Here is a 72,089-nt window from a genome sequence, read left to right on the forward strand (position 1 = left end):
GACTAAAAATATCATCAGTGGCCTGACATAAACCATAAAAAGTAATTTAAAAAAGAATTAAGGCTAACACTTTATCCTTAGCTCACTCCTATGGGTCTGAGTATTGGAGAGATTGCTAAAGATGTAGGCCCTGATTCTACAAACACTTAAGCACATGGCTAGTCCCTATTAAAATACATGCATAAGTATTTGAAAAATCAGGGCCTTACTTGAGCTTTTGTATTGTATTACATGCTCAGTAATAGCGATGTTAAGGTGACTTAGATGGAGTCTCTGGCTTTTTTAAAAAAGTTTTGTTAGATTATCTGAATTTAATGTTGGCTGAGGATTCCAGTGCTGAGTGGGCAGCAAATAACCTCCAAGATGTTGTGTTCAATACACGCACTATGCAAGTTGAAATTGTATAGGACTGGATATTCAAAACCTTGGATGCTTGTCATGTTTAAAACTTGAGTAGAAAATTAGTGGGAGGTGAACAACAAGAGTTTGGAGGTTAAGTTTTAGATAAACGTTTGGCTGTTTAATCAGACTGTCCAAGCCACTTGGGTTTACAGAATTAGTCTGAAAATCTCCGGAGAACAGATTCTCACAAGACCAAAATGTTTCTGATCCTCAAAAGAGGGCTTGGTTTAGCCTGTGAGAATAGTTTTGGTGGAAACTTGAACTCACCTGAAAACATGGACCACTTGGGTCCTCCCAAACTCCCTTTATATAAATATTCTATGGACTTGAATCAATACTGTTTACAGAGCCTGTGTCCTCTCCATGTGCTCCACATTAGATGGATATTCAGGTCAGAACCTCCTACATTTACTGTTAGACAATCTTTTGAGGGTTGAGGAGTGGGTTGTGAATGACCTCTTCCAGGTTTCAATAGGGAGACAAGGTGACACTGTCCTACTGCAGATAGTGGGAGCACTGCCAGGAAGGATCACTTTCAGAGAACTTTTTTGAATATCTAGTTCCAAAAAAGTTGGGAACTGCAGCCTCTCATAACAGGTCTCATCCGGGACCACTGAAATTAGAGGAACCTTTCTCATTTTACTCAGTGGGCCCAGAAACAGACCCTACATACCTAGGGCCAGATTTTTTTAAAGTATTTAGACCTTAAAGATGCAGATAGATACCTAGTGGGATTTTCAGAAGAACCTAGATACTTATGAATGGAAGTTAGGTGCCTAGACACTTCTGGAAATCCCACTACGTGTCTATCTGAATCTTTCAGCACCTAAACACCTTTAAAAATCTGTCCACAAGAAATTTTATGGTTGGGTTAAATAATATCTAACCAATCATAAATAGGGCCAGATCCTTACCTGATATAAATCAGCATAGCACTGTGGAAATGAATAAAAATATGATGATGTTATGCCAGCTGAAGATCTGGCCTTTTTATTCACTGGAATGGTCAGTATCAATCTCTTATTGTTTTTCGCATTATTAACCCAAATACACCCATTTAAATGCTATAAGTGTCCGTCAAAGGACAATGAACATAAAAGAAGCTCATGCTTTTAAAAGCATATTGGGCTAAATTTTCATAAATAGCCACCCAAGTTCTGTCTGCAAAACACAGAGTTGCACATGGGAAGATCGGTAATTGGACATGCATGGGGAAAATGGGTATAGAATATGGAATTGTGAATTTAAAAAGCAAACTGCATATTGTACAGGCAGTTATGCAACTTTTGTAGATGCAATACAAGGTTTACTGAGCACATTTTATGCACACTTTTAAAAAAAATATTCAAATAGTTTAAAATAATAACTGTACATAAAACATACATACACAGTTGCGCTTCCGACAGGAAGACTGCAATTCCTCTTCATGGTGAGAGACAAAGCATTGTGCATTCCATTTGCCATCATTATTCTAACTCACTGGAGTGAAAGTTTCATATAGTGTATGTGATAATAGACACATAGTAACTTGCATGTACATTCATCACTTAGGCACATATTTTAGAAAACTTTGCCCATTGCCTATAAGAATTCAGCTTAATATCTAGCACTTAATGAGCCACTGAATCATATTTCTAGCATCCTATAAAATATCAGCAAAATGTTCAGATATTACTTTTATTTTGTATATTGAATCAGTTTATTGAGCACCAGCATTTACAGCTCTAGCTTGTCTCCTATGCTAGAAATATGGTAATGTGTCAGATATCTGTATCAAGTTTAAAAAATGCAAGTATGAGGAAATTAAATTTGCTTCTCTTATAAGGTTAATTGTAGAAGAAAGGCACCATGAAAGAAAGATAAATTGCTACACAACATAGAGGGAGAGAGATTTATTGCTCATGATGACACATGAATCAACCAAGGACTGAGTGTGACAGTTGTAATGAAATAAACCTGTCTATATTCTTCTCCATCTTTTACTAGCCACCTTAATAGTTCTAGTAAAAGTTGGCTTGGAAGTCATCTCACTCTTTTTGAATGATTGCTCTTTTTAAAAAGGTAATCTCTATGGGGACAGTATTGAATATTTAACCAGTCCTATGGTGGTTCTGCATGCAAACCTCCTATTGACTTCAATAGCAGTCCCATGCACAGACTGACAACAGGAACAGGCCTTAAGACAGCGAGTTGCAATTTGCTTAAACAAATGTGATCACTATGGGACATACAATTATCTATATTATGCCCTTTACAATTTTTAAACTGACTATCAGCCGTTAGTCATTCTCCCCAACTCTTGTCAGAAATACAATCAGGCCATTAAAATATGTCCTTAAGAAACAAATATTGAACAGGATGTTTCTACTTATTGCACCTGAGAAAATCATGTTAAGCCCGATAAATCAAATTATTAAGATGAGGTAGACAATTTAATTTGGGGGGAAGGGGCTAAACTTGGGGTGTTGGATCAGAGGAAATTTATTTAAATTCCCTAACTTTTTATGTAGTTATACAATTGATTTGACTACTATTAATAGTTAACATGAGAATATTTATTTACAGTGTAGCTATCAATCTCTCTTGTTTAATATTTCATTTTTAAAGTATGTGAATGTTTGTTTATGTACACTTCACTATAGAAGAGAGATCTTTATAGAGCAATGGCTAAATTCACCATGGTTCTATGCAGGCAAATACCCACATGGATACCTGGGGCCTGATCCAAGGCCAATTGGAATTAGTGAAAAGATTCCCATTGACTTCAATGGGCTTTGGATCAGGCTTTTGCTAAAGCCTCAACAATAGACATTCTCCCAAGGTGCAGGAGGTTGAAGAGAGCAGCTACAACCTCCCTTGTCTGGGTGGGACAGCTGTAAGGGACCAGTGTTTCCAAAAAGTGGACAAAGCTGCTTGGTAAATGTGCATGGCCATACCACCTGGGACAATACCTTTATTTAGCCTATAAGCCTCTGCTAATGGAGCCCACAGATAGGAATAAAGTTCCCCTCACATAGCAGAAATATAAGGGAGAGCAGTACCATTGCCTACCTTACTCCAAGAATGAATTTGAGCCCTCCAGTGCAGAGGGCTTCATCAGCTCAATATGGCCCTCAGTTTCATATTTATCTGCAGAATATGAACAGAGCAAAACAATTTCAATCTCATCAAGGACTTCAACCCTTATTGGAAGATGCCAACTGTAGAGAGACGTCAATCATATGAATGAAGGTATCTCACTATATTCATTCAATTCCAGGTGTACTCTGGGCACAAATCTGCAGTCATACCATCACCAAAACAGTCAGCTGGTTTTGTGGAGCAGACTATCCAAATCTATTCCTTGACAATTAATTTTTGTTGTGACGTAATTATGCCTTTGTATTAAGTTCCTGGAATGTAAATCACTTTCTGGCGATAAGTGTGCAGATCTGAGGCAGAATTGTGTCTCTTTATCAGAAAAATTGACTACAATCCACCAAGAAGCATTATCTCAGTATCAAAACACTTTGGTTACTGGCACAAAGAGTGAGTTTATAAAAATCTTGTTGATATATTTAACAAACATATATACCATGTTAGGTTTTTGAAACCAAATGTGCTTGACTTAAAATTAATCTTGTATCATAATGAGGACATCATGTGCTACCAATTAACTTTAAAATTACAGCAACAAAAATGAGGATTGATTGATTATTGTTCTCGTTTTTGTTTTTTACACATCAGTTAACTGGCAAAACATTTGGAATGTGCAGAAATAATCTTATGCCACCTTGATTTTCATTGAACCAAAAGGACAATTGCTGATAAGCTGATAAGATTCAAAATGATCAATGAATATAATTCTGAATGAATGGCTGGATGATGGTTTCAGGGTCAGATATGTAAGTGTCATTTAATTATGAAGTCATCTACTGACTGTTATAATTAAAGGATAAAGTCAACTGAATAATACTTAGAAAACAGAATTGTGTTGCCCTGAATTCTAAGATTCTTATGCTAAGTACTGAACCAAATGTAACATACAGAATGAAGTCCCCATAGAAATATTGTACACAGGATTGTCTTAATTTTGTCTGAGTGTTTTGCCAGTTTGTATATCTGCATTAACAGCTGACTGAATTGAAAATGCAGTGATTTTTAATGACAGAGCTGTTCTTTAATAAAAGACTGAGAAGAAACCATACCTCTAAAAGAGAAATGGGATTAGCTTCAAATCTGGGTTCAGACTGAAGTCTGCAGATTGAATCCAGCTCTATAAGGGGCTAAATCTAATACCCAGAAATTTGGGAAGTTCAAATCTTGATCCAGAGTTTGGACCACAAATTTAGGAGAATGATTTTTGGCCAAATCCATTTCAGCTTTGGGCCTATCTCTACTTCAAACCACCTCCTACTTCTCCCCAAAAACAACTAACCATCAAAACCATAACAATTTAAAGCTTTTCATGATTAATAAAGTTTCAGTGAAGAAAATAATTAGACACTCTAAAAACTTTCTGGGAAATGAGTCCAGTCCTGCAGTCATTGGGTAAAATCCTTCCCTATCCCTATACAGTTCAGACATGTAGGAAAGGGAGTTGGGGGAAAGGGACATAAGTACCCTGACCTCTTATCCCTGTATACCCTTTGGAAAAGTCCTCTAGAATTTCTTGGGAAGGAAACCAAGAAGGTTCTATAGAAATTACTCTGAGAACCTACCGGATTTAATAAGGAAAGATGGCCTTAACTGAGCCATCCTCTAGCTCTCTATAGAAGACATCATTCTCTATTCAGTTCTACAGGATAGTTCAAAAAAGCATATAGAAAAAGGACCTCAGATACTACAGCAAAGGGGCCATATAAGTATATAGGTAAACAGACAGATAATTTTCTATTAAGCTTTAACAAGATTTTCAATAGGGACCTACTCAAGCAGCCAGGTTAGCATCATTCTCTAGTTCTAGCAAGGGGGATTGGGTGGAGCATCATATAGAGCCAGCAACATGTGCAAGCCAGGGATGCACACTGCAGCTTTTTAGAGTCATTTTAAAATGGACCCTGCAGTGTTTTGCTCCTGCCACTTCTATGGCTCCCTCCGATAAGGATAGGGTTTGACCCATTATGGATGCATCACCCTGCATTGAAGTCGATGGGATATTTGTGTTTGGAGAGCCGGCAGGTTCAGGTATCAATTACAACACTTCATGTCAAAAGAAGGACATGTGAAGCAGCCAGCTTCACTCTGAAAGTTGTTACATGGGCTGCTGATGAGGTGCAAGCTAGACTGTGAGCTTCAGTGAATAACGTTCATGACCATTGCTAGTTAATGATAGCTACATGTTACTCCCCCACAACCCCCTTGTATTCTTCCATCTTTCGTGGAGATTCTGTGCCAGCTTCCTCATTCAGTCATTTGCAATATATTCTGATTGTGCGATTCGCTTGTGAGGGCTGAGGAATTTATGGAGCTTCTTTTAAGAATCTTGTTTATTATGTCCTTCCATGTCTTCTTGTACTGGTGTCGTAATAAAGAGTACACAAAAGGGTCTGAAACAGCTTTGCTGTAAGCCAAGCACTTGGAAATGACTCCCCAGTGAGAACTGATGGGGACTACAGATGATAATTCTACCAGTCTGCCAAGAAACAGGGAAAAGTGTTACTGAGAGAGAGACATAACAGTACAGATAGAAACAGAGCAAACTGCTAGTGGTACACAAGTTGGATCAGGGAGGGGAATTTTCTTTGTATTGTTCAGTTCTTAACAGAGCAAGGGACTACAATTTCAACATAGTCCATTGGTTCTACATACAGCTGCCTTTATTATAAATGGAAGTTACATGCCTACCTTCGTGTGCAGGTTATCAGAGGACTATAACTGGATGACCAGTTCTGTGCACAACAAAACAAACCCACACAGACCAAGTACCAGTTGTACTGGTTTTTATGTGGTGGTTCTTTATTGTGAAAACCACATTCTACACACAAACCATATACAGCTGCCTTCTTGGGATCTTGAAGTTACTGAATGATAGCATCAAGAACGGAAAAAAGTATGAGCCCACCTCCCCAAGATCTTTAAACTAAATGCAGAGGCCAAATTCTCATGTTTTACTCAGTCCTTTCTCAGATAAGCCTGCATTTAGTGTAGTCTGAAATCCTGAGAAATCATCTCTGGATCTGACCTGAGCAGATATGTTCACTATATTGGGCCACATACAGCCAGCTGTAAGTAAATGCATTCCACTGGCTTCAATGCAGTTGCATCCACGTGGAGCAAGGCTATGTTTACTGTTCAAGCTTGATTTTTGGAAATATTGATATGAACATGACTTTACTTGTATGAGCTCTCCCATCTGGTAACAAAGCAAAAAGAAAACAAAGAAGGTTGATTTAGAGCAGGTCCCATTCAGCGTGGGTCTCAGACTGAGGATTTAGGGACCTCACACAAGTCTTACGATACATACCAGATATTCAGCAATTATTCTTTGACTTGCTAGGCCATATCCTATCTGTATGCCCATCCTGAGAAGGTGTAATGCTTTCTTTGATCTCTACTGGGATGCTTATCCCTATAAGGTCTTGGTCTAGTAAAGGAAAGCATGAATTTACACTTGACTTTTTTTCAGAAATTATTTTGAATAGTGGTGTATCATCAGGTTCATGTTTATTATTGGTTTTGCTTAGTCACAAATTAATTAATTAAATGAATACAGTCTTCACTGAAAATTTCCTATTAAATATCATGCTATTATCACACAATCACTTGTGCACAACAAATTAATCTCAACTATTACAAGAACCATTTTCCAAATTGTATAAAATAATTTTCTAAATATTGTCCTAAAACCTTTTTTAGTGTGCTTGAGTCCAACACCGAGAGGAGTGCCATTGCTCAGGCTAATGGATTGCATGTGTAGAATACTAGCCATACGTCTACACTGCAAAACAAAAACAACCTCCCCCCCCACCCCCAAACACAAAGAACTACTGCAGTGAATCTGAGCCCAGCTAAACTAACTGGGGCTTGAACTATGGGTCTAAAAATATCAGTGTATAGGTTCCTGCTCAGGCTGAAGCCCAGACTCTGAGACCCTCCCCGCTCGATGGGTGTCAGGACCTAGGCTCCAGCCCGAGTGGGAACGTTTACCCTGCTATATTTAGTTCTGTAGTGCAAGCCTCATGAACCTGAGGCAGTTGACCCAGGCTCTGAAACTTGCTGCTGCAGGGTTTGTTTTTGCAGTGTAGATGTATCCTAAATCTTGAAGGATGGTAGTTCCTGTAATGTTCTTGATAACTTTTGTATATTAGACATTTTGGAAATCTTCCTGTTGTCACAGAGGAACCATATATCTCTTCCTGTTCTTCTGGACCAACTCTTGAGCAGCCTGGCTAATGACCCTAGATGGTGGCAAGTATCATGAGTGTTATCTATCTGGCTCTAAAATAATCGATGACCCATCCAATTTCTGTTAAATCTAATGGAAAGATTCCAATTGTCTTCATTCAACATTTGATCTGTCTCTAAGAAAAGGGGGCAATGTAGGAAAATTCATCACTGAGAGATCATCTGGAGGCTAATATTAGAGAGATGTTCTGAATTACTAAATAGTCATTTAATGGAAAAAATACACATTTGCAATATAGCAATGCGAATTTTTCAAAGCAGCAGGAAAAAAGAATTTCTCAGCTAAGTTACTTCAGTTTGTGCTGATTCAAATACAGATACTTCATTTTGTGATATTTCAGACAATGTGACAAAGACAATATTGACTATAGTGCAAGCTTTTCTCTTGCAATGTCTTTGAGAAGCACTGAAGGGCAGTTCTGCTCAATATGTGTCCAAAATTGTTGAAAAACAATTGATTTTTCCAGAACAGTGTTTCAAAAGATGCATGTTCTGCTATGTGAGAATAAAATGCCCTGATTTGCACTGGGAAATTAAATCTTTGCTGAAAGTTTTCAGCAGCAGGTGCCCCTGAACATGTACAGCAAATGGGTTTATTGCTAGTGTTCCTGCAGGGGAAAAAATGTCAGTACCGTTTCAGAGAGCGTGACTGAGGCGCAGTTTATGAAGCAATATTAAAAGTAGCTTTGTCTGACTCAATCATCTTACAAATGTGTATGTCTTCTCCCTTGATTTATTAGTCTTTTGCTTAATTCCTCTCTGAATCATGCTTTTTGAAGGAGAATTGAGAAGTGGCATGGGCCAAAGTTTACAGCACTGCACTGGGACTGAGGAGACCTCCGTTCCTTAACTTGCTCCGCAACGAGCCTTGGGCAAGTCACGTCACCTCTCTGTGTTTCTCTTTCCCTTCCCACCCTTTGTTTGTCCTGTCTACTTACACTGTAAACTCTTTGGCTCAGGAGCTGTCTCTTACTATGCCCTGGTCTACACTACAAAATCCACACCCCAGAGCGATGTAATTATAGTGACCTAATCCCTGCTGTAGACAGTGCTGTGCAGATGGGAGAGCTTCTCCCATTGGCATAGCTACCTCCTCTCAGGGAGGAGGAGTACCTATGCCGTTGGGAGAAGCTCCAGGTAGGCGTCTTCACTAAGCAAGACAGAGGCACCATTGCAATGCTGTAAGTGTCGACAAGCCCTATTTGTTTGTACAGCACCTAGCTCAGAATCATAGAAATGTGGGGCTTGAAGGGACATTGAGAGGTCACCCCTGTGCTTAGGCAGGACCGAGCATACCTAGACTATCCCTGACAACCGTTCAACCTGTTCTTAAAAACCTCCAAAGACAGGGATTCTACAATGTCCCTAGGAAGCCTAACTGCAAACCTAACAGAGCTTAATGACCCTTATAGAAAGATTTTTCTAATATCTAACCTAAACCTTCCTTGCTGTAGATTAAGCCCATTACTACTTCTCCTACCTCCAGTGGACATGGAGAACAACTGACCATTGGCCTCTTTATAACAGCCCTTAATGTATTTGAAGACTGTTATCTGGTCCCCTCTCAGTCTTCTTTCCACAGTGCTAAACTTGCCAAGGTTTTTTAACCTTTACTCATAGGTCAGGTTTTCTAAACCTTTTTTCATGTTTGTTGCTCTCCTCTGAACTCCCTCCAATTTATCCACACCTTTACAAAAGAGTGGTGCTCAGAATTGAACCTAGTTCTTCACCTGAGGCCTTGCAGTGCCAAGTAGAGCAGGGCAATTACCTCCTATGTCTTACATGTGACATTCCTGCTAATACATCCGAGAATAGTAGCTTTTTTTGCAACTGCATCACATTGTTGACTCATATTCAATTTACTTTCCACTATACCCCCTAGATCCTTTTTGGAAGTGCTAGCATCTAGCCAGATATCTCCCATTTTGGAGTTGTGTATTTGACTTTTCTTTCCTAAGTACAGTACTCTGCATTTGTCTTTATTGAATTTCATCTGTTGATTTCAGACCAATTCTCCAATTTGTCAAAGTCATTTTGAGGCTGTATAATGGAGCCACGATCTCAGTTGGGGCCTGTAGACATTACTGTAATGTAGATATAAATGAAGATAGTTCTATGTCTTTTACACTAGCATTTAAATAGTATTTTGTATGGGGGGGTGTTTGTTTATATAAATGGTAAAGTTTCTTAGTGTGATCTTAGATGTGGCAGGAACAGTGAAAGAAAGGGAATGAAGGAGTGACACAGCAGAAAGGTGGATCCCGTGATAGAAATTCAGGTAACCATAGCTGGTCATCTTGAATTCAAGTGAAATATTCCCAAAATCAAACTTTACATTTGTGATAGCTGTACTCTCCAACATGCCAGTTTTCATATTTTTTATTTGCTGTGAAAACCACTTTTGCTCTCATAGTTTCCCAGTCAATATCATGATGATAAACCTTTCATAAACCACAGGGGGACTTTTCATTTTAAATTCAGTTGACAAACATGCCTTCAATGTCCGCGCATTGCACAGTGTAATTACTTGCACTCTGTGAGCTGTTACTGTCACCTGTTGCCAATACCATGAATGTTTAGATGTATATGAACTAAGACCTTAAATTAAATTAAATTAAATGGAATCATTGTCCATGGACAGCAAGTGAAGACAATGTTTGGCTATTGAGTTTAAACCAAAAAGTGCTGTACTGTAGATTAGTTTCCCTTTCAAATAATTGCATATTGGCTATTGCATAACTGTCAGGTTTCAAATGGGTTTTTTTTTTCCATCACACATAACCAGGACCCCTTCATGTTGAAGATTCCCATTAACAAAATTCTGTTCAGGTTCTCTAATCTTTTCTTCATATAGCCATTCTAAAATTGTTTGGTAACAGGCTGTATACTTCTTTCTCAGACAAAGGAAGTGCACTAAAATGTGGACAGAAGTCAAGAGATCATATAGGAGAAGGATGAATCATTCAAACTCTGGTAACTACAGAACACTTTACTGGGTAAGACATTTCATATTCTGATAGAGTTTGATGGAACTTCATTAAATTCAGCGGATGCCTTCAATAACCAAGATGTGAACTTTGTGGTTGACCCTGTGTCAATCAATTCCATGAATTATAATCAATCTTCCCTAAATGCACATCAGGTAGACAGCTGGAGGAAGCAATCCAAGATTCTCTGTTTTTTTTCCTTCAATGATTGAGTCCTATTAGAAATCCCTCACTTTTATCAACAGAATTTTTAGTAGTTTATTAAATTATATTTAAGTGTCCTTGAAACTTACAATTTGCATAATACATAGCACATTGTTTTTGACAACTATACATATATATATTTCTATGCCTGTGGTTTTATTACAGATTTAACATATGCAATAAAATCCCAGGCATAGAAATGTACACAGAGCCCAATGCTGAATGTTGGACAATGCACAGATAATTCCATGATGGATATTCAAGGCATATTGTATTTGTCATCATCTTTGAAGGAAGATTTTGTTTCCTATTGATGAGGGACATTCTATGCATCCAGTTTCAATTTTCATGACACATTAGAGCCCCAAAGTGACATTTTCAGTGAAGTAGCATTAATATTTTAGTGCCATCTGTAAATTAAATTCCACAGCATCATCTACATAATTCCAAATGCCTTAATGCTTCAAAGCTGTAAAGCTGTATTTCTTGTAATATTTTGTTAATATTTTAGAATTTTATAATTATTAGAAAGGATGTCATGTAGATAATAAACCTTTTAACTTCACATCCAGTAAACAGGAGCAAATGTTTGTTTAGTTTGAGAATTAAGACATTAATCTCTTAGGCACTCTAATGAAACCCCTTTGTATTAAAGTCAAGTCAGTGCATGCCTCTGTGTCTAAACATTTGTTGTAGTGAAAGCTTTTACTGCAAACACACTAAAGAAGCTTAGACAGTGATGTAGTTCCAACATACTTGTTTTTCAGTGCTGTAATTTGAGAACAGTTATAGGAAAAACACAGTATAGAACAGATAGTCTCAAACATTTTATCATTAAACAGTGAGACAAAACAGACATTTTCTGGGTCTTAGATGATCATATCAGAACAAATCCATTCATTTTCCAGAAATTTGGTTAAGACTTTCTCTAATGTATTACCTCCATTTAGCCTGAATTCTTACTGTTTTAGTATACATCGAAGTACTAAAGGGCCAATTTCTGCCCTCAGATATTTGCACACAACGCCCATTGACATCAGAATTTGACCTGAATAGTTTCTGATTAAATATATTGTACTGCTGAGATCTTTATTTTCAAGGCTTTATCAGAGAGTTTTGGTGCTACATGTTGATTTCTGTGTTAATTGTTGTAAAGCAGCTCTGGGCACCCAGCTCTTCACCTTATTGTTTGGTAAAATGGGAGTCTGTTAACATGACAGGTTTCAGAGTAACAGCCGTGTTAGTCTGTATTCGCAAAAAGAAAAGGAGGACTTGTGGCACCTTAGAGACTAACCAATTTATTTGAGCATGAGCTTTCGTGAGCTACAGCTCACTTAATGCATCGGATGAAGTGAGCTGTAGCTCACGAAAGCTCATGCTCAAATAAATTGGTTAGTCTCTAAGGTGCCACAAGTCCTCCTTTTCTGTTAGCATGATGACCTCCTTTTGATAAAGTGCTGTTTTAATAGCCACTGCACTGGATAACCTCCAAAAGCATGAAAATGACTGCTTCTTAGTGATTGTGAGCAGTCTTATTAATAGTCAGTCTTGCTTCTTCACTGTGTGCATGTATCATGACCTGCCATATTCTGCAAGGAATCAGAGTGACATGTGAATTCCTATAACCTGACCTGTGAGCCCCAGAAGCCATTTTTTCTAGCCATTGTCATATCTCCACTTCACATCAACTAAGGCTTTTAACTGAGACTAGAAGGCTATTTTTTTCAAAACTGGCCACCCAAAATTGGTTATAAAAATCACGTACTTATATGCACAAACTAGCAAGTGGGAACCCCTCATGGGAATTCTGTACCCAACTACTCATTTGTACAAACAGGATTTTGTGTGCAAAGATCAGACAAGCAGGTCTGAAAAATGTGGCATTGTTTGTTTGTCAAATGTTTCATGATGACATAAGCGAATTCTTACCTTTTTTGTTTAAAATTTGAGAATTCATTTGTTAGGGCTAGTTTTTGCTGATATTGTGGGATAATTCATTAATTTGGGGCCTGATTATGGACACAGAATTTACTCACATGAGTAAATGTTGAATATTATCTAATAATATGAAGGGCCTAGAGTCTGCAATAGGTGCCAAAAAAATTGAAATAAAAATATTTTTATTTTCCTACTTAAAAGATACATACAGAAAATAAAGGGATGTGTGAGAATATTTTCTCACTAATTTTATTTTAATGGGCATCAGGTTTAATATAAACAGGGGAAGTACTTTTTCCACACAATGGCAAATTAAACTGTGGAACTCATTGCCACGGGATGTTGATGGCCAAAAGGTATAACTGGGTTCAGTGAGGAAAGAGATAGAGGATGGTACAGCTAGATGTCTAAATATAAAGATATAAGGAACGGACGCATGAACTAGCAGCATTACTGCAAATCAAAGTATATTAGCATATAAATTAGAAAGGTACAGCTATCATATTATTACATTAGTAACTCTAAAAATACGGACCAAAGTCATTCAGAAACAAGGAGTATGGGTACATGTCAGTGACTGGAGCTAACAAGGTTTGTTATAAATTAAAGGGGCTTATTCTTAATAAGGATTTAATCACATGTTTCTACTTCAGAGCTAAAAACAAACAGGTGCCTCCAGTACTTGTTTGAATCACTGAAAGTGCTGGTTTTTAACCCCAGTTAGATAAGCTTTTACCTGGCTAAACCAAAAAGTTACTTTGAGATCACCTTATTCTAAACCCAGATTAATCATCATGCCTCATGATTTACAGTTTTGTGGCCTCAATTCAGCAACGCATTAACCCACATGCTCCATCCCTACACAGCATAGCAGGTAAGCACATATGTAATTGAAGCATGTGGTTAAGTGATTTGCTGAATTAGGAACAGATTGATGAAAGAGGGCCTGAGTGATTAACTTTCTCTTTCCCTGCATACCTTATATTTACTCTTTGCTTAGAAAAATGACTAGGTGCTCAAGCCTGACAAGTGTTGAGAACTCTGTTCCCAATCCAGGAAAACACTTGGATATCTGCCTCACTTTGAGCACTCGATAGACCCATTGACTTCAACAGGATTACTCACATGCTTAAAGTTAAGCATGTACCTAATGTGCTTTGCTGGATTTAGGACAGACTGCTCAGCACCTTGCAAGACTGAGCCATAAGCCACTATGGAGAAGAACCTTAAAAATCACCATTCGTCCTTAAGTGCAAAGCTTTAGTGTAAAATGAAGTTAGCCTCTTGAAATCAGACAAATACTCTAGCGCTGACATTGTAAAGCATGAGACTGAAGACTAAGTGATTGTAATAATCTAAAAAGTGTCAGAATGTGTTACCTAGAAGATCTTATTACTGTTATTAAGTGGAATTTATCAATAAATACAGTCACATTCTGTCACAAATAAACACCATGCATTTAATGGTCATGATTGTCATGGGCATAACATCATGAATGACACTCAAGCCTCCAGTTCTGGCAAGAGATTTTAAGCCCCTTTTTTTTAAAATATACCAAATATCATAAATATGCCAAAAAATTAACTTAACCTTTTAAGTTGTGCCCACATATGTTGGGTCTGACTTTCCAATAATTTATTTTCACTGGAACAGCATTAAGTAATATTCAAGAAAATATTTCCTTCTCCAGTTCTGCACCAGAATTTTTCTGGAGTCCTTTAATGAAGAATGCAAGTTGTACATTCCTTTCCAATATATGTAACTTCAGAATGTTTATCTGGGCTACATGCTTTAACATTTTTTATCTCATAGGATTAATTTTGTGCTTCCTATAGGACTATTTTCAAAGATAAGATAGCAGATGGAAAATGGCATCTGATCATAAATCACAAGAATTTTTGTTTTAGCTCTGAGCCACGAAAGCTTTGATATTCTGTTTATGACTAAGAGTTCTATCCAGTCAGACAAAATTCCCATTTAAGTCTGTCAGCCAGATTCTGATCTCACTTGACCAGATTCTCATAGCTTTACTCAGGGTGTGTAGTACCTTACTCTGTAAGGTGTCCCACTGAAATCAGTGGGACAATTTGTGAAGTGAACTAAGTATTAATAAGGACAGCAGACCCATCTGACCCACTGACTTCCATGGAGTTACTCCTGATGAACTCTGATGTGTATGAGATAAGAATCCTGGTCTATTTGGACTTTGAGATCAAAGTCTGGCCTGTTGCCTGACTGAGAATTGATCAGAATAAGAACTATAAAATATGTACAATACCATTAGTACAGTAAATGCAACCTCTGTCATAACAGTGGAAATGTTTAACAAAAATTTTGAAGAGAGTAGGAGACTTGTGGATTAATATTCTGTTTTCTGATTCATTGATCTAACTTTTCTGAGTTAGTGCATATGGAATTTCAGTAGGTAGGTTTGAACTTACCTTGTAATTACATAAGGTGCAAAACAAAGTATAAAAGTACCAATAAAGGTACTGATTTTCTTTGTTGCTCGTTGCCTCCGTCTCTTTTGTTCTTCTAGACAACGCTCTCGTACACTGTGTAACATTTAATACAAACAATAACATGAATCACAATACCAAATAGCAGATTTTAATGGTTTTAGTCCTGGAATGATTTATAAAAGCCTTCCCAGAAAACATTCTAGTCATACAGGACACTACTATCTATTAATTCATTGTATCCCTTAACTTATATTCCTCCCCACCCCAACAATAATTACTGTAAGGATTTTTTTCTTTTCTTTTATAATGAGATTGGGTCAAATTCAGTTCTGGTGGAAGTAGCTATAACTCTCATTGGAATCAGTGGAAGTTGTACCTGCTTACATCAGGCCTGAATTTGGCTCTTTCTGTTCAACGAAATTTGGAAAAAAACCAAAATGGTATATATGGAACACTAGTCTATAGAAAGAACGTTTTAAACAACATATTACAGGGAAGGAGAAAAAAGGAGATTTGAACTTCCCAAAGCGATAACCAATAAATATTTAGTATATTAATACCTTAGTTAAAGCAATAAAAATGTAACTGGAAAAATACAACATACTGTGAAAGCTTTGTGTGACATTAGAAAGATCATTCTATCACATAGATATGAATTGTATGGCCATACGCTTTGTAATTACTTGTAAATTTCTGTGCATAGTACTAGAAAAAAGTTGATGTAACTTTGCAAAACAGACAATTAAATATCAAGTCTAAATAGCTATAACATCCTTAACCCTGGACTGAAACCTGCAAACTTGTTTACACAGACTGACTAGACAAATAGAAAGAAATTAACTATATATTTACTTCAGTATAATATTTGCCATTTTAGCACATGAACTGCTCCTTAAAACTCACATTGGGCCGGATCTGGAGGTGTTTTCTGAAACCCTGGTTCTATGAGCCACCTATGAGTTGCTAAGGAGCTCGACTCAAATTGAAATTAATGTGAGTGAGGATCCTCAGCACTTTCTGAAGTGGACCCTCTGTTTTACTTGGCAAAACTTCCACTGAAATCAGTATCAATTTACCTAAATTAGGAGTGAGTGAATTTAGGATCCAGTTGAGGCTCATTCTGCACCTCTATACATGGAGAGAAGAGCACTTTCTCAGGGCTGTTACATCTGCACTGTGCATGTGGGTTGAAAGGGGCAGTGAAAATGCCCCATCTCCCTCAATGTCCCAACTAGCACGACTACATATGCTACGGCAGGTACAGGGCTGGCAAAGGTACGTTCCCTCTTGAGCAAGGGAAACCAGAAGGCAGACTGGGGCTCTGAGTCAGTCTGTTCCCTGCTCTGCTCCTGGGGCAGCAACTGGAAGCTGTTCCGTGCATAGGACTAACGGCAGAGCCACTACGGATCCTAAGTTAGGACCTCACAGTTTGAGCCAGGAGCAGCATTTCTGTAATTGTTGTTTCTCAATAATTTTACTGTAAATGCATTACTGGTTCTCAGTTCCAAACATGTATACAGTAACAGGCATAGGGCCTACTACCATCTCCTCATTCTGGTATAACGTAAGTCTAATGGAAACACAAAGATTTTCATTATCATCTAAGTGTCTAATCCTTTTTTGAATCCTACCTAAATTGTGTGCTTCATTGCTACCTTGTGGCAATGAGTTCCAATGCTTGCCATGGGTTTTGTTCGAGAAAAAAGATTTCCTTTTATCCATTGGAAATGTATCCTTATATTGTCAGCTCCCTGGGCATCTTCGATCACTGTTTTTTAAAACAAACATACCAAAAAAAAAGGTTCTTCCTCCCCTGAAATATGTGATCCCCACCCCTATTCCTCGAAAAAATAGTCCTGCCCAGGTCGGGGAGAATCATATCTCAACAATGCCACATGTTCAAATTCTCTTTTTGTTTTATTTTTTGTTCCTGTTTTTCATCTCTTCAAGGGTAGAAGTGGAATTTTTATACCTTTGGGAAAAGGTTCCACTGGAACCCAGGATTTGCTTTCAGTCCTGAAGGAACTGGGAAATTGGATTTTACACATGTGGCGTTTTAGATTTTGACCATCCATTTTAGGTTTGTAGAGGTTTTTATTGCTTCCTCTTTGCCCTGTACAGCTGGACTCATGGCAACTGAGCCACCTGGCTTTGTAGGTGAAGGGACATAATCCAAAAAAACCACAATTCCCATCAATTTTTTTCTCTCTAAAATATATTTTCTCTGTGCTAGGTAGCATATTTGGAATGATTTAGTATTCAGGTTTTATTAGCACTCAACTGGGACACTGCACATCTCACTCAAGACTTCCACACTGGTGATTAACACAACCATCCCAAAAGTATGTGATAAACACATAATATATTTTCTTTCACTCTTTTTCTTAGACACATATACATGTATTTATGTGTATATGTATATTTCCATATGAAAATACACTTATATGTATATTAGGGCTGTCAAGTGATTAAAAAAATTAATCATGATTAATCGCACAATTAAAAAAAGTAATTGTGATTAATCACGCTGTTAATAATAGAATGCCATTCATTTAAATATTTTAGATGTTTTCTACATTTTCAAATATATTGATTTCAATTACAATACAGAATACAAAGTCTACACTGCTCACTTTATATTATTTTTATTACATATATTTGCACTGTAAAAAACAAAAGAAATAGTATTTTTCAATTCACCTAAAACAAATACTGTAGTGTAATATCTTTACCATGAAAGTTGAACTTACAACTGCAGAATTATGTAAAACAAATGCATTAAAAAATAAAAATGTAAATTTTTAGAGCCTGCAATTCCACCCAATCCTACTTCTTGTTCAAGCAATCGCTCAGACAAACAAGTTTGTTTACATTTGTAGAAGATAATGCTGCCTGCTTCTTGTTTATAATGTCACCTGAAAGTGAGAACAGGAGTTGTAGCCGGCATTGAAAAATATTCACGTGCCAGATGCACTAAAGATTCTTATGTCCCCTCATGCTTCAACCACCATTCTAGGCGACATTCATTCATGCTGATGACAGGTTCTGCTCGATAACAATCCAAAGCAGTGTGGACTGACGAGTGTTCATTTTAATTATCTGAGTCAGATGCCACCAGCAGAAGGTTGATTTTCTTTTTTGGTGATTCAGGTTCTGTAGTTTCCACATCGGAGTGTTGCTCTTTTAAGAGTTCTGAAAACATGCTCCACACCTCGCCCCTCTCAGATTTTGGAAGGCACTTCAGATTCTTAAACCTTGAGTCGAGTGCTGTAGCTATCTTTAGAAATCTCAAACGGATATCTTTTTTGTGTTTTGTCAAATCTGCAGCGAAAGTGTTCTTAAAATGAACATGTGCTGGGTCATCATCCAAGACTGTTAAAACATGTTCATTTTATGGCAGAATGCAGGTAAAACAGAGCAGGGGACATACAATTCTTCCCCAAATAGTTTGTTCACAAATGTAATAAACACATTTTTTTTAATGAGAGTCATCAGCATGGAAGCATGTCCTCTGGAATGGCAGCTGAAGCATGAAGGGGCATACGAATGTTTAGCATAGCTGGCATGTAAGTCCTTGCAATACTGGCTACAAAAGTGCCACGTGAACACCTGTTCTCACTTTCAGGTAACACTGTAAATAAGAAGTGGGCAGCATTATCTCCTGCAAATGTAAACAAACTTGTTTGTCTTAGTGATTGGCTGAACAAGAAGTATGACTGAGTGGACTTGTAGTCTCTGAAGCTTTACATTGTTTTGTTTTTGAGTGCAATTATGTAACAAAAAAAATCTAAATTTGTAAATTGCACTTTCAGGACAAAATGATTGCACTACAGTATTTGTATGAGATGAATTGAAAAATACTATTGCTTCTGTTTATCACTTTTACAGTGCAAATATGTGTAATAAAAATAATATACATTTTTATTTCAATTACAATACAGAGTATGAAAATGTAGAAAAAAATCCAAAATATTTAATAAATTTCAATTGGTATTCTATTGTTTGAGTGTGATTAAAACTGCGATTAATCATGATTCATTTTTTTAATCTCGATTAATTTTTTTGAGTTAATCGCGTGAGTTAACTGCGATTAATCAACAGCCCTAATGTATGTATATACACACATATACATATGTTTTGATAATGATAATAGAACTGCACTCATAATCTACCTTTCATTAATGTTTCTTCAGATCACTGAGATCATTAATTAAGGAAATTTCACAACTATGTTATACTATGTTGGAAAGCTGGTATAAAGCACTTCATTCTAGAAAGGAAAGTTTATGAGATACTGAACTTTCAAATAATCACAATGTGATATATATCGAAGCTAATTTGTTGGGGGTGGGGCAGGGGAGGAGAGAGAGATTTCTAAATTTTCTAGCCGTCTACTCCAGCATATAAGGCAACATGGCTTTATGAGTAGAGAGATGAAAAACAATAATAATAAAAAATGTAAAACATTTTTTTAAAGGTGTGCCCTAAACAAACACATGATCATATGAGGTGTTTTAAAAGTTTTTTTTGGCACTCATTTTGGATGATCTTCAAAGATTACCTGTTGCTTTACAATTCAGGAATAATGTGACCATCCTTTCCAGCATTATACATCCTTGCGTGTATATATATATACACCAGATATATATATTGGTACATAAGGTCCCGATCCTGAATTATGAACCACAAGCGGATGTGCAGACATATTTCTCAATGCAGGATTGTGGTCTAAATATATTCCATCCAAAAAGAGGAATTGGGCACTGGCAAGTCAGGAAATGCTAAGTGAAGAACAGACACTCAGCTTGATCTTTGCACCCCCATCCACATTCCTTAACATATAGTCTCAGATAATGCAATAAAAAATGGGCTTTCGTATAAATCTCATATGCAGGCCATATACTCTACCATATTGTACTGCTGTATGACACAGATGGTCCAAGATTTTCGGAAAAGGACTGAGTGGGAAGAACCCCTTTGTATACTGGGGTTCACCATCATTTTCAGTACAAAAAATTAACATTTATAGACCAGATTAAGGAGGCAGAGGGGAAAATGAATATTTGTTATGGAGAATGAGAGGTAGAGAGAATAGGAGGGGGACAGAGAGAGACTGTGAGTAAGGAGAAAGAAACTGGAGGATAGACATTATGGGGAAAATGTAGGTAGAAACGGGGCGAATGGGGGCATGGAGGATGGAGAGTAACTGATTGAATCAAATGAAGATTGAGAGATGTTGGGGTTACGGTATTAAAAGAAATTGAAAGGTCTCTGTGTGTAATGATTGTGCCTTGTACTGTGCCTACATTGTAGCTGTCTGGAGCTCATACTGTCTTTTTGTTAGTAGTTTGTACAGTGCCTCATAATGGTCTCTTGAGTATGTGGGATGTTTGAAATGACTGTATTTTCCATATGTAGTAAGCAACAGGTGAATTATTCAGGTCTTGCCAAACAAGTGGCAATTAAATATAAAGACTAGATGACACCATTAAATCTTTGTGCCTCCTATTTAACGTCTTTTAATAATTTCTAAGGAACTTCCATTCTGTGGTGGGGGAGTTCTTGCTTTTCTTTCCTTCTCTGTCTTTATTCCCTTTTGTTCTCTCATTCAATTGTCTTCTCAGATCCAGGTATTTCCCACTCTTATATTCCTGCTATATTTTTTCATTTCCCAGTTTCTGTATATTGTTTTTTTTTTCTCTTCCTTACTTGCTCTACATATCTGTTTCACCTTACATGTGTTGTTGCTGTTAATAGAATTATTACTGTTATTAATATTGAGCCTAGGACCCATAACCATGGATTCTTGAAGTTTATACGTGTTACAGTAAGAATAATAAATAATAAATGAGTTATCTAGTGGATGAGGATTAGCTGGAGATACACAGTATATTCAGGACAAATTCAGAATAATATTATAGGGGTGAAAAGTAGTTCATGGCTATGTGTGTTATAATTTGGTGATGTATCAGATATAATTGAAGACACTTGATTTCTAACTGTGGACCCAGAATCCTATGTTAAAAACTGCAGTTCAAAAGAGTTCATTAAATATATGATGTATTTATATTGTTTTATTCCAAAAAGAGTATTTCCTACCTCTGAACCTTTTTTAAACTGTTAGAAATTAACTATCATATATTATTTTTAGTTCACCACTGCATAAACTGTCAGAATATAACTGCTATATTCTGTATTTCGTTTTTCAATTTTCTTAACCAACTAAATAGCACTATTTTGAGGAGAGTAAATAATAGTGTTGTCCCTTAAAAATTGCAGACTGCTTTAGATAACTGTAAAGCAGTTGCAGTATTCAAGATATTTCCCACAATAAATATCAGAAAGCACAAGGGAATATGGCTGATACTAAGGTAACCCTGTCCAATTATCTTGCTAGAACTGGAAGATTTTGGGGATTTGGAATTCTAACTCCCATAGACTCCTTTAAAATCCCATCCAACTTTCTTAGGTCTTGATCCACAAGATAAATCAATAAGAGAACTTATGTATTTAAAGTTATGCATCTGCTGACGTGCTTTGCTGGACTAGCACTTTATAGACATATGCGAAGATAAGAGGGTTTTTTTTTATAGGCTTCATATCATAGGAGCTGATCCAGTGTATAACTGATTCATATACAGTAATTCCATCCATTTGTTACAGCAGTGCTGGACAGCACAGCTACAGATCAAAGTCAGCCAATGTTTCTGTTATTTACAACAGGATTTTTTCTATGCAATGTACAGGAATTTGATATAGTGAATGGATTATAATTATCACTAATGGACATGATGTTCTCCATGTTATCCTGTCAGTTTGCAAGATAAGGTGTGTAACATGCTCAACCACTTTGGATCAACCCCTGGTAACTAGAAACCATTGTTTCAATGTTTTAGTGCAGAAACATCCTCAAGTTAACCTAGGCTAGAGAAAATCACAATAAGTTGTATTAGCAATAAGAAATTTTTTCACAAAACAGAAAATGCTTTGTTTGGACACTTTTTTTTGTCTTCTAAATACTGTAGAAACTATTTCAGGGCCCAATACTGCCAAAAAAGTCAAGAACAGTGATGACTATTTTAATTGGTCCCAATGTTTTCTACGGCACTGCTCATGGACGTAACCATTACATCTGGTAGTGTTTGCAAGAAATAATACTGAGAACTATTTGTCTATTTTTTATCAACCAAATGACACATATGGTAGGGGAATGCTTATTCACAGAATCATAGACTTTAAGGTCAGAAGGGACCATTATGATCATCTAGTCCGACCTCCTGCACAACGCAGGCCACAGAATCTCACCCACCCACTCCTGCAAAAAAACCTCTCACCTATGTCTGAGCTATTGAAGTCCTCAAATTGTGGTTTAAAGACTTCAAGGAGCAGAGAATTCTCCAGCAAGTGACACGTGCCTCATGCTACAGAGGAAGGTGAAAAACCACCAGGGTCTCTGCCAATCTTCCCTGGAGGAAAATTCCTTCTTGACCCCAAATATGGCGACCAGCTAAACCCTGAGCATGTGAGCAAGACTCACCAGCCAGACACCCAGGAAAGAGTTCTCTGTAGTAACTCAGAACCCACCCCATCTAACATCCCATCACAGGCCATTGGGAATATTTACCGCTAATAGTCAAAGATCAATTAATTGCCAAAATTAGACTATCCCATCATACCATCCCCTCCACAAACTTATCAAGCTTAGTCTCGAAGCCAACATGTCTTTTGCCCCCACTACACCCCTTGGAAGGCTATTCCAGAACTTCACTCCTCTGATGGTTAGAAACCTTCATCTAATTTCAAGTCTAAACTTCCTGATGGCCAGTTTATATCCATTTGTTCTTGTGTCCACATTGCTACTGAGCTTAAATAATTCCTCTCCCTCCCTGGTATTTATCCCTCTGATATATTTATAGAGAGCAATCATATCTCCCATCAGCCTTCTTTTGGTTAGGCTAAACAAGCCAAGCTCTTTGAGTCTCCTTTTATAAGATAGATTTTCCATTCCTCGGATCATTCTAGTAGCCCTTTTCTGTACCTGTTCCAGTTTGAATTCATCCTCCTCAAACATGGGAGACCAGAACTGCACACAATATTCCAGGCGAGGAATATTGCTATGAAGCTATGGATAAGGGAGTGATTTATGCCTGAGAGTCTCATTAATGTCAGCAGGAGCTACTCCCTTATCTGCCCTACATCCTTAGTTGAAAACAACCCTAAATTGTTACTTAAGTGGAAAAAGAAAAGATTTTCTGAACTAAAGTTTCCATTTCTCTCTCATCTAAGTCAACTGCAACTAAAGCAGGCACTAAAGATGGGTGAAATCCTACCCCTTCATCCTTTTGGTGCTTGGGGACCCAAGGCTCAGCAGTACCAGAAATCTGACTCATGTTCTTGTCCCTATGAAGGGAGGTTCTTCACCAATGGGAAGAAGCTGTCTTGTCCTTCTGGAGCTCAGCTGCTAGCTAGCTGCAAACTGAATATCCTCTCAGCAGGGGGAGCCCTGATGTTTGTCTTGCAGGGATAGAGGCTGAGGTTGATCAATAGAAAACAATATCACTGCAGATGAATGGACTGGAATGGAACCCTTTCTCCATCTCACCCAGAGCTCCCCATCCAGACCTTCTCACCCCCAGCCAGCTCTTCTTCCCTCCAACACGTTCCCAGACTGATGACCTCAACTCAACCCACCCACAGCCAGATCTCCCAGAAAGATCTCTTCCCTTCCACCCCACTCCCAGCTCCTCCCTTTATACACCACCTCCCCTTGTCCACCTCCGGCCAGAGACTCCCAGTCAGACCTCCTTTCCTCACCCCAGCCCCACTCCAACCATTTTCTTCCTTCCCCCAGCCAAATGTAGCTCTAGACAGACCTGTTCCCCTTCAATCACTTACTGCAAATAGCCAGACACACTTCTGCTAGATCCCCCAAGCCAGACCAGTTCCTCTCGGCCCCCCAAGCCCAATCAGCCAGATCCATTCCTCCCTACTTTTCCCCTTCCAGAACTCACCCCTCCATCCATTCCCACTCTCCTCAGCCACCCCACTCAACCAGACCTTCTCCCCAGCCCCAACTAGCAGGACTCCCTACATCCTAAACCAGGACACTGTCAGCCAGACCTGTTCCCTTCCACCTCCACCCACCAGATCCATGAGGGCCCCCAGACAGACTTGAATACCTGTTCCCCTCAGGCAGATCAGTCTAGCCTGACCTGCTCTCTTCCATCACTCCAGCCCCACACCCATCCAGCTCCAGCCAGACCTGAACTCCTCAAGAATTTGGTCCTCTCTTTTCCATCCTGTCTGCCTCCTCTAGCCAGATCTGTTCCCCTCCACTCCCCTCCAAAGCCTCATCCTCTCTGATCTCCCCACGGCCAGGCATCTGCCCCTCCGCCAGACACACTCACCCAGCCAGCCTCATTCCCTTCCTGACTATTGTCCATGGGCTTCTTCCAACTAGGCTCCCACTCCGCCAGCCTCCCCTCCCCACTCCCCTCCCTTTCTTACGGACCCAGGAAGAACCCCCAGCAAAATCTGCTTCCCTCCGGACTTCTCTACCCGGCCAGATCCACCCCCTACCATCCTCTCACAGATCCCCCCCGAACTACTCCTTCCTCACACGCTGCAACTACTCTCGTCTGAACCTCCCCCCCCCCACACCCACTCCTTCAACCCCCCATGCTCATCTAAGAATCATTAGCCCCTTGTATTCCAGAGTCCCATTCCTCCCATACCTAGGCAGGGTGGGCTGATGGAAGGTCTCTGGGGCAGATTTAACTCACGTTCCCTTTGCTTGTCAGATGAAGGCTGGCACTGAATGCTCTCATGTGTGGATTTACACCCAGGTATTCACTCGTGTTTAGTTGGTGCCTATTACTTCCTTCGAGGAGGATACAGTTCCTGACTCCGCGCTGCCAAACGCAATGCTCGAGCAAAGGAATGACATTCAGGGCAGCAGTTTCTCACTGCACGGTGCCAAAGGTAAAGGGCGTGCTGATGTTCAGTTTAATCCACCCCCGGTGGTCCCCAGGCACATTTTAGACTGTCCTTAGCAAAACATCGGCACGTGCTCATCGCTAAGTCCGTTTTCGGAGCCAAAAGGGCAACATCCAAAGAACTCTTTGCAGTGAAAGTGCCGTCCTAGCCAAAGCCCGCTACTCCTGTTAACTCCACCCCAATGCAATTCCCTGGCCATAACAAACCAGGGTCGTTAAATGACATTGCTTGCCATTATCCCATCTCAGGATTTGTTGGCAGCGAATTTAACAGCAAATGTGCGCGCAACGCAAAGAAGCATGCTTATAAGCAGACCAGAGCTATATTTTAGAGATCCTCCTTCTGTCCTCCCCTCCCCAATACCCTCCTTGCCTTCCTTGTGATACAGATCGGATCCTATTACGAGGCTGAACCCAGTCTTGCACCTGATCTGGCTTCCTTTTCAGTGGGACCGCCTCATTCACTGAGCATACAGACCATCTCCTTACCTGGGATGGATGTCCACCAGCAGCACCAGTGTCTGCATAGTAATCACGTCAATCCTCTTACAGTGAAACCGTGCCACCTTCAGCACTTTTAGATAGGTGAAACACAACACTATGAGGGAGAGGAGGAAGCTGAGGATGTGAAAGACCCCAGTGAAAATCACAAACTGTGTCCTCTCCTCTGATCTCTTGTTGCACAGGGTGCAGGAGGCATAAAGGTGATGGAAACCCACCCAGGAGAGAGAAGCTGCCACTATAGGGAAGGACACAGAGTGTAGCCACGTGTAGCTCAGTATCAGAGCAGCATCTTTGTAACGCATTTTGGAGTGGTAACTTAGAGGGAAGACCACAGCTATCCATCTGTCTATGCTCAGCGCTGCCATGCTCAGCATGGAGTTCGTGGTCAAGAAAGTCTCCAGGAATCCCACCATGTGGCAAAACTGATCTCCCCCCGGTTGATTCTTGTAAATGATCCCAGCCAGGGTCAGGGGCATGTTCAAGACAGTCATCAACAAGTTGGAGAAGGTCAGGTTGAGGATAAACAATCCCGGGACCTGCTTGCGGATGTCGGCGCTGTACAAGAAGCAGATCAGCACCAGCACGTTGGACAGCAATGACACGAGGATCAGGACCACAACCAGGAAAGCCAGGATCACTTCCCAAATGCTCATGGTGCGTCCATTCACAGGAGGAACGTTTCCCAAACTGCACCCAGCGGGCACCCAGACAACATGGTGCGAGGTACTCTCACCTCCGCCTGCTCACACTCCGGCATGCCCTCAGTATTTTTAGAGGAACTGCAGTTCCCTACCCCACCTCCGCTGCTTCTTTCCACGTCAAAGCTTTCAGCGGCGCGCACAAAAGCACTGAGAATGCCCGTCAAACGGCGAGGAGGGCTTAAAACAACCATCAGCAGGACTGAACCACTGTCTCCACTCCTTCCATCCAAAAGGGGCAGGTTGTTCTGAGAAGCGGTTCTCCTGAGATCCCTAATTATTTGTCCCAACAATTCACCGAGTGCATCTAGAGTCTCCCCCCACCCCCCAGCCCTTTCAGGCTGAAGCTAACGTGCTTTTAGGATCACAGGTAAAACCCCGATTCATTGATTAAAGCATGCACACTGCTGGTGCTTCGCAGACATTAATGGGTCTCTCGTCCCCGCCCCCCACTCCCTCCTCGCCCCTTAGAAAGCTGCAAGAGTGACTAGACTTTCCTCAGGAAAAATCCCATGCTTCTATGTAATCGATTTAGCCATTAATTTACAAACAACAGACACTTAACTGAGTTCCTAAACTCCAACATTTTTCATGCATTTCACTGCATCTGTTTGCACAATCACTAGTGTTCGGCTAATGCACAGGATGGATTAGCTGTGCTCAAAAGGAGGGTCAGGATAATGTATTCTATTACTATTCTTACAGTGTGATAGGGATACAATAATAATTGTATAGCTTATACTTCTTTTCATTCCTGGATGTTTGAGCAGTGAACACCTCTTTCCCCCCTTTTTAGAAAGGGGGAAACCAAGACACAGAAGGGTAAAGTAACCTGCCTCAGTGTCACAGAGCAGGTCACTGGCAGAGGAACAGGATCCAGGTCTCCTGACTCTTTGATAACATTTGTTTCATCTTAATCGTCACCAGCCTCCTGTAATAAAAGGTGAATAACTCCTGTGTGCCTGTAAACAAGATGCAGCTTGGCAAAGACAAAGGGAACCTGGTAGGAACTATATGCAATTAATTGTTAAAATTAAACCTGGTTTGTGTCCTGATTTTTAAATGGAAGGATTTAAAAGAATTTTCTGGGTAGAGGTTTCCTTTCCTATCACTTTAAAATTGTTCTAATTAAAATGCTTAAAGGTTGCAAGCTAGCAGTGCTGCATTCTGAACAAGGCAGTCAATTCTCAATACTCCTGCTATAAGAATTCAAAATATAGCCTGCTGCAGGTTTATGGTGGCTTAATAAGCGCATAGTACAGTACATGTGTGCAGGGACTACATTTTTAAAAGGATTTTTTACTGCTTACTTCTATCACATGCACAGTACAGTTCATGGTTGATTTACAGTGTCTATTCATTTTAAAAATACCCAACCTCTAATTCACACAGTAGAAGAGCTGTCTCTATCTTTTGTATCAATGGCTTGTGTATTAGTGAAGGGCCCCATATTCTTCCGTCCAGATGTTTCTTGCTTAACACAGATCTTAAAAAGAGAAAGGAAATTAACCTACTAAGCCACGTGAACGTGCCATTAAAGTTCTTGGACTCATTTACCTCTAACATTGGGCAGAGGACACAGGCCCTTTACCTAAACAAAAGGCAAACTGGGAATCAAATGGTCCAGAGTGTAAAGAGGCCCTAATTTCAAAGTGGTCTCCTGCACACCAGGACAAAAGTCTAGCATCCTTGTCACAGGGTGAACTGTGCCTGTAAGGGAGTAAGACTCCAGTTTCAGGTCTGTGCCTGAGTCAGCTGAGCAAGGTCAAGTGACAGCAGCCTGTAGGTAGTGCCTCCTGTCAGGGGGACTTTTGCCCAGTTAGAGGGATAGTAGGGACTGGCGAAGACCTGTCATAGATGTCTCCACTGAGGCCCAGGGTGGGACCAGCATACCTCCCTGTCTGGCTGAAGCAGGAGAGTAGGAAAAGACTGATGGAGTATGACAGCAGGAGACCCAAGATGAGCAGGACATTTCAGAGTGTCTCCATAAAGAGACTGGAGAGACTCCTGGTGTGAGGAACCTGGTGTCTGAAGCTGGGGCATTCAAGGTAGGTGCTGTAGAGCCTTGGGGAAGGGGCCAAATGGCCTGGGGACGTGCTGTTACAAGGCTGACTGGGAAGGAGTTAAAGAATGTGGGAATACATTCAATTGCTTCCTCCCCGAGTCAGCCGCTCATCCACCTGCCACGTGTGCTCCAGGATTAGTACTGCAGGGCAGCTCCACAAAGCAGTGTCCTCAACTTCTGTGCCTCAGTGGCTGCAATTCCCCTTGGTTTCAGAGAGCTGTGGCAGGTGGGTTGATTTCAGCACTGAAGGAGGAGGAGGAGGGGTGGGAGGGTAATGGGATTCTGTGGAGCAGAGGGAGGATACCACAGGAAAGAGGGTCTTTCTGGGAGTGATAGAAATGGGAAGATAATGTGTTGGGGCTACATGAGAGACAGAAGAGGGACATCAGGATCAGGTCTGGTGGGAAGGCCTGGATGTGAGCAGGTCTGGCTTGACTGGAGAAAGATGTTATGTCAGTCTGTCAGGAGAGGCTGAGTGCGGGAGTGGGTTTGGGTGAGGGAGACAGAAAAAGAAAAGGGACTTGGGTGGTGATGGTGGGGAGGATGTATCAGTCAGGGTAGGGTTGGGCTGGCAGTGGTAGGGGACAGTAGGTCTGCAGTAAGAGTGGGGTTGGAGTTTAAAATAGGGTTTTCTTTTCAGAGATTATGGCCTCAAATTTTGGAGCAGATACACTCTTTTATACCAGGAACAAAGATTGAACGCTTGCTTTAATTGCAAAATAGAACCCAGCCTTAACTGTGGAATCACTGCTGCTGCTCCTAATGTATTCCTCAAGAAAGAAACAGAATTCCTAACAGCTTCTAGGAGCTATTAATATTAAACAGGGGGCTGCAGTGTTGGAGGGAAAACCTTTGGATGAGACATTAAATGAAGCTGTCTGTGTAGGTGCTACCCATATGGCACAGGTTATAAAGTGCAGAGGAGAACCCCACTGTCCTGCTGACATTCCCTCTGCTGGTAGGGTACGTTCTAATGTCCAAGGAAGCATAGGCCATTACCACTATTTAACTTGATAATTCAGCTAATAAAGGTTAGTGAGCACTTCAGGAGTAACTTAGAGTGAGGTAAATCCTACCCCCACATCAGCAGACCAACGTGTAGAGGGACCATGATGCAGGGAGTTCACCTGGAATGGGGGTAGTGCGAAGTGGATTGATGACTATAGGCATCCACTCGCCAACCCTCACCCCATGTACTGGGGGCACAGAAGCCATGCAGGCTATTGAAAATGAGAAGCTTCTAAAGCAGGTGTGGATTGGCTCTGTGGCCTTTCTCTGGCGTGGAGGGGAAAAGCACATCATTCCCCAACCAACCAGAACAGCCTCATTTGTAGCACACTTCTGAGTTCATAATTGCTTTCTGCTGGCACCCCCATAGGTGCGAGACAATCCAAATGGGCGAGGAGAGGGTGGGATAAGGGCCTCATCTCTCTCTGCACCAGCTGACAGACCCGACCACCAGCAGAAGATGAGTGCATGTTAAGTGGTGTGGTAGCAGGCTCATTCCTCCTTCATGCCCAAGAGTTCTTGGGGGTCTTGTCTATAAGGATTCTTGGGATCAGAACCCAGGTCTGCAAAGCCTGGGAGAGCTGATATTCCCACATCACTACTAAGAGGCCTTACAGTGCTACCTACAAGGGGCACTGTGGCGCTTAGGTGCTGCATGAAGTACTGCCCAAAGGGTCCAGAGGGAAGCTGCAGGAACCTGCAGGTGCTGCAGGAAGTTGCCATGATTACTCAGGCAACTTCCTGCAGCACCCTCCGGCCCTCTGAATGGCCCATGCTCGCTACTGAACCCTGGAGGGTGCTGCAGGAAGTTGCCTGAGTAATCATGCAGATTTCTGGCAGCCTGACAGTCCAGACCTCATCTTTTTCTGATCTCCAGCCTCTGACCCCAACCTAACTTGGATCCTGACTCTTGCATCCTGATTCCAGCCTAGTAACAATCTCTGATCTCTGGCCTCTGACCCCAGCCTGACTCTGACCCGGACTCGTACTTAACCATCCTGGCTTTAGTGATTACTATGATCCCTACTTGCTGACTACTGCCTTGTGACCATCCTTGACTTGTGGACACCAGCCCAGATGTGACTGCTAGGCCAGGCTGCCTGTGCCCCTGTCCCTTACATTGTGTCTCTGATGTGTTCCTAATGAGGTAGTTCATCTCTGTGTCTACCCACTAGGGCAGGACTTATCAAGCACAAGAAAAGCCCTCTGTGTCTTATCTTCTTTATGCTGTGCTCATCACTATGGTATCTGAGCTCCTTATTACAAACCCTAAAGTTATATGGATCCCTGATTCTCTTTCCCTACCTCTCCCCATTGGTAAGTTGTTACTATTATAGTGTAGCTATTATTATTGTTGTGGGAAAGCTACACTGACCAGTGAGTCTTGCATTTTGTCTGAAAGCGGTGAGGTAAACATTCCCTCACGTGAAGTATTCCTAGGTTTACTACGTCAAAGTCTACTGAATTCACAAACACATTCTTTGTTATAGCAGATTAATTGTTTGGTTCCAGAGTAGAGAAACCATCCTTATGTGTAAGGTCTAAATGATATATATTTACAGCAAAGCTATTGTACTCCAATTGAAAATACAGATTTCAACAAAGAGCTGAGGTTTGCTGTCTATCATTCACTCAAATTCCAATACATATCGACAAATTGCTGAAACCTGGATACTGTGCATACCTGTTCCCCCTTTTAGTTATCTCTGCAGCTGTGGGGTTATTATTTACTGTCTTTGGATTTAGCAGTTTATTGCTAAGAGGCAGTGACAGGATCCACAAAAAAGTTCATATTACATGTAGAAGGGGAAACTGTGCTGTGACTATCCTGTTATTGCAGAGGCAATAATGTGCTGTAAGACATGATTGTAAGTTCCTTAGTGTAGAGACTGTACCATTTATTCATCTGCAATATATCCATACTACCATAAAAATATTATGAATATCTAGAACTATAAGCCAACTATTTACCAGTGACATCTGAAAACATGGTAGACCTTGATTGAGAGGAATCAAAGATCCATTGGCATTTAATATATTATAATAAAATTATAATAATAGAACAATGTCTGTAGCTATGTGTTTGTACACCGTGAGGGTCTGATCTCAGCTGGAGCCACTAGTTCCTATTATAATACCAATAAGTAATCATCATTAATGTGCAGTCCATAACTGTACACCACACATTTTTTTCTTGTGATTGGCATATAATTAATACCTTTGCTATGTGACAATATATCATAATTATTCTGAGGGTCCCACATTCTTTACCTAGACATCACCTTAGCTATATAGTAGAACCACTGTAGTATTTTGAAACTTGCCTGGGCAAGAGGTTAACTTCTCAGTCTTCACAAAACCATTTCCATAACATTTTTGTCTATATTAGGCACTGGTCTAAGGCATGAGGCTAATTAAATCGGTGTTATTTAGGGTTCATTACTGGCGTTTAAATGTTCTTTGATCTTCAAAAGCCTTTGGGGGGGGAAATGCAATTGGATTATATCACTGGTAAATAAGTTGCTCAATGCAAATTAGTGAATTTGGGTCCTTAATGGTACAATTTAGGAGACTCTTTTTTGAAAATGTGGCCCCAACTGATTAAAACCTCTAAGCCACTTCTTCTACAAGAAACTAATATTAAGTGTCTAAACAATTGAAAAAAAAAAAACAAATTAGGGCTCTACACTGAAGAGTTCATTAAGATTAGATGTATTTTAGTAGGAATGACCATTGCAACTTGGAAGTTCCTTTTTTTTGTCTTTCATGTTCCAAATATATTTTGCCCCACCACTTCTCCTCCTCCACTAACAATGTCAGAAACTTTACAAACAGGTACCTTATATTTTTGATGAACAGAGGCGATTGCTTACCTTATAGCAGCAGCAGTATCTTTGCCAGTTCAAATTTCGCTAGCCTCTCTCAGACATCAGCATATCTGGAGATGGTGTATGGGCATTTCCTCTGGCCTCTGTTTATGATCAATTAAACTGCACTTGTTGTCAAGTATCAAGGGGTAGCCATGTTAGTCTGTAATTTGCACTCCATGCATCTAAAGAAGTGGGTTTTTTACCCATGAAAGCTTATGCCTAAATAAATCTGTTAGTCTTTAAGGTGCCACCGGACTCCTTGTTGTTTTTGTAAACTGTATTTGAGTAATAGTTTTATTATTCTGATCATATAATATCAGATGATGTGTATTAACTCTTTTCAAATGAGCTGAGTAAGATCCTGGTTCTGTTGAGACAATGTAAACTTCCATTAACTTCAATAGGGGCAGAATTTTCACCTTGGTAATATATCTACAACAGATAACATGAGTACTGATTTTCATGATGCCTCCATCTTGCTTGGTGATGGATAGATTTAATGGGGCAGAGAGCACAGATAAATATTCCTTTTCTCAGATGAAAGGGTCAGAAGCAGTGAAGAACCCTTCCTCGTCTGTTTGTGCAAGGACTTACATGCTGGGGTACTACAATAGTGGAAGTGCTGTGAATCTTCTGAAAAGCACTGGCAAGTGTGGGAGAGGAAAAGGCACAAGGAACCTCCTCTCTTTGTATGCTCTCTTCAGCTCGACACTGCACAAAACCTACACAGCAGGTAGCCTGTTCAATGGGGATGGAAAGGTGAAGAGGACATGGTTCCTTGGTTCCCCTACTACTGTGACCAGCACAGCTAGCATGGGGCAGAGGTGAATGAATATTGCACCTTCTTCAAGTGTGTTGTACTGGCCACAGTCCCTCATACTTCCCCAACTGGTGCCTTTATAAACTGAAATATGTGTCTTAAAAAGAGATGCATGACTATTGAGTAGAATGATTTCCATCCTATTTCCCCTTCTCCTATGTACTGCATTGTTCTGAGAATATCACTTGTGGACTATAGCCTGCATTTGAAATCAATTTTTAAGTTCTCATAAGCCACTGCTTTCTCAGAAGCCATTGCTTTTTGAAACTACATAGAGAACCCTTTCTACGTTTCACTACCCAGTTCTATACTTGCACGATTTCAGACATGCTAGTGCAGTGACAATTACTACAATGTTATTTACTAAAGCTCTTCTACTGAATGATTAATGCTCAGGTTGTCACTAACTATTAGTTTGCTTCATGGAATTAAAAAAAAAACCATCAAGTCTTCAGGCACACGGATGCTGCTTCTGGCTGTTCTGCCTGCTGCATAGATTTTTTTTTAAGGGCTCTTAGGGTAGATTAAACAATCAAATCAATCCAGCAGCAACCCACATGAATCTTTGACTCAGGAACTTTCTGTGGGTGGATGTACGCGTGTGTGTGGAAGGCACTGCTCTTTCTGTGGTCTGTTTTTGAATAATTTCTGAGCTTTATTCCCTATAACCAAGTCAGTGGCTGAATTGTGCTCAATTCCTTGGTGTGCCTATGGCAGTAAATGTAGCTGTCTTCATTATCTATGTAAATATGAGCGATGATACTGACACAGAGTTTTGTAGCATCAATGCAATATTTAGTTTTTAAATTATACTTTCTAAATCTCATGGGTACAGTATTGTCAGTATCGTAAATATTGCCAAGTCATACCTCTGCTTTATTTCAAAAGAGCATTGTACACAATTATTGCAATTTTTGATATTTTGTTTCAAGAGTGAACTGCATTCTGTTATTTCTTTGAACGTTAAATTCCATTTTAACATATTTTAAATGAGATGATGTAGCAAGTATGACTGCATTAGCTGGCTTATCCCCAAACATAATGTACCGTTGAGAGATGGTTGAAATTTTCTGACCATATTTTTTTTTCATTGAAAAAATTAGTTTTGTCAAAATTGAAAATGTATTCGTATTAATATTTCACTTTCTGCCTAAATTATTATGAAGATGAGAACAAATGCCAATGTTTGTTTAAAAGAGGGTTGGTGAGGGTCTGAGGTACATTCCCCATGAGGAAAGATAGCGAGCGTGAAATACTGAAGTTGACTCTACAGTAGAGTTGGAATTCAGCTGCCGGAAGTGGTGCAGGTGCACTTTCATTTTGTCGGGCCTGCCACTCATGTAATGCATTGGGGGCTCTAGGTGACGTGTAGCACTTTCATATAAATGGATCTAACAATATGAGCTGTATTAGGGCTTTATTTTGAACTTCAGGGACTCAATCCTGGCATAATTCCTACTCTATTTTATGTTTGCTAAACATGAGTACTGATGTTATTGTTAGCATGCTATTACAGTAGTGGGAGAGGCCCCAAATAAGATCAGACCCCACTGTACCAGGCAATTTAGATACTGTGGCAGAGCTCCGACCTTGTCCCGTGCATCCCGCGCTTCCAGGCGGTTTATGCTAGCTTCAGAGGCTCACTGCAACCCTCCACGTAGCCCTTCTCTCCCTAGGGCCAGGAATACAGCCTGCTGAGCTCTTTTCATCATAAGCCAGCAATGGAGGTTGGTGAGAGAGTTCCCAGTCTCTGTTGCTCCTATGGCCTCATGCCAAAACAGTTTAGCCTCCAGCCCCTTGGGGGAGAGGGCTGCTGGCCTGCTCCCCAGATGGGGGAAGTGAGAGACCCCTACCCCAGCCGTTGCTACTGCTGTGGACACCACCACCACCTGTGAGGGGTCCTCTCTGCCTGCCTGGCCACCGGGCTGCTGCCTGGAGCTGCTGCTGCCTTTGCTGCCTGGGAGCTGCTGGATCCCGAAGGAGGAGGGGACGGGGCGGGGCCATCTGCTGCTGGGGGAGCGCACAGGGACTCTGCAGACCACTGTGGAGGGGGCCTTAAAAATGAGTGACTTATGAACTCTGCTCTTGTGGTGGGGGTTTTGACTGTGTTTGTGGGGACACAGGGGGGTGTGGTGTGGAGCCTGCCCCCCAGTCCATCTGTGTGTCTCCCCCAACCCCCACCGTCATCGCTGACCCCTCCACCACCCCCAGTGGACGCTTACCATCTGCCTCAAGCTCCTGCCTCTGGGACTCCGCTGCTTGCTTGGCCTGCTGCCCCCTTTCCCCACCTTTTGGGCCTGAAGCAGCAGCCAGCCCATACTGACATTTTTGTGCAAGCGCAAGTGGGCGCATGTGCCCCCCGCCCCAGACTGACCCCCTTCAGCAAGCCCCCAGCTTTGTCCCTTGCTACCTGCCCCATTTTGCCCCTTGCAGCCTTTTGCCCCCCTTTTACCCCAGCACCTCGCTAGCTTCAGTTTGTTTGCCTGCCCCACCCTTTTCCCTCCGCAGCTTTTGTTTGTTTGCCCCGCCCCGGCCTCTGAAGCTAGCTCCTTGGTTCCCTGTCCTACCTCCAGCCTAGTTCTCCCCCCGCTTCCCCACGTGGTTCCCCTGCCCTGATTGGCCCCTTATTCAGTGTGCCCATGCCCCCTCCCAGGTGCTTGTGCTCTTCCCTTGTTTGAGTTTGCCCCATCTCACTGCACCCCCCTAACGTTGTTATGACCCCGCCCTCCCCTAGTGCAGCTAGAGGAGCCGGATTTCTATCCTGAGTCGGAGACTGCCCCCCACGAGCCCTTGATTGTCCCCCTGTCCAGCCCACCCCTTTTGGCGCTCTCCTCCCCTGCCTGCAGCCTAGCGGGGAGGAGTGGTTGACCTGCCTCCCCTTTCTTGTCCTCTCTCTGGTGTTTTTCCCCTCCCTCCCTGCTCATTATGGCAGGGACACGGCGGGTGGGGCCCCTCCAGCAGCCCCAGATGTCCCTCCCCAGCCTGCCCCTCTGTCACCCCCCGCCCCCAAGCCTCTACCTTAACCGCTACTGCCAAACCACCTGCCACCACCCCTGCTGGGGCGCCGGCAGCGGCAGGCACCGGGTTGACCTCTGCTGCTGCCACGTCCCTTGCCCCCTCAGATTCTGGGGGGAGGCCTCCAGCCAGCAGGAAGGGCCAGGGTAAGAAGAAGGGGAAGGGCCCCGTGAAAAAGACCAGGCCTTCCATGGCACGGACTGCCGCGGCATCCCTCCCCGCCGTTCCCTCCACCAGCTCTGTGGGTGTCCCTCCACCGTCCCCCAGGGCGTTCGCCCAGGTGGCGGCAGCCCCCCCCCGCCTGCCGCTACGTCATCTCTCCCGCCCACCACCTCCGTTACCAGCTATAGCGGCCAGGGCCCCTTTCCCACCATGACCAGGAAGCACGGCGTCCGTTGCCTCCTGGTGCCCGCCTCGCCCCACGTGGAGACTTACCTGCGGGCGTTGGCGAGGGTGGTGGGGCCTACGGCCATTGTGGCAGCCTCCAAAATGTATGGCAAGGTCGTCTTCTTCTTAGCATCAGAGGCCGCCACCCAGGAGGCGGTGGAGAAGGGCCTGGCAGTGCGGGGGGTGTTCGTCCCCCTTGAGCCGCTAGAGGAACTGGGCGTCTGCCTGGTCCTGACCTCTGTCCCTCCCTTTCTTCCCAAGGCCGCCCTGTTACCCTCCCTTTCTACCCTGGGGAAGCCCATTTCCGTCATGAGCCCCCTCTCACTGGGCTGCAAGAACCCCACCCTCCGTCACGTCCTCTCGTTCCGCTGGCAAGTGCCGGCGGCAGCGTGTGTTGGAGAGGCGCTCGAGGGGTCATTCTTGGTCCCCTACCAGGGGGCCCATTACCGGGTGCATTATTCCACGGGGGAGGCCCGGTGCTACCTCTGCCGGGCGATGGAGCACATCCGGAGGGACTGCCCCCTGGCCCGTCAAGGAGGGGCATCCGGGACCCCCGAGCCCTGGCAGGGCACCGGCCCTGTCATCGCCGGCGCCCCAGCTGCCTGGCACCCGGAGCCACCCCTCCTCCTCCTCCTCCTCAATCCACCAGTGCTCCCGCTCGGGCCCAAGGGGTACTTCCCCCAGTGCGCCCAGATGAGCGGGAGAGCCCCACCTCTGCTGCCTGCAATCCGGCGGGGCCCCTAGTGGGTGGGAGGGTGCGGCAGGGGTACAGCCAAGCATGGGAGAGGGCCCGCCCCAGGGGGAATCTTCCCTCCCTCGTGCCGCCCCACCGCTGCCTCCCACAGTCCCTGAGCCATCGCCCCCTGCCCCCCGACCCGACCCCTGCTAGCTAGCCCCTGGATGATGCCATGGAGGGCTGGGCCTGAGTCCAGAGGAAGCGGGGCAAGCAGAAGGCTCAAGCTCCGCTCCTTTCCACTGCTGCGGAAGCCCCCCGGAAGACCAGAAAGGGGAGCACCAATGCCGAGCCTTCTGCCTTGCCCACGGGTGTGTTCCATCCACCAGTACAGGCTGGGGAAGACGTGGCAGCATCGGAGGGAAGTACCGCCCCCCATTGGAGTCCCTTCCCTCCAAGGCCCCCGATGAAGCCCCTCCTGCCCCGTTACCATCTGGAGCCCCTGTGAGCCCCGAGGCGAGAGAACTCCGGGGTAGTGGAAGGAGAGCTCCCTTCCATCTATGAGGAGATCGATGCCCGGGGTCTGACCCCGGTCACCCAGGGGGAGAACAACCCTCTGCCAGCGGGCCTCGATCTGAGCGACCTCACCCTGGCCCCCCTTCTCCATGCTCCCTCCCCCTAACCGCTGTTTCTGCTCCCGCCTCCGAGGGTTCCCTGGGCTCCTCCATCTGCCCGGCCATGGGTGGCACCCTACTGATGGCCGCCGAGCCCACTGAGGCGACGGCCAGTGCCATGCAGCTGGGACACGTGCCCCATGGGATGTCCCTCATGGGCGTGGGGCAACCTGCCTTCTTCCCGGGCGGGAACCCCACTGAAGGCTGTCCACCTTTCGATGCCAGAGGATAGCCCCCAGGGAGCGGATTCTGTATTTCCCTGTCCCGACTCACCAGGGGCTGCTATCTTCCCTCCACCGCCCCCAATTGAGCTGGGGTTTGAGGGAGGCCGCGTGGCACCAGCCCATCGGGCGCCACGTCGGGGGTCTGCCCCTTGCCTGCCTGTCTCAGTGGGCCACGGGGCTGTGTCAGTGGTCCCTCTGGAGGAAAGCCTGGGGCTAGTGACCCCGGCCCCCCATATGCTGCGAGAGGAGCTGCAGGAGTTCCTTGAGGACGTCCATGGCTCCCGTAACAAGGTGCAGCTTGCTCTCCAGTGGGGACTTTAATACTACCCTCGAGGAGCGGGACCACTCGGGGACCGAGCAGTGCCTGGCCACCACAGACGTCTTCCGGGAGATAGTCGACCATCATTCTCTGGTGGATGTCTGGCGCGACCACCATCCGGACGACGTCTCGACGTTCACCTTCGTCCAGGTGGAGGCCCATCGGTTGTGCCAGTCCTGGTTGGACCACATCTACTTATCACATTTCCACCTTTCACAGGCCCACTCCTCCAGCATCCGGCCTGCCCCATTCTCCGATCATCATTTAGCCACCGTGATGGCCAATCTCTGCACAGAGAGGCCGGGGCTGGCCTATTCGCATTTTAACAACAGCTTGTTGGAGGATGTGGGCTTCGTGGCGTCCTTCCAGGAGTTCTGGCTGGCCTGGCCAGGGCTGTGGCATGCCTTTCCCTCGGCGCAGCGGTGATGGGACCTGGGGAAGGTGTGCGCCTGGCTCTGCTGCTGTGACTATACCCCGGGCGCCAGCCGACAGAGGAATGCGGCGATAGGGCAGTTGAAACGGGAGGTCTTAGAGCTGGAGAGGTGTCTGGCCGCCAGCCCCGAGGATCCATCCCTCTGTGGGGCATGCCAGGAGAAGCGGGAGGAGCTCCGGGCCCTCGAGGACCATCAGGCCCGGAGTGCCTTTGTTTGATTCCTCATCTGCCTCCTTTGGGAGATGGATCGCGGCTCCCGCTTCTTCTACGCCCTGGAGAAAAAGATGGGGACCAAGAAGCACATCACCTGCCTCCTAGCAGAGGACAGCACCCCCCTCACGGAACCAGCGGAGTTGTGTGGGAAGGCCAGGGCCTTCTACGCAGGCCTTTTCTCCCCGGATCCGACCGATCCTAACGCTTGCAGAGTGCTTTGGGACGAACTCCCAACGGTCAGCGCGGGTGACCAAGACCGGCTAGAGCTGCCTCTCACTCTGGCCGAGTTCTCGGAAGCCCTCCGCCGCATGCCCACCAATAAATCTCCGGGCATGGACGGGCTGACCGTGGAGTTCTACCACGTGTTCTGGGACATCCTCGGCCCAGACCTAGTCACTGTCTGAGCTGAGTCTTTGCAGAGTGGGGTCCTCCCTCTTTCGTGCAGGCGAGCCATGCTCGCCTTATTGCCGAAGAAGGGGGACCACCGCGATTTACGAAATTGGCATCCCTTCTCGCTCCTCAGCATGGACTACAAAGTCATAGCGAAAGCAATCTCGCTGTGGTTAGCGTCTGTGCTGGCAGACGTGATCTACCCAGACCAGACCTACATCGTCCCGGGCCGCACCATCTTCGACAACCTGAATCTGATTCGGGACCTCTTGGAACTCGGGTGTAGGGACGGTCTGTCGTTCGCCCTCCTGTCCCTGGATCAGGAGAAGACATTTGACAGAGTGGACCATGGGTACCTCCTGAGCACTCTGCAGGCATTTGGCTTCAGACCCCAGTTTGTGGGTTTTCTCCGGGTGCTATGCGCCTCCACAGAGTGTCTGGTTAAGCTCAACTGGACCCTGATCGAACCGGTCAGCTTCGGGCGAGGAGTACGGCAAGGGTGCCCCCTCTCGGGCCACATGTATGCTCTGGCGATCGAGCCCTTCCTCTGTCTCCTCCGTAGGAGGTTGATGAGGTTGGTGCTGTGGGAGCCGGAGCTGTGGCTGGTCCTATCGGCGTACACCGACTATGTGCTCTTCGTGGTCCAGGACCCGAGCAACTTGGCGTGGGTGGAGGCTTACCAGGCCATCTATTTGGCAGCCTCCTCCACCAGGGTCAATTGGATCAAGAGCTCTGGCCTGGTGGTAGGGGACCGGTGGCAGGTGAGCTCCCTTCCACCTGCGCTTCAGGCCATCCGATGGAGTGCGGGTCCGCTGCTCTAACTCGGCGTTTACCTTTTTGCCACGCATCCCTCTCTGCCGGAGAACTGGCACGGTTTAGAGGGCAGGGTGATAGAGCGACTCCAGAAATGGACAGGACTACTCTGGTGCCTCTCCCTTCAAGGGAGAGCACTGGTGCTTAATCAACTAGCCCTGTCCACGCTCTGGTACTGGCTCAACACCCTGGTCCTGGCCCTGGGATTCCTGGCCAACCTCTGGGCATCGATTCTGGTGTTCTTTTGGTCAGGACTGCACTGGGTCTCTGCAGGGGTTCTCCATCTACCCCTGGAGGAGGGAGGGCAGGGCCTGAAGTGTCTCCACACTCAGGTCCATGTCTTCTGCCTCCAGGCCCTGCAGAGGCTCCTTTATGGTGCAGGTAGTCCGGTGTGGAGCGTACTGGCGCATGCCTTCCTGCGTCATTTCCAAGGGCTCTGATATGACCGGCAGCTCCTTTATCTCCATCTGAGAGGTCTTCTGCGAGACCTCTCCGGGCTGCCAGTCTTCTACCAGCACCTTCTCCGGACCTGGAAACTGTTCTCAGCGACCAGGTCCGTGGCAGCCACCGTGGGGGCAGATCTCCTCATGGAGTCCCTGCTACACAATCCCCAGCTCCATGTGCAGGTGGCAGAGTCCCCCTCGGTGCTCCAGAGGTTTGTCCTGGCAGAAGTCACCAGAGTCGGAGACCTTGGGGACTACAACTGGGGAGACGGCTGGATCCCCTGATGCTTGCTCAGTGCATGGGGCTCTCCAGGCCTCGTACTCCCCAGTGTGTACTTCAGGAGATGAGGGCCGCTTTGCCGCCCGCTGCTCGGGTTTACCTCGACCGGGTCCTGCACGAGGGCGCGCCCCGCCCACCCTCCACCCCAGGCCCTCCGGATCATTTCATTGGGCCCCTGCCCCATGGACCTGACAGACACCCCCCACCCCCCCTTCACTGTGAGCTGGCTGTATGATTTGCAGCCAGTCCATTTCCAGACCACGCCAAGGAAACATCTATACACACTTGTGCTCCACACCCTTCACGTCCCCCCACCTTCACCTCCCGCCCCGACACAAAGTGGCGGGACCTCCTGCCACCTCTAGAGGGTGAGGAGCCCTGGTGGGCCAGCCTATATTCCACCCTGGTCCCGAGGCCCATCGGGGATATCAGTTGGCGGCTCCTTCACGGGGCTGTTAGCATGGGCGTTGGTTCACCCCATCCCAGACACCTGCCCCTTTTGTGGCGTGAGGGAAACCCTGGCGCACATATACCTGGAGTGCGCCAGGCTGCAGCCCGTTCCGGCTCCTCACAAACCTTTTGTTAAGATTTTGGTTGCACTTTTCCCCTCACCTCCTTATCTATGCACTCCCTATCTGTGGCCCCACTAAGTCACGGGACGTCCTGGTCAACCTCCTCCTGGCCCAGGCTAAAGTGGCCATCTATAAAACCAGGGTGAGGAGGTTGGCCGATGGAGTCTCCTGTGACCATGGGGCCTATTTCCAATCCTCCATCCATTCCTCTGGGCAGCGTCCACTGACTCCCTTGATGCCTTCGAGGAGCAGTGGGAGCTGTCTGTGATTCTCTGCTCGGTGTCCCCGTCTGGTTCCCTTCGTTTGATCCTTTGACCGCACTCCTGTCCCTGTTCTTTTAATAGTTGTCCCCCGTAATTACTTGGTTTCCAGGTCCTGTGGACCCCCCTCTTAGGCTAAGGGGGGATCCTTTAGCAGTGGGTGGGCAAAGGCAAAAGCCCACCCACTTCCTGGATCCCAATAAGGCTACTCTGCTGTACCTAACTGGCCTGGGTCTATCACAATACATATATTACCAGGCGGTCTTTGTCCTGCATGGAAGGAATTTTCAGAGGCATCTGAGAGGTTTAGGAGCACAAGTCCCATTGAAAGTCTGTGCATAAGGAAATGTTTACTTAAATACCTTCAGTACTTTTAAAAAACCTCTCCTTAAGTAGACAGAGTCCTGTCCAACATCACACAGTTTGTTATTGGCAGAGCCAGGATTAGAACACAGGTCTCCTGACTCCCATGCCAGTGTACTGTCAACTAGATCGTGCTGTTTACTAAATGTCAGTAACTCTGAGACTCAGGTTATCCACAGAAAGGAGGGTTTACTATTTTGTGGGAGGGGGAATGTAATAGGTAAGAAAAAACCACTATCTATAGAAAGATCCAGCAACTGAAAAATGGTACAAAAAGACAGATAAGGCCAAATTCATATCTGTAGTGAATGGAGTTTCACCAGGGATGAATTTGGAACATGACTGCCAAGTATTATATTTTATATCATTTCCAGTTTCTGATAACAAAGCAGTATCTGTCACATCCATATTTCTTGAGTCAGAATCTATGTATTCCTGTTTGTCCCATAGTTTTTCAAGATGTTACAGCATAAATCACATCTGTCATCCTTGCCCTTTATAGAAGTGTTTCTGGTATCTCCATTTAGGCTTATTTTATACTGGGAATGCTCTCTGCCAATCAGAAGGGCTAAAATGGAGGCCCACAACAAAAAGTCTTTAAAAATGATGCCTAGATTATGTGCATTTCTTTATGCAAACTACTACATAAAGTACCCTCACCTATAGACCTTTCCTTATCCATTATCTTTTTACTTTCTTTTTAACACCTCTATCAGACTATATCTAACTGAATGTTCATATGTATCGACCTGTATAGCTATCTTACATTTTCATTATAACATTGGAGACAGGAGTTACTTTGTGATTTAGCTAGATAACTTTGGATTTTACTTATTTGTTGCTATGTTAATTGGGACTGTTTGGAATACAATTTTTGTTACAAGTGCATGGTGTGCATGTGTGTTGGGGGGGAATACTTTAGCTGTACAGTGCACCTGCTTTAAGACAGGATAGGGTGTAGGAGACCTTGGACTCACAAAGTTTGCATACATGATGGGACCTCATGAAAAGATACTGCCACTTTTTTTTTACTGCTGCTATTCATTGAGCAAAGGTTTTCACTTATCTGTCAACAATGACTAGTTCAGATTATTCTTTCCAATGTGGTTTGGTTTGCACTTGTCATGTTGTCCACTCGCCTAGCTTTCTTTGGTCTCCTCTCAACTTCAGGATTCAAATAATTGTGTGCCACCTGCAAATTTTGCCACCTAACTGTTTTAGCTCTCTACCATCAATATACAATATAAGTGATATCAGTTCTTTTAGAGAAATTTTCCATTTACTTTTACCATGTCGTCTGTCTTTAAACCAGTTTATAATCCATATCAGAACTTTACCTCTAACCCTGTCACTGCTTAGTTTCCTTAAATACATCGTTGTGAGGGATTTTGTCAAAGGCTTTTACAAAGTCCAAAGTCCAACTTTTTCTCTATTTTGGAATATTCTCCTGTATTTTAGATAAAGAATTGAAATAGATTAATGAAGCACAATTTATCTTTGTAGTAGCCATGCTGGTTAGCCCCTCTCATACCATGATCTTCTAGATGTTTTATAATTCTATTTGTGGTTATTGTTTCACCCAGTTTGCCTTGTACTGAAATAAGCCTTTACTACTCTGTAATTCCCAGGATCAGCCCTCCTCCCTTTTAAAAATAGGTAAAATATTTGCTTCTCTCTGGCATAGTAAGTGATTTTAATGAGAAATTTCATATTTTTATCAACTCAGCTATTTTATACTTAAATTATATATATTATTTGGATGTTGACAGGTGCTCAGTTTGAACCAAGCAATTCTCTTGCATTGAAAATTGAGCTTTTTTTTCAGCGTGTTTTATTTTTACATCTTGGGATACTAAGCTCGTTCTGAGCAAGTAATTGTCCATCGTCTGCAATCAGCAGATTCTGGGACTGAACTACACCTGTCACATTGTATTACAATACCTGCAGCTGCTCCTGCTTTTGTAAAAGGAAATGCAACACTGAGACTTGTTGAAGAAAGATCTTTTTGTTTTCAGGTGGCAACATTTCAAGACTAAAATACCCCCTAAGGTCCAATTCGCTCACCCTTATTGACGTTGAACAGATCCTTAATGCTGTTAATACTCCCCTTTTCTTCGGTGGAACTTCTCTACAATGGAATGAGTAGAGGGAGCAACACCAAGACACTATTATGATTTGTATGTATTTATATTATTGTAATGCATGGAGGCCCCTACCAGGGATTGGGGGCCCATTGTGCTAGGTACGGTACACACCCATAATGAAACATGGTCAGTACCCCCCAAAGAACTTATCAACAAATACAACTAATCCGTTCACTTTTCTTGCTTTAATTTTTTTCTGAAACATTGTGTATGGCTAGGCTGTTAAATTGTTGTCTTGGTCACTTTGTGGAACCACAGTACTTTAAGGTATTTCTAGTCAGATTAATTTCCATATACAGCATTCCTTTTTCTGCCCTCAGTCACAGTTTCCCTGTAAGAAAGAAACCAGAAGTAAAAGAAAAATAAATAGTACCTTTAGACCCTGTCCTGTTTTGCATAGAGAATGTGTTCCAGAAAAAGAACTGAAATTAATTGGAGAGCAACTGTGGGTACAGAACCTGAAATATTCAGATGCTATGATCTGGCTCAGGGAAAAGCAACTATACCTGACCTATAAGCCCTGACGGAGGAGTTGGAGTATAAAAGTCAGAAAGCACTGTGGCACTGAAAATGAATTAAAGCAAAATCAAAATCATTGGGCAATAAAAATGCCGGTGGCATATCAGCCTAGATGGGAATATCACTGAGCAATTAGGAGAGTGCCCCTTGGACTTCTTTGACAAAGCAAACACAAAAGGCAACCTCTAAAGTTGATCTGAATATCCTGAACAAAAAGTTACAGATCAAGCATTAATTTAAACTGCCTGAAGGCTATTGTCTACCAAGGAATACGATAATGGCATCAGAGTAATTTCTTTAAATTCATTTTGCTTAGCTTCCTTTGGTTTATAGAATCATAGAATATCAGGGTTGGAAGGGACCTCAGGAGGGCATCTAGTCCAACCCCCTGCTTGAAACAGGACCAATCCCCAATTTTTGCCCCAATCCCTAAATGGCCCCCTCAAGGATTGAACTCACAACCCTGGGTTTAGCAGGCCAATGCTCAAACCACTGAGCTATCCCTCCCCCCAAGAGAGATCAGTTATGTGCCCATTTGAGAAAGGGGATAAAGTTATCAATTATACATATGTTTTTACCATGTTAACTGATGTTCTCAAAAAACACACAACAACGCAGGAAGCTTTTCAATTATTAGCTCTAATCTTAAGGACTGCCCTGTGTCCTAAAGGCAGGGCCAACCACCTGCTGGGGAATTTGAAATCCTTCTTTCTTCTTGGACCTCCTGATGTCCCAAAGACACAGACTGATACTCAAGGGTCTGAGCCATTGGCACCACCCATTCTTAGCATGGGTCTCAGTCATGAAAATTCAGGGTGGGTCTAAATCCCTCTTTTACTGAAGTCAGTGACAAAACTCTCACTAACTTGAGAGAGTCAAGTTTGTGTTATTCCTGAAGACACACGGGTTTTTATAGGGGAGAAAAGAGACCAAGAATAATGCACTGAGACAAGCAAAGGGTAGAACTTACTCCCCTTTTTTCAAGGAGGCGTATGGGGAGGGGAGCATCTCGCCCTTTGTGCTAGTAGGCGTACACTAGACATAGGCTTCCGTACCTCTTACACTACAAGCTAGGGCTGTGATTCCCCTGCTCACGTGCATATATTCGCTCCAGCTCTCATCCAGCTAGTGTGAGTATAAATAGCCGGTATCAGGGATGGCAGCTGCAGACACATAGCTTAGCTGGGCGGAGGACATACCCAGGAGTTTCAGGCAAGTTTGTACTTGGGAGAGCTAAGCCAGGATTCTGTTGCCACCGCCCGTGCTACTGCGGCTACACCACTGTTAGCACCTTTTGCCGAGCTGGGCCAACTAACTGACAGCAACTAGGGAGCACAACCTCCTCCTGATAACTCAGGCTATGGCTACACTACAGAGCTCACAGTGGCGCAGCTGCATCAGTACCAATGGGAGAGAGCTCTCCTGTCGATTTACTAGCTCCAGCCCCTGCGAGCAGCAGTAGCTATGTCAGCTGGAGAAGCTCCGGGGTGCCTTAGGTCATTGTAATTTACCTTGCTCAGAGGGGTGGCTTATTCACACCCCTGAGCGACATAACTTATACTGACGTAAGCTGAGCTGTGTACGTAACCTCGGTAATGCATTCCCCAGACATGGGTGGCGTGTGAAAGCCCCCAGCTCTGCCCTTTCTGCTCACACCCCTCCCCCCGTGGCTGGACCCCTGTCACCCCCTGCTTTCCTTGCGGCCAGAGCTACGAGCCCCATCCTGCCCAGAGTATTCCTGAGTCCCCTCCCTTGGCCAGAGGAGCCCCAGGCCAGCTGGAGCCCTGAACATCCCTCCCCTTCCCCCCTGTCCCCGTGGCTAGAGAAGCCCTGGGCCAGCCGGAGACCCCCAATGTGCACCACACCTCTCCAGACCCCAAGCCACCCTGCGGGAAAAACTCTTGTTTCTTCTCTTCTCGGAGAAGAACCTGAGCTTTGCTATGCCCCATGCAGGTTCCGGGGTGGCTGAGGAGGTGGTATGTGTTTCTCAGCTTCCCAGGTTCATCAGGAATCTCCCTGGAGTCCAGGAAGCTGAATAGCAGATACCACCTCCTTGGCTGCCCTGGAACTTGCATGGGGAATAATAATGTGCAAAAAATTCACCGGCCAAACCTGCAGCTAGCGTCTGGCAGCTGCAACTGTGCCAGGGCAGACTTAGGGCTTGTCTACATTACCTGCAGGATCAGCAGGCAGTGATCGAGCCAGCGGGGGTCCATTTATCGCGTCTAGTCTAGACGTGATAAATCAATGGCTGAGCGCTCTCCCCTTGACTCCGGTACTCCACCGGAGCGAGAGGCACAGGTGGAGTCAATGGGGGAGCATCAGCTGTTGACCCACAGCAGTGAAGACTTTAAGTGAAGATCTAAGTAGGTCGACTTCAGCTACGTTATTCATGTAGCTGAAGTTGTGTAACTTAGGTCGATCTCCCCCACATAGCGTAGACCAGGCCTCAGCCTTTCCTGGCCTATTATACCTCCCTGAAGGCTTTAATACTGACAATGTCTCTGATACATGGCCTGGAGGGGCCATCTCTGGAGTGAGATGCTATTTCACCTTCCATGCCTGTACCGTGCTTGCCCTCACTACTGTGCTACCAGTTGTGGTGGCTTTGGATGCCTGCTCACTGCTGTTTATACTGAAATTGTCAAACTCTTTTCACACAGGTCATCCATTTCCAGATATCTGTGAGTGGATAGCATTGCACTCTGGGAAGCAGCGCTCTGAAGACTTACTTTCACTGCATGAAATCAGGCTAGTAGACATCCTTAGTAAGTTGGGAATGGGAATTCTGAATGTTAGTTTCATTAATACATGGGAAATAAAGGCACAATTGCTAAACCTGAGCAAGCATAAGGAGGAATGGGAAAGCTTCCTATCAAATTTGAAATGGAAAGCTTGAGGCTGCAATGGACAGTGAGGCTCATCTTACATTTCTTTTATTAAAGATCAAAGGCCAAATTAATCCCTGGTGTAACTCCACTAATTTCAGCTCAATGAGGTTACACCAGGGATACATTTAACAAAACAGGTACAACATACAGCAATTTACAAGAAGGCTCCTTTGGGGAAAATTTGCACTCCACAAAGCTGAGTGGTGCCCTTTTTAATACAAAAACTTTAAACGTTGCCTTACATACTGTTCTGTAAATATTTTCCATGTGACAAACTACTAATGCACATTAAAGTGGAACAACATAAATCTCAAGTTTCTATCATTTATGGTGACCTCTAAAGCTTGAAATATCAGGTAATGAGAAAAATGTTAGCTGCTATGGTTTTTCTATACACAAGGCAACTACATACTTTCAGTCAGAGGACTTTTAAATTAAGGAACATAATCAGACAAGAAAGAACAAAGATAAAGTCTCCACAATTAAGCACAATGTGTATGACTTATTCCAAAACAGCAGTCATCTTGACTTGAAAGGGCGCTCCGACATGGAGGGCCTCACAGCTGGACCATTACAAACTTAAATATGCAGCATGAAATAACAGACATAGCAGATACAGTATATAGCTTACATGCCACACTACCATTCTAACCAAACTAGTTAGGGAAATATCCACTTGGTGCAGCCTTTCTCTTTTTATGTAGCTTATCCAAAGATGTGCTGCAAATAACATCTTTGATGCACTGCATCAGATTTATTCAAAATTCTTAGCTGCCCCTGCTGTCTCGGTCACTGTTCCCTCTCAGCTGTGCGCGTGCGTGCGTGCGCACACAGATCCTAAACCCCGTGCACATGGTGAAACACCACACACACAAAAATTTGCACAGAAGCACAACAATTTGCACAGAAGACCTTTTTTGCGCACATGGCCTGTAAAAAATTAGAGGGAACACTGGACTCTCGGTTCAATAAATTGACATGGTTCCTCTACCTCCCTTTTCATATTCATGTAAAAAAAGTGGATGGAAAATAAAAACTGTCATATGATCTTGGCAGGTAGCCAGTGTTCCAGTAAGCTATTAAATATAATCTCACTTGTTCTTGAATTCTTTTTTTAAACATAGAAACAGTTTAAAATAATTACAAGGCACGAAATAACAAACAAAATCAACAGCAAAGGAAGTGAGTGTCTACTTAAATGAACAGCATCAGGGAGTGAGACATTTCTAGACATTGTCTTTTTAGCCCTAAAATATTAAGTAAGAATTGCCAAAAACTAAATGAAAATTACTTCAACATTATGCAAAGACCCAGACCACCTACCACAGTGGTAAAATAGATCACCTGCGGAGCAATTTGGAGAGAGATACAGTTCACAGTAGCACTGGAGAATCATTAGTTCCCGAAGACTGCTCTGAATAGTTTGGGGTAGCCTCAGTTTATTTTCCCTATGGATATGTTGCCACACATAAGAATGTTCTCTTGGAGTGAAAAGAACAGGAGGACTTGTGGCACCTTAGAGACTAACACATTTATTTGAGCACAAGCTTTCGTGAGCTACTCACTTCATCGGATGGTGTTCCAACCATTCCGATACAGTTACTGCAATGACAGAGGTTTTACTCCATAGTCAATTAAACAGCAGCTAGATCTAAACAACTGTTTTGAAGGGTCTTTTGCCTGTTTAAGACAGTCAGTGACAGTCAAGACACTGACACTTAACTCTATCCCGTGACAGTGTATGTTAAAAGTTTTTCTGAGCACAGCACATGTAATTTATACTAATTGGATTGACCTTCTATTCTTACCATATGTTCTCCAGTTCAACTCATTTTTAATATTGTTTGCTTCCTTAGAGATAATATTGAAGAGGAGACAGATTCTTAGACTGTAAAAATTCTATTCAAGCAAAAGACAAGGAGAATTATCAGAGGTCACCCTTAATTGTTTCCCTCCACTAAAGTGCAGGGCATGTTAGGAAAAAATGTTATAGAAATCAGCATGAAGTTACATGTTGGTACCAAATTAAGGAGGCTAGTAAGAACTCTAAAATGGCAACAGTACCCGGCAAATAAGGTTTTATTGCAATCAAAATAACTCATCACAAAGAATTTCTGGTGATTCCAATTGTAAAGATTTTTTTTAAAAAATAGTTTTTTTCATTTTGCAGAAAGTGAACTCCAAAGAGAGGAAAACATAGATAAGTACTTCCCTTCCATCTGTATTCAGTGACTGGGGCCACTGGCTTGATCCTGACAGGTGTTGAACGCTTCCTGAGGATTGCTGATCTCCCTTATCTCCCATTGGCCTAGAAGTGAAGCAGAAATAACTCCATTAAAGTCAATGGAATTGTAGTGGTTGTCAGACTGTTAGGAAAGAGAGGGCAGAAATCTTTTTCCCCCAGAGGAAAATTTCAACTTTGTATCAAACGCCAAACAATTTTTTTGTTTGTTTTAGAACAAAACCCCATTTTTTTAAAGTTTGGTTTTCCAACAAAAGATTTTTTTAAAAAAATGGAAAAGCAGACACCTTCTGTGAAAATTTTCACTGTCAAAACCACAGTTTTCCAGATGAGAGCTTCATTGAGAGCTGAGGATTCTTCCCATTTTGCAGAAAGTATTCAGCAACTCACAGGCTCCCTGCCTCCTCCTTTCCCCAAAAGTCCTCAGACCATTGACATACAAGAAAGCAGAGGAGGTCTCTGCATGAATTCTGCTAACACATGTCAGAGTACTGTTATAGAGGTTATCAAGGGAGCCACCAGCCCCTTCTAGAAGTATTGATCAACACCACAAATTTGGACTCCGTTTTCTCTTGTTGAAGAAGCTGGCTCTTGGGCTGTTTGGAGTCATGGTCATTTGTGAATAGGAAGGCTTCCCTGATATATGCTGCTGAAGTTGAATCATTACCCACAGAAAATGCTTACCGTTCCTCAGGGTGACAAAACTCAATCAGTGAGTAAGGAAACAAACAAAACTTTTTCATTTTCTTACTTTCTTTATCATCTGATTTTAGAGCTAGATTGTCAACTGTCAGGGGAAATTAAATATTTGAAAACACAAGACATACACTGTCAGGGGATAGAGTTAAGTGTCAGTGTCTTGACTGTCACTGACTGTCTTAAACAGGCAAAAGACCCTTCAAAACAGTTGTTTAGATCTAGCTGCTGCATTGCACACTAAACACTCTAGGCCAGATGATATTGACTCACATATTTATTTGCTTTTTTATAGGAAGGTATTTTGTTGAAAGACTTTGAACAAGAGCCACCATTTTGAGAATGGTTCTTATTCAAGTTTGACAGTGCAGAAGTGTGGCAACAGTGTCCAGAGCACACTGATATTTGGGATAATCCCTTAAGGCATCTCAGACTCTCAACCAAGAGAGCTCAGGTGCATGTGGCTCAGGTGGACACATGGAGTATGTATTTTCGTGATAACTTCTGCCAGATGATTCACAAAGCAGTACTGATGCTAACCTAAGAGGAAGCACTTGGGGTGGAATCTGCTGATTTACGTGTATGAAAGAGGTTGTCCTCTGGTGTCTGGCACACAGATCTGCTACTGTGACCAACTAATGATCTTGTTTAAGGTTTACAGGGGGCTATTACACCACTCAGAGGTCACTGGAGTACAGCTGCACTCTGGACATCACCCTGACATGACCCCTCTGCAGGAAGAATCCTCAGCTGTCAGCTATGGCAGCTTACAGCCCTTTGCATTGCTACCACAGAAAAGAGACTCTGTTGGGAGCCAGGATCTGGCCCATACCATGTAGGGGGGATGTTATTTATATCACACGTTTTAGTTGTCTTCATCCACATGTCAAGCCTGGAGACCATGTTTAGTAATATCTGTCCTCTTAGAAGACACGTAATTATGCTAATGGCTTGGACTCTGTCTAGCAGTTGAAGATTTATAGCAGCTACACTACATGCATGTATATTGTGACAGGGTCGGGCCAGATAGCTACAGGAGAGTAATTTTTTTTTTGAAGCAGAAGATGTTTTTATTTGCATAACACACTTACAAAGTAAAAACAGCAGCATATGCAATGTGTAACACAGCAACCAATCATAATTGTTTTCTCATTAGCTTCAGGGGAGGGAAGTGTTCAAGCTTGCCCGGGCCCAGAGAGGAGGCTTCCTTGACTCTCGTGGTCTTCCACCCTTCCGAGTTACCTGGTGGCCCAGAGCAAGGGGGCTTCATCGACTCTGGTGGTCTTCCACCCCCTTGAGTTACCTGGCGCCATGCCCGAGTGTCACCAACAATTCCCTCCTCTGAAAGCACCCAACAAGTGGGGCAGGCTGTGGGGTGGACAATCCAGGGGGAGATCATGTGCACCCACGTGTGAAAGGACCCCTCTAGGATGGTGGTGTCCACAGAAGCAATGGCTGGGGCTGGGGCTCCCTTACTCTCTCCCGCAACCAAAGGGTCAGACAAAGGGACCTGGACGGGGACACCGAGCAGAGAACCTCAGAAAGCGCCCACTGCTCCTCAAAACATCAAGGGAGTCGGTGGATGCTGCCCAGAGGAACTCCGCCCGGATACGTGAACGGACCGAGGATCGGAAAATGGCCCCACAGTCACAGGAAACTCCATCGGCCAACCTCCTCTCTCTGGTTTTATAGATGGCTGTTTTAGCCAGGGCCAGGAGGAGGTTAACCAGGAGATCCCACGACTTTGTGAGGCCACGGATGGGGAGTGCATAAATAAAAAGGTGAGGGGAAAAATGCAACCAAAAACATAATAGGAGATTTGTGAGGAGCTGGAACAGGGGCTGCAGCCTGGCGCACTCCAGATATATGTGCGCCAGGGTTTCCCTCACACCACAAAAGGGACAAGTATCTGGGATGGGGGTGAACCGCGTCAAGTACGTGCCCGTGCTCACAGCTCCGTGAAGGAGCCGCCCACTGATGTCCCCGACGGGCCTTGGAACCAAGCTGGAATATATGCTGGCCCACCGGGGCTGCTCACCCTCCAAAGGTGGCAGAAGGTCTCACCAATTTGTGTCGGGGCGGGACACTAGAGTGAGGGAGTGAAGGGTGTGGAGCGCAAGCGTGTATAGATGTTTCCTTGGCACAGTTTGGAAGCATACCGGCTGCAGTTCATGCAGGGTGGTGGTCACGCCAGATGTTCACTAGGGAGTGATGTTCAGCTATCTCCCAGAGGGTGTCCGTGGCAGCCGGGCACTGCTCGGTCCCCGAGCGGTCTCGCTTCTCGAGGGTGGTATTAAAATCCCCTCCCAGGACCAAGCACTCATGAGAATCTAAGGTGCCGAGGAAGGCGGACGCCTGCTGATAGAATTGCAGCCGCTCCGGGCCCAATGTCGGGGCATAGACGTTTACAAGGTTAACCACGAGCCCCTCTATACAGACCCGGAGTTGCAGCAGGTGACCCTGGCGACCCCTAGCACCTCGGGCCATAGGTCGGGGGAGAACAGGGTCACCACTCCAGCCTGCCGAATCGTGAAATGGCTAAAGTAGACCCTGTGCCCCCACTCCAGCCGCCAACTATCTTCGGCGGTCAGATCTGTATGGGTCTCCTGCAGGAAAATCACAGAGTACCCTCCCTCCCAAAGGAAGGGGAGCACCTGGGACCTGCGGAGAGCCATCCCACAACCCCAGGTGTTCAACGTTGCGATGGTGAGAGGTGTCATGGGGAGGGCCAGGGGGGATCCTCACTGGCAGGGACGCTTGCATCCCCCAGCGGGCCGCGCGACAGTCCCTGACCCATCCCATAGGTGAGTAATTGGTCATGGAAGACGTGGACCCGCCAGTAAGCCGCGGCATCCTGCTTCCCCGTCCCTTTACCTTCCCCCATGAGGGCCCTTGTGGCCCGGAGGATTTGAAAAAAAAACCCCATCGCTGGAGAGCAAGCTGTACCTTGTTGCGGGAGCCACGAACGTCCTCTAAAAACTTCTGCAGCTCTCCTCGCAGCTCATGGGGGGTGGGGTTACGGTTTCCTGGTTGTTCCCCAGCAGGGCCCTTGGTGCAGCCCTGTGGCCCACTAAAACGGGCAAGCAGGATGCGGACCCCCGACGGGGTGCCTGATGGGCTGGAGCTTCTAGGCCCGCCTCAAACCCTGGGGCGATAGGGAGCGGTGGAGGGAAAATAGCAGCCCCTAATGGGTCGGGGCAGGAGAACGCAAAGGCCGCTCCCTGGGGGTCATCAGTTGGAAAAGGGAAGGGGACAGCCCCGGGAGTGGCGATAACATCGCAGGAGGTAGACTGGATAGGGGTAGGGGCAGGGGCAGAGGCGAGGTTCTGGGAGCCAAGCAGCTGGATGGTGGTGCCTCCTGATCAGGCTCGAGGGTTAAGGGGGTAGGGAGGGAGCTCTCAGTGATACCGGGCGCGGGCTCTATGGTGGATTTAGCAGCTACAGCATCAGGAGGTGGATTATCTTCTGTTGGGCCCCCGCCCGGGAAGGAAATCGATTGCTCCGCAACAACAGGGGGTGCCCTTGGCGGCTCGTGTCCCGGCCGCGTTACACCAGCTGTCACCTGAGCAGGCTCGGTGGTTGTCAGCGGGGTGCCATCAGCAGCCGGTCGATGGAGGAGTCCAGGGGCTCCTAGGAGGTGGGAGCAGAAACAGCAGTTAGGGGGAGGGAGCATGGGGAAAAGAGGGTGGAGTGAGGTCGCCCAAATCGAGGTTTGCTGGCAAAAGGTCGTCCTCCCCCTGGGCGACCGGAGTCAGATCTAGGGCCTCGATCTCCTCGAACATGGAGGAGAGGACACTTTCCGTTGCCCTGGGGTTCTCCCCGCTGGCACCTGCCACAACGGTTGCCTTGGGGGCTTCCTGTGGAGGGGAGACACTACCTTCCGGTGCTACCATGTCTTTTCTCGCTGACACCGGTGGATGGGACACACTCGTGGGCAAAGCGGAAGGTTCAGTATCGGTGCCCCCCTTCCTGGTCTTCCGGAGGGCCTCCGCCTCAGGTAGAGGAGGCGGAGCTCAAGCCTTCCGCTTGCCTTGCTTCCCGCTGGACTAGGGCCCAGCCCTCCATGGCATCACCTGAGGGCTGGTTAGCAGGGGTCGTATCAGGGGGTAAAGGCGATGGCTCAGGGGCTTGGGGGGGGACGGTGGGGCGACATAAGGGAGGGAGGATTCTCCCTGGGGCAGACTCTCTCCCATGCCTGGTGGTATCTCTGCCACACCTTCCTCCATAGGCCCCGCCAGATTGTCAGCAGTGAGGGTGGGGCTCTCCTGCTCGTCTGGGTGTTGTAGAGGAGGTGCCCCTTGGGTCTGAGTGGGAGAAGTGGTGGTCCGAAGAGGGGGGGGGCGGGTTCGGGTATCAGGTGACCAGGGGCGTCAGCAATGATGGGCTGATGTCCTGCCGGGTCTCGGGGATCCCAGGTGCCCCTCCTTGCCGGGCTAAGGGGCAGTCCCTCCGGACATGCCCTGACGCCCGGCAGAGGTAGCACCGGGCTTCCCCCGTGGAGAAATACACCCGGTAATGGGCCCCCTGGTGGGGGACTAGGAAGGAACCCTTCGAGCGCCTCTCCTTCATGCACCGCCAATGGCAGTAGAAGCTGCACTTGCCGGAAGAAGGAAAAGATGTGATGGAGGGTGGGGTCCTTGCAGCCCAACAGGAGAGGGCTGATGACAGAAACAGGTTTCCCCAGGGTGGAAAGGGCAGGTAACAGGGCAGCATTGGGGAGAAAAGGAGGGACAGAGGTCAGGACCAGGCGGATGCCCAGGTCCTCCAGCAGCTGTAGGGGGACAAACACCCCCCCACAGCCAGGCCCCTCTCTACCGTCTCCTGGGCGGCAGCCTCCGATGCTAAGAAGAAGACGACCTTCCCATATATTTTGGAGGCCGCCACAATGGCCGAGGGCCCCATCACCCTCGCCAACGCCCGCACATAGGTCTCCACGTGAGGCAAGGCAGGCACCAGGAGGCATCGGACACCGTGCTTCCTTATCATGGTGGGGAAGGGGCCCCGGCTGCTGTTGATGGTGGCGGAGGCGGTGGGTGGTAGAGATGAGGAAGCGGCAAGCGGGGGGGCTGCCGCCACCTGGGCATACGTCCTGGGGGGTGAGGGAGGGACACCCGCAGAGCCAGTGGAGGGGGCAGCGGGGAGGGACGCCGTGGTCGGTGGCAGGGCCGCAGCAGTGGGGGTGGCCCCTGCCATGGAGGGCCTAGTGGTTTTAGCAGGGCCCTTCCCCTTCTTCTTGCCCTGCCCTTTCCTGCCAGCTAGAGCCTGGGGAGGCGGTGGGCATAGGAGCAGCAGAGGTCACCCCGGTGCCCTCCATTGCCAATGCCCCAGCGGGGTGGTGGTGCAGGTGGTTAACTGGAGTTGGGGTCAGGTAAAAAGGGACAGACTGTGGGATGGGCAGTTTGGGGGGGGGGCACATGAACCACCGTACGTTTGTTCAGAGAGTCCTGTTTGGTTGGCTGGTGCTTCTGGCCCACACTGTGGAATCAGGGCAAGCAGCTACGTCCAGAGGCAGGTGTTAAACAGCTAGCAATGACGATAGAGGGGGCAGTGATGAGGATAGTAGTGGGGGGGGACACACAGATGGATCGGGGGGCAGCTCCATGCCACACCTCCTGTGTCCCTACAAACACAGTCACAACACAGTCAAGGCCTCCCCCCACACAAGAGCTCAGTTCGAAAGTTACTCAGTCTTGGGCCCCCTCCACGACGATTTGTAGATTCCCCGGGAGGTGTTCCTCCAGTAGACGGCTGTTTCCCTTCCTTGTCCGGACTTTCTTTTTCGCAGCTCCAACATTCCAGGGATGCTGGAGCAGGTGATAAGAAATTCTCTCAGCCAGAGACGGGTCCACAAACAAACAGCAAGCGGCTGGGTCTGGGGGCTGTGTCCCTCCACTCCCCCACTCCGGGGAGCGGGTCAGCAGGCCCCCCCACCTCAGGGCGGGAGGTTGCAGCTGGAGCAGCAGCAGCATCCGAGGGCGGGCGGAGGGGGAGGGGGGCTAACAGCCGGCCGGCAGCCGGCCAGCACTCTAGCAACAGCAGAGAAAGAAAAAAAAAACAACAAAAAGAAAAGAAAGGGGGAGAGTATCTGGCCCGGTCGGGGGGGAAGCTGAAAGCAGGGGCAAAAAGCAAGAAAAGCCCAGGCCAGAGGGCAGCAATAGGAGAGCAGGCTAAGTAGGTCCCTTTTCCCTGGGTAAGGTAACGGAAGGTTCCAGAACAATCAGGAACCTTCTGGAGACAATTAAGATAGGCTGATTAGAACACCTGCAGCCAATCAAGAAGCTGCTAGAATCAATTAAGGCAGGCTAATCAGGGCACTTGGGTTTTAAAAAGGAGCTCACTTCAGTTTGTGGTGTGTGTGTGAGGAGCTGAGAGTGAGAACGTGGACTGTTGGAGGACTGAGGTGTACAAGCATTATCAGACACCAGGAGAAAGGTCCTATGGTGAGGATAAAGAAGGTGTTGGGAGGAGGCCATGGGGAAGTAGCCCAGGGAGTTGTAGCTGTCGCACAGCTGTTCCAGGAGGCCTCTAGACAGCTGCATTCCACAGGGCCCTGGGCTGGAACCCGGAGTAGAGGGTGGCCCCGGGTTACCCCCAAATCCTCCCAACTCCTGGTCAGACACAGGAGGTGTCAACCTGGACTGTGGGATCAGAAAAATGGCCAAGCTGAGGGCTGCCGTGAAGCTCCAAGGCAAGCAAATCTGCCAATAAGCGACAAACCCACCAAGGTAGAGGAGGAACTTTGTCACGATATATTAAAAGTATTGTATTTGAATATGCTGTGAAAAGCATTATATTTCTCCTTGTCTGTATTTACTTAAAGAGAACATGCAAGTTAGCCTAGAAATCACCCACATTCTTGTGTAAAGTTGATATAGCAAGTGATTTTTCTCTGCCAGTGCTTGTGTGGATTTCAGAGTGCATTGGAGACATTTTGGGAAAAATTCTCCCCTGTGCCAGAGCTCCACTCAGCACAATGTGCTAGGGACATTGGGAGGTTGGTTATGATAAGCTCCCTGATTCTCCGGGCTCTGCCAGCCCCAACAATGCTTAGAATTACTCCTGGGCGGCTCTAAGTTCTGTCACCAACATGCTTCCTTAACGATGGATGGCCATGGTGGAACTCCTTCATGTCTCCTGCCTGATCCTGACACACCTGCCTCAACATACCCCCTCCACCCACCATCACTGCAGAGGGCAGTGGAATCCATCACTGCAGAGGGCAGTGGAATCCAACTCAGGTGTGCTTGCAGTGAATTATCCTACATTGGGGGACTTCTCTGCTAATCATTTGCAGCTGGATTGCAGCTTCTTGGTGCCTCCTGAGTGGCACATAGGGTTCATAAGTCAGTTTGAGAGTTTGGCCCAAGATTTATTTACACATCAACTATATTTGCTCATAATTCAAAATTAGAGGAGTGGTTTAAATAGAGTAGGGAACTGTCTGAGTGTTTGCCTGTCTCTAGAACTGAACATAAATGCTTTTGTGAGATTTGGCAAGGTTAGAGTAAGCTCCCACCCCAGTCACATTTCTCTGTCTTTTTTTAAATTTCTGTCTGATGAATATGGTTCCCTTTTTAGGCTTACTTTAAATTAAATCTTGAGGTTCCCATTCAGTCTAAAAACCCATGGGAATTTACCTGTCGTAGGGCTGCGTAAAAACTGAGTTAGACCTGACCACTCAGGCCATTATGCTGAAAGGGGATGATAAGACAAACCCATGACAAACTTGTGTGCATTAACAACAAAACAGTGTGATCGGATTAATTTACTGAGGGTGCAACACTATAGGCAGCCTGCATCCATTAGCAGTAAGCAGATCCAAACCAAATATTCTCAGGAACCCAGAATCCTGGATACATTTACGTTTTTCCACTGAGCTATAAAGCATCTGAAACAAATATTTTCATTTTAATGACATTTTACAATAAGAGAGATACCCCATGGGCTGAATACCAAATCTCTCAGCCTTAAGAGTAATTTTTCTGACAAGAAATATGTCACTGAAAATAAGGGCTCACAACGAAAATGCTGACACAACTTTGTAGCGTCACAAACATGAAACTTCAGTGACAGCAACACTGAACAGAAACATGTTATTGAGACAAAGTTTTTACATGTGTGTCATTCAAAAGCAAATTAGATTTTCTTAGTGAAATCCACTAAATTTGTAATCTATAATTTGAACAAGGGTTCTATTCTTTTTTCAGAAAATACATAAAATGGTTTGAATTATCAATGCCTGTAATAAGCATCAGGCACAATTGGATAGAATGGGCCAGATCTTTGGTCCTTCTGCAACTGCTCTAGTCACGCAAAGGGGATTAAATACTGACTTAACCAGCTCCCTGAGGATTCTACATCTCTACGAGCGGTAGAGCTGGTGTTTAGCTGTTCATCACCCTTTCTGAGATCTTGCCGTGGCCAGTGCAAACCTGCACTCTGCTGATCCCCTGCTGTTGGAACATCCCTTGGAGACAAAGTCAACAGGGCTTAATTTCAAACAGCTTCTGGCATTGCTTTAATTTGTTTTAGGGACAAAAATCAACCAATAATTGGCCCTAGGATTGGGGAGCCAGAAAGGTAGCCTGCAGCCATTTTTTGCCATCACCTCCTTTCCAGTCCTGAGCTGAACCCCATGTGGCTGGACCAGAGATACTTGTCTTTTCCCAAATTGTACATGCTTCTTGGACCCCTCTATTTTATGATAAAACTCTGTTTCTTTCTTGAACATAATGATTTCCTTTGCTTCTCTGGCCTTTCTTGGTAAATTGCTTTTTTTTTTTTTTTTTCAAATATAGTCAATTCCAAGGATAATACCTTTATCTTCTTATTCTCTAATGGATAAGATTACTTGCTGTGAGACTTTACTAAGCACTATGTTGGATAATTTTCAACATGGGAAGCTGTATTAGATTGTGGGTGGGTGGGTGGGTGTGGGGGCTAGATCCTGAGGAAAAAAATTGAGACGATATATTATCTAAATTGAGCTTTTAATCCTCTTTAAGAAATTCTAGTAACAAAGTACATTTTCTTGTTTCCTCAAATTTCTTATTGACCCATTGAAAAATGCTGGATTTTGTATATAAAAACTTTGGATTGCCCTTTTCTAGACAGACACTGTTGGACAAAACTACAATGGACTTTTCACTAATCATGTAGAGCAATACTGATCATTATACAATGTGATTTTTGGAAAGTAACAGCTGCTGCTAGACTCAAAGAGAGAGAATGAGCAAAGATGTAACAAAAGGAGAGCTGGGTAATTAATTTTAAATAATTTGAGATGTGATTGAAAGTCAGCTCACATGCTTATGAATTTACATCCTCTCCCCATTGAAGTCAATGGGAGTTTTGCCATTGACTTCAGGGGGGGCAGGATTTCACCCAGGATTTTTTTTAGCCTTGGTTTTGTGATCAAATCCTTTCAAGTCTCATGCAAAACAGGGTGAGGCTTGGTACATAGCTGAATGGAAGACCTCTAAGAAAGACCCAGGAATGATACCTAGAAGAGGCATTTTCCCTTTGAGTCAGCACTAAGCCTCCAGGATCTCTGTGTTGAGGAAGGAGGGGCAATAGACAATGTGGTCTTGGACACATTATCTTTCACATGAATCTGAGTCCTGACCACTTGTCATTAAACACTCCATGGCATTTTTCAAAAGCTTAGGTGTGTTAACTCTAGACAAATAATCATATTTTGCCTATTTAAATTGCCCCTTCAATTTCAATTGGATAAGGTGTTCTTCCTTACTGTCTGTCACAATAGTTAAACAGCTGCTATATTCCAAGTTTCAGAGTTGGATGAAAGATACTGTTTTGTGAGTCTTAACCAGCCTTTAAAGAAAGGCGCTATAGAAATACAAAATCCTATTTACTGCAGATAGACATGGTCTGCAAGGTTTGAAGTTGAATTTTTAAATCCCCAAAATGTTTTTTATTTATTTTTATTTTCGGGAGGGAAGTGAGAGGGTTGGATCTGGGGTTCTGATTTGGCCCACAACAGGGATGGGTCCTTCTGTGAGATTCAGATCCAGGTCTGGATTCCAATCACCCTGAGCCCAAAGTTCAAGGATGTGCAGGTGCAAGGTTTTGATTGAGATCCATTTCTATTTACTATACAGTTTTCTAAAGGGGATAACAGCCCCTCTGCAGGTATCAGAATGCCCATGGTTCTATGGTAGTTTCATAGGTATCTTGGGTTTGTGCCCTTCTTCACACTTAAACAGACATGGTGTATCAGGATGTTTCTCACTTTACTATGGTCTGTGCAAAGCTTCCCTTGCTGTCTTTTCAATGTCAGTACTACTTTTATTCAGACATTATTATTTTAGACTTCTCTGTGTGAGGCTGTAAAGGCAGAGATGAGGAACAGAATATGGATAAAGTAACTTTTTCTTGACTTCCCTCAATTAATTCACAAGCATATCAGGTCAGGGTCAAAAATGGCAAATGAGAATGTTGAGGAAAAAGTTTGATCTGTCAAGATATGCTTCTCATAATACTAACATGCATGATTTTAAACTACTATCCATGTCAAAAATTGGTTGCCTATTAGAGGTGGGTTTTAGCTTCAAAAGTCAAACAACATTTATTGAAAACTTTGGGCATACTTTAAAATGTAAGGTGTAAATCAGGGCACACCTTTCAATGCTGTTTTTCATGTATATGTCATAAATATAAACGGAAGGGTATCCACCTTTCTGTATACAGTGCTATAAAATCCCTCCTGGCCAGAGGCAAAACCCTTTCACCTGTAAAGGGTTAAGAAGCTAGGATAACCTTGCTGGCACCTGACCAAAATGACCAGTGAGGAGACAAAAAGAAAAAGAGGACTTGTGGCACTTTAGAGACTAACAAATTTATTTGAGCATAAGCGATGCTGTGAGCTGTAGCTCGTGAAAGCTTATGCTCAAATAAATTTGTTAGTCTCTAAGGTGGCACAAGTCCTCCTTTTCTTTTTGCGGATACAGACTAACACGGCTGCTACTCTGAAATGAGGAGACAAGTTACTTTCAAAGCTGGAGGGCGGGGGGAACAAAGGGTCTGTCTGTCTGTATGAGGCTTTTGCCAGGAACAGACCAGGAATGGAGTATTAGAACTTGTTAGTAAGTAATCTAGCTAGAAATGCGTTAGATTTCCTTTTGTTTAGATGGCTGGTAAATAAGCTGTGCTGAATGGAATGTATATTCCTGTTTTTGTGTCTTTTTGTAACTTAAGATTTTGCCTAGAGGGATTCTCTATGTTTTGAATCTGATTACCCTCTAAGGTATTTACCATCCTGATTTTACAGAGGTGATTCTTTTACTTTTTCTTTAATTAAAATTCTTCTTATAAGATCCTGATTGCTTTTTCATTGTTCTTAAGATCCAAGGGTTTGGGTCTGTGTTCACCTATGCAAATAGGTGAGGATTTTTATCAAGCCTTCCCCAGGAAAGGGGTTGTAGGGCTTGGGGGGATATTTTGGGGGGAAGACATCTCTAAGTGGGCTCTTTCCCTGTTCTTTGTTTAACACGCTTGGTGGTGGCACCATAGGGTTCAAGGACAAGGCAAAGTTTGTACCTTGAGGAAGTTTTTAACCTAAGCTGGTAAGAATAAGCTTAGGGGGTCTTTCATGCAGGTCCCCACATCTGTACCGTAGACTCCAGAGTGCGGAAGCAACCTTGACGGTATATTTAACATTTCTGTCTCATTTCAACCAGGAATAAAGCCTTTTTGGATTTCTGTTAAAAATTCCAACATCGATTTCTCTGTCTATTTTGTATTTTTAATGTGGATTACAAAGAGTAGTGGGAAGAGATACTATATTTTCAATGCATAAAAGAAGAAAGGTCCTTCAGTACTTTATTATATTTGGCTTCATCCTATTTCTGCTAAAATTATTTTATTTCAGTTCTGGGGGTGTTTTCTTCCTAATCCCATGACACATCACCACCACTACTAAGAACAATGACTTTTCCCTGCCTGCATTCTGTCATAAAGGCAGTCAAGTACTGCTGGGGGGAAAGGGACATCATAAAAAGGAGGAATGCAAAATGTGGCTACCAGATGTGGGATATGTTTGGTGGTTTTAGGGCCTGATTCTGTCCCCCTCATCTTTACATGTGAGGTTTGTGTGGCTTCACTGCACAAAGAAAGGCTTCGGGTAGTGGAGCCAGAAGGAATGCACTCCCCATCAAAGCAACTGTAATAAGAGGATGTTAAGATTGCCCAGCTAACACCCTCAGAAGTCAGGAAATGCCGGAGTTAAGGTTCATGCACAAGCCTAACCCTGCTCCCTCGTGTGTGATGCATAAAAAAAAATAGCCATGATCACACACACAGCTGGCATAAATCAGTTTAGCTACTTTGAGGTCAATGGAGCTAGGCTGATTTACACCAGGTGAGAATCCATCCCCTTATTTCTAATACAATATGTAATAGCATACTTCCTTTTTTTCTACAAGTCTAGTTACACATGTATAGCACCTTCCATTACTATATATAGATTCATAGATTTTAAGAGCAAAAAGCACCATTTTGATCATCTAGTTAGTCTGATTTCTTACTGAACACAGACCATAGATTTCAGAGTAGCAGCCATGTTAGTCTGTATTCGCAAAAAGAAAAGGAGTACTTGTGGCACCTTAGAGACTAACAAATTTATTTGAGCATAAGCTTTCGTGAGCTACAGCTCACTTCATCGGATGCATGTAGCTCACGAAAGCTTATGCTCAAATAAATTTGTTAGTCTCTAAGGTGCCACAAGTACTCCTTTTCTTTTTACAGACCATAGAATTTCCCTCAGTAATTCCTGAATCAAGTATATCCACTGTGGATCCCACACAAATAGACAATGACAAATTCTCTACACAAACAAAACAAATAAAAGAAACATTTTACATAGAATCATAGAATATCAGGGTTGGAAGGGACCCCAGAAGGTCATCTAGTCCAACCCCCTGCTCGAAGCAGGACCAATTCCCAGTTAAATCATCCCAGCCAGGACTTTGTCAAGCCTGACCTTAAAAACCTCTAAGGAAGGAGATTCTACCACCTCCCTAGGTAACGCATTCCAGTGTTTCACCACCCTCATAGTGAAAAAGTTTTTCCTAATATCCAATCTAAACCTCCCCCCCTGCAACTTGAGACCATTACTCCTCGTTCTGTCATCTGCTACCATTGAGAACAGTCTAGAGCCATCCTCTTTGGAACCCCCTTTCAGGTAGTTGAAAGCAGCTATCAAATCCCCCCTCATTCTTCTCTTCTGCAGACTAAACAATCCCAACTCCCTCAGCCTCTCCTCATAAGTCATGTGTTCTAGACCCCTAATCATTTTTGTTGCCCTTCGCTGGACTCTCTCCAATTTATCCACATCCTTCTTGTAGTGTGGGGCCCAAAACTGGACACAGTACTCCAGATGAGGCCTCACCAATGTCGAATAGAGGGGAACGATCACGTCCCTCGATCTGCTCGCTATACCCCTACTTATACATCCCAAAATGCCATTGGCCTTCTTGGCAACAAGGGCACACTGCTGACTCATATCCAGCTTCTCATCCACTGTCACCCCTAGGTCCTTTTCCGCAGAACTGCTGCCTAGCCATTCGGCCCCTAGTCTGTAGCGGTGCATTGGATTCTTCCGTCCTAAGTGCAGGACCCTGCACTTATCCTTATTGAACCTCATCAGATTTCTTTTGGCCCAATCCTCCAATTTGTCTAGGTCCTTCTGTATCCTATCCCGCCAGCGTATCTACCACTCCTCCTAGTTTAGTATCATCCGCAAATTTGCTGAGAGTGCAATCTACACCATCTTCCAGATCATTTATGAAGATATTGAACAAAACCGGCCCCAGGACCGACCCCTGGGGCACTCCACTTGACACCGGCTGCCAACTAGACATGGAGCCATTGATCACTACCCGTTGAGCCCGACAATCTAGCCAGCTTTCTACCCACCTTATAGTGCATTCATCCAGCCCATACTTCCTTAACTTGCTGACAAGAATACTGTGGGAAACCGTGTCAAAAGCTTTGCTACATAATTCGAAGTGAATGGTAGGTATGATTTTTCATCACTGCCATGTTACGTTTAAATATGAGATGTTCATAAGTAAAAAGAGCAATTCCCTCTATAATTCCTTTCTGAAAGGTCTCACACTTTGGGCTGGAGTGCCATCAGTATACTAAGGACATGCAGCTCCATAACTTGTTTTCTTCAAACCTAGATGATGCAGTTCTTTTTTTACAAGATTCTGCTTTCTCAGTACCTGGGATGTAGATGAAAGCAAAGTAGCTTTATATGAATCTGCATAAAACATGAAATTTATGAGTTTAAGTTGAAATTGGGTAAAATTTGGTGGGTTCAGCTGATTTCACTGAGGATTTGGGTATGTTCTAACCACAAAACTTCAAACTGCAATGCAAGGCATGGAAACCCAAGCAAAACAAGATCAAAAAGGTTTGCCAAGCTCCCTGCAAACTGAAACCACCAAATTTCACACTTCTGCTTCCCAATCTCCCTAATAGCGTCTCTCCATGGAGTATGAAAGAGAGATGGATTGCAACCACTGAAATTGGCTTTAAAGGCTTTTTCAACTCCTAACAAGTTCCTTCTCTGCTAGGTTCTTTGCCAGCCTGAAGGATTTTCTTCAATCAATTTTCTCCTCTCTCCTTCATAACTGAAAATCTTCAACTAAGTCCTGTCAAAATCTTTCCATTTCCACAGGAAATAAGTTCTTAATCTTGTGTTATAATTCAAATCTTTCAGGCTTCCACTCTTGATCATCTTTGCTGTACCCATCTAAAGTAAATGCTGATGCATCCTTTCTGAAGTAGTTTAACCACAAAAGATACTATACTGTACTTTAGATAAAGTGTTGCCAGTATGCCTTGCACTGTAGTGTATGATATTCATCTCATTAATTAATTTTATTTTATTCCAGCAATGCATCTCAACAGCCAGTTCATTCATTTAATACAGATGTGTGTTAAGTGGCGATTTTAGGGACTTTAATTTACTACTTGTTTTTGAGACATTGTGAGCTTTGTCTCTTTCTTCCTCTTCATCTACAGGTGTTTGTACATTATCAGTCTACATTCAGTCGCACATGCTATCTCCCATGTCTGGTATTTGAACAATTCATAACTGCTTGCACCCGACTGCAAAATCTATTGCTCTTTTCTGTGTTCAGTTTCATTGTGAAAGCTGGAAACTGAGACAGACAGAGATAAGAATGTGCTGGCAAATGCAAGCTGTTTAGCCGCTCAGGAATCACTGAGTCTTTGCATGTTTCCTCCCATGTAATTCCATCACCAGTGCTTGTGTTTTGAATTGTTAATAAACTTAAATATAATGGGTCTAACTTCCAGCAGTATACAACAGGATGATTTGTGTTTATAATTTTAAAAACAAACATAAATGGAAACATTCATTTCAGTGCTTTTACAACATAAACCAGGGGTGTAGGATAGTTATGAGGGTGTAGAGGAGATGTTAGTCATTTTAAATCTTTTTCCTCAACTAAGAGATAGTCAGGTGTAAGTAAGATTAGAATCAGGCCCATTTATGGAGTTTTAAGCACATTTAATCTTGTTTTATTGGCCTAAGATGCAAAGGTTGGATCTAGATACACATATGAACTTCCAAAAAATTCAGACTGAATCGAGTATATCAATATTGTGGGTTTGATTAGGACCACTTCTATTTTAGAGTTTGATTTTAAGTGGAGTCTCAACCTGTTCTCCACTTAGATGTGCATGCCCAAATTTTTGTACACACATCTTCCTGGCCTTCTTCCACCATTAAAATCAATGGTAGAAAACACTGATAGATGTTTATACTTGTGCAGGAGAACTCAAAGGGCAAGTCACCTAACCTGTATGGGTCTCAGTTTTCCCTCTGGAAAACAGGGATAATTATACATGTCCAGTTATCTGGTAAATCTCAAATTTACATGTGGCTTGTAAATCTCAAATTCTGTATCTTCAGATTTTGCCTCTGATAAAATGTACACTTCATTAGAAGGAAGGAAGGGAGTCATATTTACTATGCTCACTACTGTTTCATTGAACGTGTCTTTTTCCTTACTTCTATCCCAAATACCATGGTTATGAGTGGGGTATACATGTTTATATTGATAGGTCCCCATCTCCAGTAAAGAGGAACAGGTTTTATATAATTTTTGTGTTTGTAGAAAGTCTCATTTTGTTACTGTTCATTGTCTGGAAGTTAACTGGATCTGATCTGATCTTTTCTCACTGACCTTTTCTATACTTTGTTGTTGTGTAACAGTGGCAGTTAAGATGTAACATACAGATGCTGGCCATAACATAGCTGCAGTGATTATAAATCTAGATTGTGCTGTTCTAAGGACTAAATTGAGGCTTTGCTATAAGCCCTCAACAAGCTTCAGTATGTAGCTGTGCTGCCCCAGAGGGAATCCCCCGAAGGAATCCAGAAACCAGATTATGTCTCAAAGTCAGTTTGGTTTGTTTCCCTTTTATTCAATAGGGTGAGGGAGTCATTTGCACTAGCCTTTTACCTGGCACAAATGACTTCACCTGACACACCAGCTCAGCTGTGCTGGCCAATATGTTGTGGGGATGTGAACAAGGCTCCATCCACTCCCTGCCCGTATGGCTTGGAGTGGGGAGTAGCAGCTCCACAGTGACTGCTCTCCCCTCCTTCACTGTTATCTGTAATCCACACAGGTACCTTATGCATCCTGGGGAGCAGATCCTTGGGAAAGTATCAGTTGACTTCAGTGGAGCTATGAAAGTTTTTACACCAACTCAGTATCTGCTCCTTGGTCCCCTGTGGGGCAGACCATGATCTATCCTCTATATTTGAAAGCTCAAGGTAAACCGTAGCCTAAAATACAGCACAAATCACATTGTCATTAGGGTTCAGAGTAACAGCCGTGTTAGTCTGTATTCGCAAAAAGAAAAGGAGGACTTGTGGCACCTTAGAGACTAACCAATTTATTTGAGCGTAAGCTTTCGTGAGCTACAGCTCACTTCATCGGATGGAGCTCTAACTCTCAATTAAACAAACATTAAGGAGTCCGTGTGGCACCTTAGAGACTAAGGGTATGTCTACACTATGAAATTAGGTCGAAATTTATAGAAGTCAGTTTTGTAGAAAGCATTTTTATACAGTCGATTGAGTGTGTCCCCACACAAATGCTCTAAGTGCATGTAGTCAGCAGAGTGTGTCCATAGTACCGAGGCAACCATCGACTTCCGGAGCGTTGCACTCTGGGTGGCTATCCCACAGTTTCCGCAGTCTCCGCCACCCATTTGAATTCTGGGTAGAAATCTCAGTGCCTGATGGGACGAAAACATTGTCATGGGTGGTTCTGTGTACATATCGTCAGGCCCCCATTCCCTCCCTCCCTCCCTCCCTCCCTCCCTCCATGAAAGCAAGGGCAGACAATCGTTTTGCGCCTTTTTTCTTGAGTTACCTGTGCAGATGCCATACCATGGCAAGCATGGAGCCTGCTCAGCTAACCGTCACCGTATGTCTCCTGGGTGCTGGCAGACGTGGTACTGCATTGCCTCACAGCAGCAGTTTATTGCCTTTTGGCAGCAGACAGTGCGGTATGACTGATAGCCGTCATTGATGTAGTCCTGGGTGCTCTTTTAACCAGGCGCCTGGGCAAACATGGAAGTGACTCAGCCAGGTCATTTCCCTTGTTTCGTTTCATGGAGATTGAGTCCTACCGGCAGTGCACTGTCTTTTAATCTGCAGCTAGCAGAAGACGATGGCCAGCAGTCATACTGCACCATCTTCTGCCGAGCACCCAGGAGATGACGATGGCTAGCCGTCGTACTGCACAGTCTGCTGCCAGCAAGATGTACAAAGATAGATGAACTTGCTCAAAACAAGAAATAGACCAGATTTGTTTTGTATTCATTTTCTCCTCCCTACCTCTGTGAAATCAATGTCCTGCTAAACCCAGTTTTGAGTTCTATCCTTGAGGGGGGCCATTCAGTTTCTCGCAAAGCCACCCCCTTTGTTGACTTTAATTCCCTGTAAGCCAACCCTGTAAGCCATGTCATAAGTCACCCCTCCTTCCGTCAGGGCAACGGCAGACAATCATTCTGCACCTTTTTTCTGTGCAGACGCCATACCATGGCAAGCAAGGAGTCCGCTCAGATCACTTTGGCAATTAGGAGCACATTAAACACCACACGCATTGTCCAGCAGTATATGCAGCTCCAGAACCTGGCAAAGCGATACCGGGCGAGTAGGCGATGTCAGCGCGGTGACGAGAGTGATGAGGACATGGACACAGACTTCTCTCAAAGCATGGGCCCTGGCAATGTGGGCATCATGGTGCTAATGGGGCAGGCTCATGCGGTGGAATGCCAATTCTGGGCCCAGGAAACAAGCACAAACTGGTGGGACCGCATAGCGTTGCAGGTCTGGGATGATTCCCAGTGGCTGCGAAACTTTCGTATGCCTAAGGGCACTTTCATGGAACTTCAGGACTTGCTTTCCCCTGCCCTGAGGCGCAAGAATACCAAGATGAGAGCAGCCCTCACAGTTGAGAAGCGAGTGGCAATAGCCCTGTGGAAGCTTGCAACGCCAGACAGCTACCAGTCAGTCGGGAATCAATTTGGAGTGGGCAAATCTACTGTGGGGGCTGCTGTAATGCAAGTAGCCAACGCAATCAAAGATCTGCTGATATCAAGGGTAGTGACCCTGGGAAATGTGCAGGTCATAGTGGATGGCTTTGCTGCAATGGGATTCCCTAAGTGTGGTGGGGCCATAGACGGAACCCATATCCCTATCTTGGCACCGGAGCACCAAGCCAAACCGCATGGGGTACTTTTGAATAGTTCTGCAAGCACTGGTGGATCACAAGGGATGTTTCACCAACAACAATGTGGGATGGCCAGGAAAGATACATGATGCTCGCATCTTCAGGAACTCTGGTCTGTTTCAAAAGCTGCAGGAAGGGACTTTATTCCCAGACCAGAAAATAACCATTGGGGATGTTGAAATGCCTATAGTTGTCCTTGGGGACCCAGCCTACCCCTTAATGCCATGGCTCATGAAGCCGTACACAGGCAGCCTGGACAGTAGTCAGGAGCTGTTCAACTACAGGCTGAGGAAGTGCAGAATGGTGGTAGAATGTGCATTTGGACGTTTAAAGGCGCGCCGGCGCAGTTTACTGACTCGCTCAGACCTCAGCAAAACCAATATTCCCACTGTTATTACTGCTTGCTGTGCGCTCCACAATATCTGTGAGAGTAAGGTGGAGACGTTTATAGCAGGGTGGGAGGTTGAGGCAAATCGCCTGGCCACTGGTTACACACAGCCAGAACCAGGGCAGTTAGAAGAGCACAGGAGGGCGCGGTACGCATCAGAGAAGCTTTGAAAACCAGCTTCATGACTGGCCAGGCTACGGTGTGAAAGTTCTGTTTGTTTCTCCTTGATGAAACCCCCCGCCCCTTGGTTCACTCTACTTCGCTGTAAGCTAACCACCCTCCCCTCCTCCCTTCGATCACCGCTTGCAGAGGCAATAAAGTCATTGTTGCTTCACATTCATGCATTCTTTATTCATTCATCACACAAATAGGGGGATAACTACCAAGATAGCCCAGGAGGGGTGGTGGAAGAGGGAAGGACAAGGCCACACAGCACTTTAAAAGTTTAAAACTTATTGAATGCCAGCCTTCTGTTGCTTGGCCAATCCTCTGGGGTGGGGTGCCTGGAGGCCTCCCCACTGCGATCTTGGGCGTCTGGGTGAGGAGGCTATGGAACTTGGGGAGGAGGGCGGTTGGTTACACAGGGGCTGTAGTGGCGGTCTGTGCTCCTGCTGCCTTTCCTGCCGCTCAACCATACGCTGGAGTATATTAGTTTGATCCTCCAGCAGCCTCAGCATTGAATCCTGCCTCCTCTCATCACGCTGCCGCCACCTTTCAGCTTCAGCCTTCTCTTCAGCCCGCCACCTCTCCTCCCCGTCATTTTGTGCTTTCCTGCACTCTGACATTGTCTGCCTCCATGCACCGTCTGTGCTCTGTCAGTTTGGGAGGACAGCATGAGCTCAGAGAACATTTCATCGCGAGTGCATTTTTTTTTTTTTTTTTTTTGCCTTCTAATCTTCACTAGCCTCTGGGAAGGAGAAGATCCTGTGATCCTTGAAACACATGCAGCTGGTGGAGAAAAAAAAGGGACAGTGGTATTTAAAAAGACACATTTTAGAGAATAATGGGTACACTCTTTCACGGTAAACCTTGCTGTTAACATTACATACATAGCACACGTGCTTTTGTTCCAAGCTCGCATTTTGCCTCCCCCCAGTGCTTGGCTAGCCCCACCACCCTCCCCGTGGCTAACAGCGGGGAACATTTCTGTTCAGCCACAGGCAAACAGCCCAGCAGGAATGGGCACCTCTGAATGTCCCCTTAAGAAAAGCACCCTATTTCAACCAGGTGACCATGAATGATATCACTCTCCTTAGGATAACACAGAGAGATAAAGAACGGATGTTGTTTGAACGCCAGCAAACATACACTGCAATGCTTTGTTCTACAATGATTCCCGAGTATGTGCTACTGGCCTAGAGTGGTAAAGTGTCCTACCATGGTGGATGGAATAAGGCTGCCCTCCCCAGAAATCTTTTGCAAAGGCTTTGGGAATATATCCAGGAAAGCCACGAATGCCAGGGCAAATTAATCATTAAACATGCCTGCTTTTAAACCATGTATAGTATTTTAAAAGGTACACTCACCAGAGGTCCCTTCTCAGCCTGGTGGGTCCGGGAGGCAGCTTTGGGTGGGTTCAGGGGGTACTGGTTCCAGGTCCAGGGTGAGAAACAGTTCCTGGCTGTTGGAAAAACTGGTTTCTCTGCTTGCTTGCTGTGAGCTATCTACACCCTCATCATCTTCCTCGTCCCCAAATCCTGCTTCCGTGTTGCCTCCATCTCCATTGAAGGAGTCAAACAACACGGCTGGGCTAGTGGTGGCTGAAACCCCTAAAATGGCATGCAGCTCATCATAGAAGCGGCATGTTTTGGGCTCTGACCCAGAGCGGCCGTTTGCCTCTCTGGTTTTCTGGTAGGCTTGCCTCAGCTCCTTAAGTTTCACACGGCACTGCTTTGGGTCCTTGTTATGGCCTCTGTCCTTCATGTCCTGGGAGATTTTAACAAATGTTTTGGCATTTCGAAAACTGGAACATAGTTCTGATAGCGTGGATTCCTCTCCCCATACA

The 72,089-nt window shown here is 44.6% G+C and overlaps 1 protein-coding gene across 1 annotated transcript; it reads right to left on the minus strand.

The window, feature by feature from the left end:
• Nucleotides 1-5,784: 5,784 nt before the first annotated feature.
• GPR26 (G protein-coupled receptor 26) lies at nt 5,785-26,531 on the minus strand. Its single transcript, XM_077823080.1, has 3 exons — nt 25,864-26,531; nt 15,359-15,472; nt 5,785-6,016 (listed from the first exon to the last, which is right to left on the minus strand). Exons 1-3 carry the CDS (start codon nt 26,529-26,531, stop codon nt 5,785-5,787), a joined length of 1,014 nt encoding a protein of 337 aa, XP_077679206.1.
• Between the last annotated feature and the right edge of the window lie 45,558 nt (nt 26,532-72,089).

This window comes from Eretmochelys imbricata, chromosome 7 (assembly GCF_965152235.1).
Source record: "Eretmochelys imbricata isolate rEreImb1 chromosome 7, rEreImb1.hap1, whole genome shotgun sequence".
Lineage (NCBI taxonomy): Eukaryota > Metazoa > Chordata > Testudines > Cheloniidae > Eretmochelys > Eretmochelys imbricata.

What these genes read in the sequence shown, in the direction of transcription:
- GPR26 (XM_077823080.1), bottom strand. Translation starts at nt 26,531, where the DNA reads ATGAGCATTTGGGAAGTGATCCTGGCTTTCCTGGTTGTGGTCCTGATC. An exon ending in CTGGTGGACATCCATCCCAG is followed by an intron (nt 15,473 to 25,863) that starts GTAAGGAGATGG and finishes AATGTTACACAG; the next exon opens with TGTACGAGAGCGTTGTCTAG. An exon ending in GCACCTTATGTAATTACAAG is followed by an intron (nt 6,017 to 15,358) that starts GTAAGTTCAAAC and finishes GTTTCTTGGCAG; the next exon opens with ACTGGTAGAATTATCATCTG.